A 72089-nucleotide genomic window follows, 5' to 3' on the forward strand; every position below is an offset into this window, starting at 1 on the left:
GGATTTGCGGCAGGCGGCCTTTTTTTGCAAGGAAGTGGACGTGTTCGATGCTAGATTTGATGTTAATAAGGACGTGGTGGACAACCGTTTGGTGAATGAATTGCACTCGAGCCCGGAAGAGGAGGCTGACAAGGTGGCCGCTACTGATGATGCGAATCCTGTTGATGACGGGGTCGTGGTGGTGGAAGTGGATGCTAATCTGGTTGTTTAGGATCATGTTTAGATTTTGATTCGTATTCAGCCTAAGTGTGTAATAATTTGCACAATTATTTTTCTTTTGAACAGTCGTTTTATGCCTTTACGATATGATAATTTGATGGATGCTTTGTCATGATTATCGCATTGTGTGATGTTGTTCGTTCTTGTTTTACTTTGATTATAGGTGTGCCGCTTACGACTTATGATTGTGTGTTGTGTTCATTGTGATTATGTAATATGTTCGACCCAGGACGCTTACTTTGGTAAGTGGTGGGAAACTTTAAGAAAATTATTCATTGATTAAGTATTTGACCCAGGCCGCTTACTTGGGTAAGTGGTGAGGAATTTTAAGAAAATTGTTTATTGATTAAGTATTCGAAGCAAGCCGCTTACTTAGGTAAGTGGTGGGGAATTTTAAGAAAATTATTCATTGTTAAGTATTCGACCCAGGCCGCTTACTTGGGTATGTGTAACATCCATGCCAGATATTACGGGTTTAAATAATCAAATAAAATAAGAAAATAAGATCTCATTAAGTATAAATCCATTTCGCAAAAACGTTGGAAAATTCAACTTTTATTTAGTAATAAATGTTCTCAAAATCTCTATTATAACTCAACATAAAATCCATAATAAAATCCAAGTTTAACAATGCAAATTATTACAACTGTTCCAAAACATAATAAAACTCTGTGTAAAAGTTTGGATCCCAGTCTAGCCCCGCTCCGGCTCTAAGCCTCACTAGATCCATCTACAACATCATTTGCTCTTGTGTACCGTGTACACGATCATAGCCAAACACAAGCAGATAGGGTGAGCTAACAAAATAAGCACACACACACACACACACACACACACATATATATATATATATATATATATATATATATATATATATATATATATATATATATATATATATATATATATATATATATATATATGGCACAATAATATATATCACACATTCACACCAAAGGAATTCCTTCATTTGATTCCATACCACATGGCCACAACCATGTGAATCGTGTTCTACGTCTCTTAGTGATTACCTCAAGATGTCTTGTTGCCCTACCTATCGGCCACAACCGATATAGCACATGCAGGAAACCATGCTACGGATCATACACCGTAACGCCAAGTGGAGTTCCCAAATACGAGCATAGGTTGTAGCGTCCCAAGACTACCAAACTTGTCAACTAATAACTGAGGATGGCAGTCTATTTAGACCCATTCGTACTGGCCACAACCAGCACACTCACACTGGCAACACTCGCTAACCCGAGCTCAACTCAAGAGTTCCTCGTGTTCATCCGCCATCTCGAGCTCAACTCAAGGGATGCCATTCCGAGCCACAACTCAAGGAACACCAACAAATAAACCTTTGAAGCATCACTAAAGCCTTGTAGATCACGCAAACAAATACTAGCAAAGACACATCATTCTGCTGCCACCAGATCGCTTGCCGCTGCTCACGAGGTGCCAGGCGTTGCCGCTTCCAGATCACCTGGCGAGGGACACGTACCGCCAGGCGCCACGCGTCCAGACTGACCACTGAATCACTGCTATCGCTTGACGGTTCGCATATTATCGTCAGGCGCCACAAGAATATTTGCGCAATACCCATTCTGGTTTGGATTCAGGCTCCATTCGCATATGCCAATCTCCATTGCCACTATTCTAGAGTACCTCTAACTGGTAAGTTGCTACCTACACTGTCTCCCGTCATCATAATACCACAAATGTGAATTCACTCTCTAAATATGGTCATATAGATAGTCCTAAGTATTCACACTTATCATTTCTTGACAAAATTCCCAACTATTCCATCCATGACAACACTACAACCATATTCCCTTAACTTATCATTCAATATACTCCAAATTCCTTAAATTCCCTATCGGTCAAATTAATTTAAACCAACCATTCAGGCTACTAATTAGACTCATGAATAACCTATTCCAACAATGTAATATTTTTATACCTCAGCAATAATACCATTAAAATTTTCAGATTTCTAATCCATTATTGAATTCTCATTTCCTTTCATTTATCAATCACTCTTCCTACTAATTTAGCCAACCGATAAAACTTCTACTTTTACCTATTATCATCTGACATGTAATAGGAACCTAATTTTCCCAGAATTCCAAAATCCTCGTAACTTTTCGCAGTCACGCACATATCCCTGTTTCTGTGATGGTGCCTGGCGGCAAGCCTTGTGCCGCCAGGCGATGCGTAAGATTGCTGGGCAACCCATAATTTGCTCCACCATGCGAGAACTCCAAAAAATTCACCAGTTTATCTTCTCTCTGGCCATCTACTCCAATCGTCACTTGGATTTCCCTACACTCAAGTTTGCATACAACTCACACTCAAACCTTACCAATTTCCACTAGAATTCCACTCTTAATTGATACTCGTAGCAATCACACCCCAAGGCTTTCCAACCCTAACCCTATTCGCACTGTTCCATCAAATTTAACCTTCAATTTGATATTAAATCATCACTTAACAATTGAAAATAACTCTTCCTCCGGTCAGAGTCACCCTAGAACGCACAAAACGTCAAAATCGAACCAAAGGCTCGCGTCGCCTAGTGGTTCAATCAACACCGTCAGGCCCTTCATCCAGAAAACCTAGAATTGGGTACAAAGTCATGCGTCGCCTGACGGCCAAGCCTGTACCGCCAGGTAGTTCCACCTCTGAACCCCAAAACTTCCCAAAAATGATGAGTCGCCTGGCGGGAATTTATCACTCGCTAGGCGGTTTTTGGAAAATTCCAGAAACTTGAAAATTTACAACAAGCCAAGTATATTCATGCAATTTACAATACATGCCATGCAAATAACAATATGAAAATACAACGGATGGTTACAACTCCCCTAACCTGGATTTCCTTGCTAAACTTGAAGGTTCTTGTCTCCTTCTTTGATAAAAAAATGGCTTCTCTTCTCTCACCCAATTCAGCTCCTGGATTGCACTCAACCTCACGTTTCTCTCTTAATTTCTCTCCCTAATGCGTAGTGCAATGGTAGCCCCAGAAAACCTTCTTCCTTACCTCTAATTGACCTTTTAATTAGGTCTTAATGATTTTTAATTATCCAAAAACGAAAATGAGGCTTAATGGGGATGTTAATTGCCATTCAATGTTTTACCGCCACTCTTGGCTGCTCTTTGGCCAGCTAGGGTTCTAATACCTTTTTACATTCATGCCAAAACTAATTTTTGGGTTACCCAAGGTTCGAACCAATTACCATGCCAATGCTAACTTAATGCATAACCATTCAACCAAGTTCATGTTTTGTGATGACTAATATAATTCTATGATTATATTATCACTCAATATGATCAAACATATTATAAAAATAAAAAAAAATCAATTAACACACAAATTACATACATAGAAGTTGAACCCAAGTCCTCTCACATAATTAAGTACTCTCAACCATTTGAGGTAGTAGTTTTCCATGTCATACAATTAAGAATTAAATGCCATAAAGGCTCCTACTACCCGCATTTATTAATTAATTATTTATTTCATTAATTAAATTTCACGGGTCTTACAGTAAGTGGTGGGAATTTTAAGAAAATTATTCATTAAGTATTCGTCCCAGGCTGCTTACTTTGGTAAGTGGTGGAGAATTTTAAGAAAATTACTTATTGAGAAAGTGTTCGACCCAGGTCACTTACTTTGGTAAGTGGTGGGGAACTTAAGGAAATTATTTGTTGAGAGAGTGTTCGACCCAAGCCACTTACTTTGGTAAGTGGTGGGGAACTTAAGGAAATTATTTATTGAGAGAGTGTTCGACCTAGGTCTCTTACTTTAGTAAGTGGTGGGGAACTTAAGAAAATTATTTATTGAGAGAGTGTTCGACCAAGGCCGCTTACTTTGGTAAGTGGTGGGGAACTTAAGAAAATTATTTATTGAGAGAGTGTTTGATCCAAGCCGCTTACTTTGGTAAGTGGTGGGGAACTTAATAAATTATTTATTAAGAGAGTGTTTAATCCAGGCTGCTTACTTTAGTAAGTGGCGGGGAACTTAAAGAAATTATTTATTGAGAGAATGTTCGACTCAGGCCGCTTAGTTTGGTAAGTGGTGGGAAACTTAAGGAAATTATTTATTTAGAGAGTGTTCGACCCATGCCACTTACTTTGGTAAGTGGTAGGAAACTTAAGAAAATTATTTATTGAGAGAGTGTTCGACCTAGGCTGCTTACTTTGGTAAGTGGTGGGAAACTTTAGAAGTTTGTATCGGACAAATGAATATGTAAAGAACCCTTGTTTTTATCATAACGTTGGGTTGCCTCGTTAAAAACTCTTTGGCTAAAACCCTCCTTAGGGAAAATGCTAGGTGAGGAAAAAGAGTATACCTAGGTTTACAAGTTGTCTGTGATGATTACATCGACGACTTTAACTAAAGTGGAACTTGAGGTGAGATATGTTCCACGTGTTTAGTATTTCTTCTCCTGATTATTGTTCTCATTTGTAGGCACTTACCCATGAATCCTCTCGTATTCGATACGGTCCTTCCAAATTAGCCGAGAACTTGCCATCTTTCTTTCTTGCGCTGTTGGTCATTCTCCATACCATGTCCCCTTTGACGAAAGATCGCGGACAAAACTTTGAGTTATATTTTCTCGCCACTCTTTATTTTGTTGCCATGTTTCTGATCTGCACTTTTTCTAGAAGTTCTGTTAGTAACTCTAGGCTGGCACATAGATTCTGTTGGTTTTTGTCGTAGTCGTATACTTGTCTTCGTAAGGATTGTTCCTCGATCTCGACTGGTATCATCGCTTCCGCCCCATATACTAAACTGAAGGGAGATTCATTGGTAGCGGACTAGGGGGTACATCTGTAGGCCCACAATACTTCAAACAACTCCTTCGGCCATCTACCTTTTGCTCCATCTAATCTTTTGCGCAATTCAACTAATATGACTTTGTTGGCGGCTTCCACGTGTCCGTTGGTCTGTGGATGTTCTACTGAGCTGGTGATATGTTTGATACCTAAGTCGATATAGAATTTGGCGAGTTCCTTATCTATGAACTGTCGTCCATTGTCAATTATGATAGTATGCGACACCCCTTACTGACATATTATATTCTTCCATACAAATTGTTAGACCTATAGTGTTGTGATTGTGGCTAGTGGTTTAGCATGTATCAGCTTTGCGAAGTAATCAATTCCTACAATGAGGAACTTGACTTGCCCTTTGCCAAGAGTAAACAGTCCCAAGATATAAATTCTCCACTTTGCGAATGGCCACGGGGAGAGTATGGAGTGCAACTGCAACTATTTCTGGTTAATGAGATTGCCATGTTTCTGACATGGTATACATTTCTTGACGAAGGTATGACAATCTACTTCCATGGTTGGCCAAAAGTAGTCGACTTTGAGTATTCTGGTCATCATGGTCTGTGATCCCGAGTGGTATCCGTATATCCCTTCATGGATTTTCTTGATTACATAATCTGTTTGTTCCTTCGTAATACACTTAAGCAGGGGCTGCCTGTATCCATGTTTGTATAAATCGTCGCCAACCATTGTGTATTGTGCTGGTTTTGATGGCCATTCCTTGTCAGCATTTGTTGGGGGCTTTCCGGTTTTCAGAAATCGGATGTAAGGAGTCATCTAGTTGTCGGCCTTGTCTAAGTTTAGGCATATGTTTGTTGTTGAGGTTGCCACTAGCGTCTGTTGTAGCAGGGACTTATGTCGTCCCTTATGCTTTGTACTGGCCAGTTTGGACAAGGCGTCTGCTCGCGTATTATCCCCTCTTAGTATATGTTGTATCTTTACTTCGTCGAAGCCGGATTTCATGATGTTGCGGACCAGGTGGTAGTATTGGAGCAGAGTCACATCTTTAATTTGAATTTCGTCATTGAGGTGGCCCATTGTTAACTTGGAGTCCATTTTACATGTCAAGGTGCGTACTCTGACTTCTCGTGCTAGTGATAGTCCGACCAGGATGGCTTCATATTCGGCCTGATTGTTGGAGGTCTTGAAGGCAAAGTGTAAGGATTTTTCTGAGTATATGGTTTGGGCCTTCTTTTGGGTTGGAGGAACCATCAACATACAATGTCCATTTTTCCTCTTTCAGGGTGTGTTGGAGGTCGTTGACGAAGTCGAGTAGGTATTGGACTTTGATCGAGCCGTGTGGTTCATAGCGAATGTTGAATTTAGATAGTTTTACGGCTCAAGACGACATTCGTCCCGCTAGATCGGGTTTCTAAAGGATCTTTTGATGGGGTAGTCTGTTTTGACGACAATCTGGTGGTTTTGGAAGTAGGGACAAAGTCATCTTGCCGCATTTACCAAAGACAAGGCTAGTTTTTCCACCATCTGGTATCTAGTTTTTGGGTCTTGTAAAGATCGACTGACAAAGTACACTAGATATTGAACACCGGCCGACTCCTGGACCAAGGCAACACTAATTGTATAGAAAGTGGTTGTGATGTATACTAGTAATGGGAGGTCTATGTCTGGTTTGCGGAGGATCGGAGGGGATGTCAGGGTGGCTTTAAGGTTCTGGAAAATGCGCTCACAATCTTCGCTCCAAGAGAACTTTGCGGATTTTTTTAGGAGTTGGATGATGGGTCGGGTTTGATCCGCTAACTTTGGTAAGAATCTGGATATGGTGATGAGGTGACCCACTAAGTGTTGTACTTCTTTGACATTGGTTGGGCTGCGCATTTCGATTATGGCCTTGCATATCTCAGGGTTTGTCTCGATTCCTCGTTGTGTTAGCATGAAGCCTAAAATTTTCTGCTATCTACACCGAAAACACATTTTTCTGGGTTAAGTCTGAGGTTATATTTTCGTAGTGCGGAAAATAATTCAGACAGGTCCTTTGAATGTTGTAGGTGGTTGGAGGATTTGACAACCATGCAGTCTACGTACACTTCGACACACTTGCCCATCAAGTGGCTAAGCATTTTATCCATTAACTTCTGATAGGTAGCACCTACATTTTTGAGTCTGAAGGGCATGACTCTATAGAAGTAGTTGGCATCTTCAGTTATGAAGGCATTTTTGATCATGTCAAATGGAGCCATAGGTATTTGATTTTATCTGGAGTAGGCGTCTAGGAAGCTTAACACTTTGTTTTCGACTGCGCTGTTTACTAACCTATCAATGTTGGGTAGAGGATATGCGTCTTTGGGGCATGCCTTATTTAGGTCCATATAGTCAACACACATCCGCCATTTTCTGCTAGCTTTCTTGACAAGGACAACATTGGCTAGTCAGGTCATGCAGAGGGCTTCAGCGATGAATCCGGCCTCTAGTAATTTTTCGATTTCCACCTTTGCTCCTAGCCTTCATTCTTCTCCCAAGTCCCTCTTCATTTGGGAGACGTACCTAGCTTCTTTATGTATGGACAATTTGTGAACGACAACTTGGGGATCAACGTCGGGCAAGTATGCAGCTAACCAGGCGAACAAGTCGGCGTTGTCTTTCAGTGTTGGTGTGATTATGTCGTGGTCATCCCATTGCAAGCCCACGCCTAGTTTAAGAATTCTTCCAGGTGATAGCTCCAACGCTTTTGTATCTTCTATAGGCTCGATGCGCGAGTCGCACCCTATTCTAGGGTCTAGGACTTCACCATATAGAGTTAGGCTCAAACCAGGTTGTCATTCAATATTGTTGGTCGTGAAAGTGGGATCCTAGGGTCTTAAACTCGTAGTGTAGTATTTACGTGCGAGTCTTTGGCCACTATGGATGGGGATGATGTCGCCAGAGGCGGACGAAAACTTCATCACTAAGTGGGGTGTGGAGACCACCGCTCCTAGGGTGTTAAGGAAAAGTCATCCTAGAAGAACATTGTAGGATGTAGGTGCCTCAACAACCAAGAAACGGACGAGGATGGTTTTTGTTTGGTGTCCCTCGCGGAATACGACATGAAGATCAATATACCCACACATGGATACTTTTTCCCCGAAAAATCCATATATGGGCTCGTTATAGGGTACCATAATTGTGATGGAGAGTTGGAGTTTTTGGTAGGTCGTCCAATACAGGATGTCTACGGAGCTCCCTTGGTCTATAAGGAATTTCTTGACCGCGAAGTTCTCGAGCTCTATTGTGATAACCATGGGGTCATCCTACTGTTGGTCGACGCCATAAAAATTAGCATCGGTGAAAGTTATAGGTGGAATTCTTCGTCTATGGTGTGAACAGGTGATGTGGTTGATGGACTGGATGTTGCGGAGGTGTTTTTTCCTGGCATATGAGGTGGAGCCTCCTACCGCGAATCTGCTAGATATGGTGTTTATGGTGTCACATAACTGGAGCAGATCTATGTGGTGGATGTCGGTGTGGGCTGAGGGGTGGTCTCTACGACCATTATCTTATTGGCAGGTGTTGTTATGGCGGGATTGTGGTTGTCGGATTGCCTGGAGATGTATTGTTCGTCCTTTTTGATGAATTGTCTTAGATGGCTAGCACGTATCAATTCTTCAATCTTATCTGCGACGCTTTATACTCATATGTAGTGTGGCCATTATTTGGATGGTACTTGTAGTATTTCGTCATGTTAGCGTCGGGTGGGTTGAGGGTTTTACGGGGGGGGGGGGGGGGGGGGGGATAAAGTCCGGTTGCAAGGCTTCATCTAGGAGGCGAGATCGAGGAACGCTTAGCGGGGCGTATCTCAAAAATCGGGATGGTCTAGGCTTTCTGCGCCCGGAGTCTGACTGTGATGGTGGTTTGTCAAGCTTAGGACCTAATGCATGTAGTCGGGTACAAAATCTAATGCGCATGGTTTTCATTTCCTCTATACGAATGTAATCCATAGCACGCAGCTTGAGCTCGTGCATAGATGTCGGTGGTCTAAGATAGTGTTGTCAGCGAATGGGCTAGGTTTTCGCGTGAGGACCATGCATTGCAAGATCATTTCTTGGGTTAAGTTTGGCATTCAAAGGACAGCTTTGCCGAAGCGGTTTATGAAGGCCCGTATCGTCTCATCTTTTTCTTGTCTGACGCTAAGGAAGGACAATGGTGTGGCTTGGTTGGGGTGACTTCTTGCGAAGTGGGTGATGAAGAGATGGGAAAGGGTGTCGAAAGAATCGATGGAGTATGTGGGCAAGGAGGTGAACAATTCCAGGGTTGGTCCTTTTAGGGTGGTAAGGAATGCCTTGCAGAAAACGACATCTTCATATGAGTATAAAGCAATGTGGGTAACATACAATTTGAGGTGTTCATCAGGGTCTATGTACCCAAAATATCATTCTAGCGTGAAGGGTTCCCACTGGCTGCAAAGAGGGGTGGTAGTGATGACATCAACAAAGGGATGGCGGCGTTTAGGTAGGTGCACTGGTATAGGGTGTTAGATGATGGTGGGGAAGGTTGTGGTGTAATGATGGGGAGGGATATAGGTGGTGGAATGGTAGTGGCATGATGAGTAGTTGTGGGGTGTGCCGGGAAGGTGGGCGCGTGTTGGGTGGTCGCCTGGTGGGCGGATATGGTGGGCGTTTACTGAGTGGTGGTGAAAGTGTGCGGGGTAGGATTATATTCACTTTCCTCCTCACTGAGTTAGTGTACTGGGCTTTTGGGGTCCTTGGTACCTTCTTACTCTTCCCCTTCTAGGTGAGATCAACTTCTATCTTCCTTCTCAGCCTGAAGTTCTCCTGCCTTAGTGCTTCCATTTTGTCAGCACTACGCTTCTTAAGATCAGCAAGCTCTTGTTGCATCTTGGCCTGCCCTTCCAAGATAGCGGCCAAATTCAAGTTATTGCCTGCAGGCATGCTTGGTCCTGCCTTAGGTTCCTTCAAAATTCTGACTCTGGTACGTTTGGAAACCATCCTTGCGAGTTCTTGGATTGCTGTGGTAAGATACTAACTTGAGCCCCACGGTGGGCGCCAATTGTTCCTGCAGAAACAATAACAGAATATCAGGTAACACAAATCATATCTTACCCCAATCACTGACTTCTCGAACTAGTTACTCCTCGGTTTGGATGCGTCTCCTTCTAATGTTGGCGGATTGGACCCTTAGGGGGTTACCTAGGGAAAGGACTCTGACGATCAAGTCAGCAAAGGCTCTTAAAGATCAAATCCCAGATTAATGAATTAATGAAAGCGTACCTTTAATTGTTGAAGTCCACATGCATTTATAGAGCCATTAATTATGTTTTTCCCATCTCATGGGTTGGGTCCCTCTTTATTGTGTTGGACTAATGTTCAGGCTCTGAATGGGCCTAGGCCAGGCCCAAGTCTCATACTTGCGATCTGACACTAGAAGCCCCACTGTAATTTCCTAAGTTTGAGGTTGGAAGTTTTTATTTATGCATTATTCTTTGGAGTAGGCGGCCTTAGCCATTATGTGTGTTGTCTTGTTCAGTTAACTAACCGTCTATTCTTTTTATGATAGGACTAGTCGTAGGCAGTTTGGACCGGGTAGTTAACCATATCGATCCTGACCGCCTAGGTATAGTACATATTATGTTTTTGAAAACATCAATTTTTAAGTTTTACTATGAGTCGTCGGATTATTATACAAAGTTAGTTAGTAGCTTTCAACAGTGTAACTAATTCAAATTCACTGTAATTTGGATTTTTTTTTGTAATTTTTATTTAATTATTTTGACACTTGTTTTGGAGTAAAAACATAATTTATTTAGGATATGTAAATTTCAAATTCAAGTCATACAATCATATGTAAAGCACCAAGATTTAAATTATTTAGTGTTTACATGACCATTAAAAATATGTGCATTTGTTTAACTTAATATTTTAAAGAAGATTTAGTTTATAATTATGTTTCATATCGGATGTAATGCCTGTAATTGTTGGAGTATAATTTCAGCATTATCATTCAACACATTAATTTATAATGTCTTAAAAAATTGTGATGTGAACGATACATATGATAAGCCCCAAACTAAACACTTCAAAAAGAGATAAACATTTGCAAATAGTAAGGCCCTAGTTGGTGCTCTCGGGTTGAACATTTGTTACAACTTGCTCAATAATCATCTTTTCCTTTCACTATTCTTAACCACCTTTGTCTCAATTAAGTGCATGACAAATAAACACTTGTATGTATTTGAATATAGAGAGCTTTTCCATGCATCTCCACATATTTCTTCTCCCTTCCAAAATATTTTTAAATTTCCACTTTACCTCTTAGTTAAAATAAATTTATTTTTTCTCTCTCTTATTTAATGCAAATGAACTGAACCCCATCCCTAAATTTCTTAATCTAATTGATGTGCCACTCTTTCCCTTTTCTTTACATTCGTAAGGTTTAATTTTCTCTACTCTTCACCTCCGTGCAACGTCTCCTTTTCTCTTTTCCCCACATCTACAACATTAAGCTCTCTCACCCATATCCTACTGTAAGCAACCCCTCCTTTCCATGTAAGTGTTCCTTTTTTTAATGTGTATTGTATTATGATAACTTAAGGATATCCTAGATGCTTGTACCCATTAATTTGCCCTGACTGCACTACACTGCCTCTACTGGTATACATGAACACTCAAATACTAAAATCATGGGAAAGACATAATGTTCACATCCATAATGATTTCTTTTTTGTTTCAGTTTCTATCAAATGTCGACATTCAATTCCCATTATGAGTTTTTTGTCCACTTATGGATGTCGACATCTAGTTCTTGTATTGTTCTACAGATGTCAACATCAGAGACTTTATTAATTCGTTGTTTTTTTTTCATTTACGAAGGTTAACACCCGATTCTTGCTTCTACGGATGTCGACATCTGGTATATAACTTAATGTGAACAAAATCAGACGCATGAGAGAGAGAAATAGAGAGAGAAAGTGAACCTTTCTTGGCCAACAATATCCCAAATCTATGCCTTGATAACTTTGCCATTGATTGTGATCGTTTAATCTGGAACTCAACCCCAATGGTGGACTTTGAGTCAAAGCAGAATTCGTTCTTTGCAAACCTTGAGAGCATTTGACTTTTTCCTACTAGTGAGTCCCCTATCACCACCACCTTAAACACGTAATCTAATTTGTCATGTATATTGTCTCTCTCGCTCTCAGTCTCAACACCATTCATTTCCTAATCGAATTTCATCCTAAGATCAGCAAGAGCTTCAAAACAAGTTTAAGCAAGCCATTTTCTTTTTATCCTTCTAAAACATTGGTTTAATCTTCTCTATTGATTGTGGGGGTAAGTAGGAGAAAGCAAAGAATATAGAAAAACAAGGAAAAAAAGATAAAATGAACAACATCAGAGTTCAATCAACGGTAGCAAAACAATTGGGATTTCTACATCCATTTTTAAATTTTTAGTTTTAAATCGGATGTCCACATCTAGTGTTAGCTTTTAATTTTTTTTACTTTAGTACCGAATTTCCACATTCGGTGTAAGTTTTTACCAATGAGGTTTTAAAATTTGCCAATGAGGGGTTGAGCATGCTTCTTAATAGGGGCAGAGTGATTCAATGATAATTTTAGTTTGCTTTTAGTTTGCTTTTCCCACTTTAACTGTAAGTGAATACATGATTTATTAAGCAGCCACTCAAGAAAATTCTAGTTGGAGTCCCTTCACTAATTGATGTTCAAGTTCATAAGACTATGATAGACGCTACAGCTAAATTTCTTGAAGCTTTTGTAGATTCATTCTTTGAATTTCTTGACCAGTCACTGCTTCCATCTCAGGTACCTATATACGATAAGTATGTGATTCTTTTATAATCATGTAAAAACATATGTAGGTTCTAGGAAACTAGAGGTTGTTATGGGGTGAGAGGTCGCGGAAAACCAAAGCTTGATTATGATCACTATGTTTGAAGATTTTAGATGAATGTGATGCTATGTTTGGTTTGGTATGATTGCATGGATTTTGGGGTTTATGTGTTCAAACCAAGGATTGATTGTGATCATAATGATTAAGTGTTACTTGAATGCGACGTTGAGTATCATTGGACATGTATTATTTATGAATTTCTTTTATAAATATCATTGTTTTTTGTTAGCTTACCCCTATTTGTTTGTTTGTGTGTTTGTTGCATGTGCGATGATCATATCACATGTGTGTTATACGAGAGCAGATGATAATGCAGATGTTTTTAGCATGAAGTACATCGACGAGAGGTTGGGGTGAACTCGAGAGTTTTCATAAATATTTAGTTGTTTTAATCAAATATTGAAGATTATGTAATTTCCTTTTGTTCGTAATTATTATTGGAAGTTTTTTTGACAAGCTAACATTTTGAACTACGTAATTTAAATTAAATTATAAATTTTTTTATTAGTACATTTTCAATGATAATCCTTTTCTGTCAAACGTGATAATTTTCTAACTTTTCATGACATCCCAAAATTGGGGTGTTACAGATGTCGACATCCGCAATACAATTTCAACGAATGTCAGGTTATGTTGCGGATGTTGACATCCACAACATACTTTTTTTCTCTCTCTGTTACTTTAACTTTTTAACTGCTAGGACAAAGCTGAAACTAAAAATGTTTTTAGGGGTATAGGAGAAAGGGTTGGGGTGTAGGGAGAAGCCCCCAAGAGGGACTTGGATTCTGAGCCCATGGAAATAATGCACACTGGAGCGCTTGTTCACTCTCGTTGCCTAAAACATGTGCTGGGGCTTCTCCCTGTACCCCCAACTCTTACTCTTGTACCCCCAAAACTTTCCTTATTCTCACTTTTGCCCATTGTAAAAAATAAAAGAAGAAAGAGAAAAAACAGTGAAAAAAAAGTGCTACCGCACTGTAGCCCTGCACCCTACACCCCAAAAACGAATCTCTTTGACCTAGCAACAGCGGGGGCATTTAAAATTTAGCCTTGTCTCTTCTTTGCATTCACCTCTTTTTGTGCCTCTTTCACTCAATCTTTGCATTCAGTCGTTACTGCCTTGTGGGTAGATCTGAGCAGCAGCCGCAGAGCACCAATAAGCAGCACCACTAATCCATACTTTGGAGTGACCCAGCCTTCCAATTCCCCTTCCTGTTCGCACTTAATCTAGAATCCACACATCCAGTTAATTTTTCTCTTGATTTTTCGTGAATGATGATGGTGATTGATGAAACTGAATGCTAAATGCTACTGTATCGATGTTGTAATCCATGTGTGCCATAACGGATGTCGAGATCCATTGTATTTTTTTGTTTTCATATGAAACAAATATCAAAATTCGTTTCATGATTTTGAGAAACGGATGTCGAGATCCATTTCCCTTTTTTTCATTATTTTTGTGAAATGGATGTCGACATCCGTTTCATAATTTTTTTTTTATGAAACGGATGTCGACATCTGTTTCAAGATTTTGTGAAACGAATTTCGACATTCAGATCTCGACATTTTTTTTATGAAACGGTTCCTTTCTTTTCTGCCATTGCAGATCTCGACATCGACTTTGCAATTTTCCTGAAACGGATGTCGACATCCGTTTCCTATTTTTCTTCAATGTTTTATTTCTTTTTTTTTTAGTTTTATTTTTTTTTCCAGTTTTTCACTTCTTTTCTTGGAGAGGAACAAACTGCTATATATCCGTGTCAGCCATTTTTGGATGCTAGTAGTTGCACTATTTTTTACAATTATTTCCATTTCAATAATTTTACTACTTGAATGTTCATGCATCTATTATTTAGATTTAAATATAAAAATATTTTAAAACAAAAGCATCCATCGAATTTAGAAAATTGAAGTTGGTTTGCATTGAAGTTAAAATTATATATATATATATATATATATATATATATATATATATATATATATATTTATATTTATTGTAAACCCATTGCTTGTGACTTTTTCTTCTAAAATGTATTATAGACAGGAGAAAAAATGTATCCGATTGGATTGTATTTAGAAGGACTAGCTCTAGAATATTATTTATGTTAGTAGTTTTGGAATTATATGTATGTCACTCCATTTTAGATATATCAAAACCTATAGTATACCATCTATGTTAACATAACCGAATGATAGACTATGTTTGATTGTAATGTTTGAAACTTTGAATTATAGATATGGTTAGGACACGAGGAAATTTATCTAGACGCGGTTCACATGATGCACTCGAGAATTCTACACAGGGTGCTGCACGTAAGAGACCGACCGCTTCAACTCGTAGAACGGGTCAGCACGAGGCTGATGTTGTTCAAGATGATGTTGTTGAGCATGAGGTCTTCGATGTTCCTCAGGACGAGGAGCATGGGATTGATAGCGATAGTGCAGGATTTCTAGGTGGTCCCTCTGATACATCTTTAGTGACTCGGTACCAGGATCATGTTGAACGGATCGTATGGGATGGTCATGTTAATAAGAAGTTTTTATAAATGTTTAATTTTATTGTTGTTATGTATTTTTATTGTTTTATGTTTATTTTTTGTTAGGATCGAGTTGTGAAAGTAGTCTCCTATATTAAAAGAGTGAAAAAATTAGGACCTCGTCACCATTCTGTTTTCCTCTTTATGGTAGCTTTTGGATTATCACCTCTGTGCGATATTTTATATGAATATCCCGATATTGGGTTAGTATTGGGTTTCATGGAGAGATGACATCCCGAGACTAATACTTTTCATCTACCTATTGGTGAAATGACCATCACTTTAGATGACGTCTGGTCGCTCCTTCATCTTCCCATCACTGGACAATTTTGCTCCACTGAAAATCTTGAATATGAAGATTCAGTTGAGATTTTTATGACACTTCTTGGTGTTGATCGGGGCATGGCTTGCGATGAATTGAATCAAAGTCGGGGTGCACAGGTCAGACTTAACTGTTTGAGAGAGCTGTATGATAGTTGTTGTGATAACGAGCTATGGGAGTTTGCTGCGCGTGCATATCTTGTGTACCTTGTAGGGTGCACGATATTTGCTAATAAAAACACCATCTATGTTCGTACACATTACCTCGAGCTATGTAGAGATCTCCCTACATGTCGTAGATATGCTTGGGGAGTTGCATCTCTTGCCTACTTATATGAGCAGCTAGGAGATGCCAACTTTGTAAATACAAAGCAATTAGATGAATATCTACCTCTTCTGCAGGTACCCTTTTATATTACATTTTTTTCAATATTTTACTTGTTTTTTTGTTTTATATCACAATAGTTAAATGAAATGTTATTTAATACAGGCTTGGATACACGAGCACTTTCCTGCATTGGGAAGGAAGCAATTACGGGATACATATGTGGAGACCAAAACCCCGTGCGAGATGTTATGTTAGTCGACGCGCTACTTCCGCTATAGCTGATGTTAAAGTCCAATTGGATGCCATGACATATGATAGGGTGATTTGGAACCCATATGTAGCACATAGAGCTGGTCGACCACTTGTTGTATCTACCATGTTTTCTGCCTTCCTAAGGCTTGGTATTCTCGCACATCGTCATCTGTCAGAGCGTGTGCTGTGACAATTTGGCTTCATGCAGCCTATTCCCAATCGCCGAGTTCTCTTCCAATGTTAGACTTTGCAACTATTGATGATCGGTGGAGAGACTACGATCAATTTTTTGTAGTTCAGGTGGTCCCCACGCCAGCTCCTTTTTCATGTTCGGATGGATATTTGTAGTGATTTAGGAGGGTCTCCAATCCTTACATTTTACGTGAAGTTGAGGCCGAGCAACCTTGCCTTGTCGTTATGCCCCGACTTCATCAGAATTTGCCAGATGACATATCGGTTCAGAGGACGTCAGGGTCATCATCTTCTGGTGATTTATTGGTATGTTACAAATTTATTTGTTCATATTATTAGTAACTTAAATATTTGAAATTAACTTGGTATTATCGCAGGGTGCCATGAAACGCATTGTCAGTAGTCTTCAGCGGATGATAGATTGTAGAGACATTAGTGAAGGCATAGTTGCTTGGGATCGCATGCATGAGTTATTACAGATATCTCGTGATGCAACATAAGAGAAAGAGACTAGAGGAGGACGTAAAGTTCGAGGTCGACGACCATCTATATTTGGATAGTTGATTTACTTTATGTTTGTATTTGATGTTAGAATTTACATTTTTATTGGATTTTATATTAAGTTATTTCATATATATATATATATATATATATATATATATATATATATATATATATATATATATATGATTACAAATTCAAACGTCTATTTTGTTAGTAATAAGGCCAAAATATCCTTTGGCCAGAGGAATTAATATTTTATATATTAGTAAAATAATTACAAACATATTTTTTAAAAGTACATTACAATATGAAATTTCCTAAAATAAACTACAACAATCAAATATTTAATACAATTAACAATAATCAGTCTTCCATAAGATCTACATAACTACGATCCACTACGTGCAAATCTACGATTGCCTGCATCCTATCTCTATAAAATGATGCCCACCCCTTTGTCTTTGGGTAACAATTGCTAGATGATATGATATCCTCCATCGGTAATGGACAACCTTCTTGCAGACGAACCTGTAAATATGTAATTAGTCAATAAAGAAATAAAGTTATTTGAAAAAAAAAATATACCTGCACAAAATGAGAATCGTAAACATGTCCAATACAAATTAGTCAATGTCGACTTTGCGAAATAGGTGGGGATGTATGGAGTGGGAATATCGTCAAATTTTAAACCAATAACAAACACACGAGGATTACATTATATCGATTAGCAATCGCATACCACATGTCCGGTATAGTCATCCACTTGTCTCAATTAGCCTGTATATAATTAATTAGATTATAATAAAAAAAATCATAAAAAATTTAAATAAATAAGTTTCAACATTAGTGTGTAGAAGTCATACCCCTGATGGTGAATTAACTAGCAAAGACTTTCTCAGTTCTTCCAGACGATCATAGCCTCCAACTAATGTTGCATATTCATCTCGCCATTGACTACGTTCTTTGTATAAATCTTGTCTGATTAGAGGCCATGACTCCTCACCCATATCCAACAATGCAGCAGTGCATCTATACCCACAATGACCATCTGCCACTACATCTACAACATCCACTATATAAGGCTGAAAAACATGATTGAACTGTTCTAGCATGGGTATTATCTTTTCTTGAATTACACCTTTGGTCTTCAGCTTCTTTTCTGTTTTTCCAACACATGTGTCTTGTCTTGATGACTCAATGAAGGCGTCAACATGCTCAAAATATAAGGGATCACGTTTGGTTGACTTCTTTGATCGATGACTTTTAGTTGCACCCTTCGTCTTAATTTTACTCACTGGCGGCAACATCGATGTCATCGAAGGGCAAACTATGTCAAGTAATTTATGTTTGATGGTGACTTTTCCTACAATGTCAACTTCTTTGAAAATATTAAGCAACAGATCAACCTCCCTCTGAATAGATAATTGCCCTTCGGGTTGTGAAGATGACACATTTGAGAAGCTCAACCTAGTCCACATGACATGAATTTCTTGGAGAGCAATCATCCCAGGGTCATATCGTGCTAATTCACACGCACATGAAAGATAATAAGTTTGTCTGAGAATGCAACCACAATGACTAGTATCAAATCCAATTTTCTTAACTCTTTCTAACTCTGGAGCAAGGAGTTCTAAGGCAAATCTAGAAACATATCCCACTAATCTTCTATAACTCAATGCCTTGTAAGAGTCACTCATCAGATTAAGACTTCTTTCAAAAGACGTCTTTATTTTGTTGTGTTGCAAGATAATAACGTTGTGAATTCCATCCCAACACGAACAAAGGTCTCTCATACTACTTCCAAGAACTTTCTTGAGGCTCCAATGAGCAGACTCAACCCTAGTACAATTTATACATGGAATCATACAAACCATTAATAAAAAATGAAATAATAAGAAGATGCAAACATACCTATTTGATGTTGTATTCCCTAAATGCATAACTTTGTTCGTCCACGCCTTGACAAAATATTTCTTGTAAAGAATGATCCACGAGTCATTAACATATTCAAAGAATACAGGCCATGATTGGCAAACAACCTCAAGACGATTAACACAATCGTTAAACTTTAACTCATCTTCACAGTCCATAAAATTCTCCCATGTTTGCAGTATAACATCCCATGCATCAACAGAATTCACTAACATTTTGCACTTTGCTTGCACATTTTTTTTGAATATGGAAACGACATAGAAGATGATAACACTCAAGGAACACAATGTCAACAACATTCATTAGAGCCAGATCCCTGTCAGTTACAATGACTTGTGGACCACCCTCAGACGTCATAAACAAACCTCTTAGCCTTTCAAGAGCCCAAGTGAAATTATTTTGCTTTTCACTGGATAAAAATGCAAACGCGGCTGAGAAAGTTAATCCTATTGAGGTCACACCAACAATCTCAAGCAATGACAACCGATATTTGTTAGTTTTGTAAGTATTATCCATTAAGAACACAACATTGAATGAATTTAACAACTTCACAGCATCAGTATGGGTCTAGAACAAATCGCTAACCACATCAGATTTCAACACATCTACTAAAATGGATATAGTGATCACGTTCCAACATCAACATTAACTGTTATACCTCAGTCCTTGAACCTCTTACTGAACGTTTGTACCTATATCTTGCATTATATACTTGCTTTAAAGTTGTCACATTATACTCATCTTTTTCTTTGAGAGTGAGAAGTATATTTGCAGATTTTACTTGACTTTTAGTCATATCAACAAGCAACGAGTGTTTAGTGGACTTCAACCTACCCGCATAGGGGTGACCAACTAGGGTAGATGAGACATCGTGATTATGGTAACCACATTTTACGTTCAACACCCATCCCTCCCCTTGAGAGATGGGTCTGCCTCTCAATCTAAAGGGACAATCACATTTTCTTGTCCCAGATAAACTCGGTTCTTCATCACATTTGTATTTTCTATATTTTCCACCTCTTTCACAACCTAATAATACATGGGTCTTTCTTCCTGATTGTCCATTATATTTATCTGATCTTAGAATAATAACAACAAATCCAAGATTAAAAGCAACCCCTCTAACACGCTTAATTAAACCATTTGTATCTTGATTTTGCCTCTGTACTTCTTTGCCAATCTAGTTGTGTGTGACATCTGTAAGAAGGAAAAAAAATACTAAACGGATCTTGAGATCCGTTTCAAAAAAATGTGAAACGGATCTCGACATCTGTTTCATTAATTTTTTTTTTGTTTTTTAATGTAATGGATGTCGACATCTGTTTCACATTTTTCTGAAACAGATCTCGATATCCGTTTCATAAAAAATTAATGAAACGCATGTCGACATCCGTTTCACATTTTTCTGCAACGGATCTCGACATCAGTAATACGAAAAAAAACAAAAAAAAAATACGAAATGGATGTCGACATCTGTTTCTTATTTTTCTGAAATGGATCTCGACATCCATTTCACATAAAAAAAAAAGAAAAAAAAATCAAAATGGATCTTAAAAACAACATTCAAATCAAATTCCAGACATTCAATATGATTATGATTAAAATGGAAGGAGACTAACCTGGAAGAGAAGAGAAAAGCACAACTTTAAAAAAAAAATAATGAAACAGCGGGGTGCACAAAGATTGGACCATCTTCAAGGACAACTGGCAGCTTGAACATGTGACAAGAGGATGAGCTTGAAGAGCAACGGAGGCATGAACCACTGCCACCTTGAAGCAGAGGAAGCACTAGCACTGTGAAAAAAACTGTGAAGAAAACGGAGAGAAGAAACGAATATCAAAATATTTGGGGGTGCAAAGTTGTGTGCACAGATAAAAACAGAGAAAAATATGAAAGCACTGTTGCCCGCAGTAAATACCATTTACTGCTTTCACCCATCTCTACCAAGTAAAAATTTATTATGGGTAAAATGGTAATTATTGGGGGTACTGGAGAAGAATTGGAGATACAAGGAGAAGCCCCCAACATGTGATGGCCTAGTCATGAAGTTGTTGAAGACATTGGGTTGCGCTAGCCCAACCACAAACAACCCCACAAATTTACAAGGAAAAAACAAACAACAATAAAACATGGCCTACAAATACAAACCCAATAATTTGCTAATTACACCACATAAAAACATCAAATCTATGCAATTCTACTTTTATTGAATTATTACAAACAAAAGAAATTAAAGATGAGCCTATCCCTTGGCCCATGATGCAGACCGTTGGATGATTGTCATCGATAACTCTCCATATCTTAGAAAATAAATTTAATATCTTCTTAATTGAATAATTATTTATTAAATTTTATCTCTCAGAAAATATTTTTAATAAAATAAATCTATTAAATAAATCATTTTACCTCTTATCAAAATATTTTAAATAAAATAATAAAACACCTTGGAGATATATTTCCCAATTATTATATTTTTCCAGTATCTTACAAAGTTCACCTAAGACATACGTCAATGGTCATCACAAATAAAATAAATATATTTTTAATAATATGTCCTTTTGTTTTGCATTTAATAATATGTTTTTACTTTTGATGCTTTTTGAGGATGTGTATACACTTGGTTTACTTGTCAATAAACAATTTATTTAAATATTGTTTGACAAATTTTACATATCCAGAATTCATTTTTTATAAAAGAAATTTAAATTGAATTTTTTAAAACTTGTGTCATTAAGGCCCGGATGACCCGGATGAGACCGACGACCCAGACGGGCCGGACAACTCGAACGGACCCGACAACACGAACAAGCTCGACGACGTGAACGGGCCGGACAACCCGAATGGGCCCGACGACACGAACGGGCCAGACGACCCGGACAGACCCGTCCAAACAGTCGGGCCCAATCGGGTAGTCATACACGTTCGAGTCGTGGGGCTCGTCTAGGTCGTCGGGTATGTCAACGTCGTCAGGCCCGTCTGAGTTGTCGGGCCCATCCAGGTCGTCGATCATGTACGGGTCGTCAAGTCTGTTTGGGTCGTCGGGCCCGTCCGGGTCGTAGGCCCCGTCCAGGACGTCGAGCCCGTCTAGGTCGTAGGACCCATCCGGGTCGACGCGTTGTTCGTGTCGTCGTGCCATCTGGGTCGTAAGGCCCGTGTAGGTCGTCAAGCTCGTCTGGGTCGTCGGGCCCATATGGGTCGTTTGAGTCGTCAGGTCCGTCCGGATCGCCCGGATCGTTCGGCCCATCCGGGTCGTCCGGCCCGTTCGTGTCGTCGTGCCTATCTGGGTCGTAAGGCCCATGTAGGTCGATAGACCCGTTTGGGTCATCGAGCCCATCCGGGTCGTCGGGCCCATCCGAGTCGCCGGGCCCGTCCAGGTCGTTCGCCCCATCCGGGTCTTCGGGCTCGTTCGGGTCGTCGGGCCCGTCCGGGTCATCGGGCTCATCCGGGTCTTTGGGCCTTCCTGACCCGTTCTAGTCTTTGGGCAGCCTGACCTGTTTTCGTCATTGGTCCTACCTGGTCCATTCGGGTCTTCGGGTCCGCGTGACCCTTTCGGGTCTTCGTGTCCGCCTGATCCGTTCGGGTCTTCGGACCCACCTTATCCGTTCAATTCTTCGAGCCTGCCTAACTCGTTCGGGTCATCGGGCCCTCCTGACCTGTTCGGGTCTGCGGGTCTTAGGGCCTATCTGACCCGTTCGTTTCTTCGAGCTTGCTTGAGCCATTCAAGTCATCGGGCACCCAAGCCAGTGCGGCGACCCAAGGTACGAGTTAGATTGCGTTAACAACGCCACACTCTTATTAACCTTGTTTTCGGCAAAATACCATGTACGAGACATCGACTACAAGAGATACAAAATCGTTGTGAGTGACCCGGGTCAGGAGGAAGAAGGTAATTGCTCCTTCATCCCTCGCAATTTCTTAACGGATAGTAATTTCAGGCCCACGGGCCTGGTTGGTCCAGATGATTTCGGATCGGAGCCGTTCACTTGGGAACACTGGTATACTCTGAGAATAGGGTACTTCAACTGCGCGAATCCTGTGAGTGACGATCCACGGTATGTTAAGGTGGAGAGAGGCGAATGTGGGAGAGGAGGGCACGTGTACGCGGTATTGGAACCATCGTTGTATGAGATTCGTGTGAAGGACATCAAGGTTGGGTGCGATCTGATGGTGGCAACGGTGGTTGATTGGTCACCAAACGGGAATGTTAGCTACGACGAGATCCGTGGCGTGATAAGTGAGGGAATTCAGTTGTCGTGGTTGCCGGTGATTTGCGAGAATCGGTGTGGGAGGGGAACGGAGTGTAAGGTTATCAACGGAGAAGTCCAGTGTGAGAAACATTACTGCCATTACGCCTACCACACCACCGATAAATGCGGTATCATCCACTTCCTCCATTCTTTCATTCCTCATTATTATTTTATTTTATTATATTTTAATACATATCTCGTGTGTTTAAACTATTCATTCAATATTCTACAAAAATGATTAATTTATCATGGAGATTTTTACACACTTGATGGACGTGTATTTCTTTTCATTTAATTTTTGTAATTTTTTAATTTTGAGTTATAAATTTAAAATTATAATAAATATGATTTTTAAGCAAATTAATAAAAAGGTTAATAAAATTTTAAAATTAATAATCAGATTTGTTTTCTAAGTTGGAATGGTTAAAATCCTGTTTTTTTTTTGTTAATTCAACAAATTCTTTTTTTAGTTCGATAGTGTTGGGTGATGTAGTGGGTTGACGGGTGACTATGAACTTATGGTACTGTAAATACTTTATCCACAAAACTAAGGCCATTTCTTTCTTCACCTTTATAAATTCAACTTGAACTTTCATATTCTTTTATTCGAGAATGTCGAATTTATTATGTAATTTGTATATTCTAAACTGCTCTGAAATATAAAATAAAAGATCATTCTAGATTATATAATTCAAAATATAAATCTATTTTAAATTATATAATCTAAATGTAATTTTTCTATTTTGAATTATGTATTTTAATATGCATTTTTTATATTTTAAATTATATTTTCTAGAATGTAAAATAAAATATATATTCTAAATTATATATTTCAAAATTAAAAAAAAAATTCTAAATTGTATAATTGAAAATAAAAAATTTATGAAAATGTAGAAATATATATATATATATATATATATATATATATATATATATATATATATATATATATATATATATATATATATATATATATATATATATGAAGTTTACAGGGGTCACTAGTGGTTAGAAGATCTTGGCCAATTATATTAGGACATGTTTAAATAGTTTTGTAAATGGTTTTTAATAGAAGGATAAGAAAAAATAAAATTATTTTTTCCATAAACTCATTATTTTAATTTAATTGGTAAAATCTCACTTATATTAATGTCTCTAAGGTGGTTTAGTTTAATTGATAAATTACTTTTAATTTGCTGAATTTTATTCTATATTTCTTTTCTTAATTCTTTAATGATGAAAAATTTACTTAAAACATACTCTGCGTCGTACTTTCAAACCTTATTTCATTATGGTTATGACGAGAAACATTATGTAAGTTGCAATTTGATAAACTTAGGCTTATGGTTCTTTTATTTGTCTTTCTCAGGTGACTTTCTCTTTCGTTTGCCACTTTTGGACTGACACGATCTTTCATTCTTTTATTTGTTTTTACATGCGCCATTTTTGGATTGACACGATTTTTTATTCTTTTATACTTTTGTTTTTTTGCAGCTTATCTTAGAGGCGTTATTTTTGGTAAGATCCTTTTCTGTGTTTCCTAGAAACTGAATTCACATCATACAACAATTTTCATTAGTTTATATTTGAGCCAAGTTATGAATCAGACTGAAGCATGTTCCTATATCTTTGTAGGAATAGGTAGCAGAATAACATTTAGCACGAAACAATTAGACAACCCAGTTGGACTGCAATACTTTTATGGAGGAATATTCATAGGACGACAAATTATACCAATATATTTGGCTGCCAGATATCTGTTTGGAGATGGACTTATTCTTGTGCTATTGATCTACAAATGGCGCCGAAGACATTCTTGTGCTATTGATCTACAAATGGCGCCGAAAATATAAATCCCATTAGGTACGAATACAAAGAAATTAAAAAAATGACCGGAGGTTTTAGAGTGAAATTAGGTTAAGGAGGCTTTGGTGTTGTATATAAAGGAAAACTCGGAAGTGGGTTGGACGTAACGGTAAAGATGTTGAGCAAATCTAGTGATAATGGACAAGATTTCATGAATGAAGTAGTTACCATTGGAAGAATACATCATGTAAATGTGGTGCGTCTTCTTGGATATTGTGTTTACAGAAAAAAGCGAGCTCTAGTTTATGAATTTATGTCAAATGGATCATTGGATAAATATATTTTCTCCAAAGAAGAAAACAATCATTTAAGTTATGAGAAAATATATGAAATATCTCTTGGAGTAGCTGGTGGAATTGCTTATTTGCATCAAGGTTGTGATATTCAAATTTTGCATTTTGATATCAAGCCTCATAATATTCTTTTAGATGACAACTTTGTTCCAAAGGTTTCAGATTTTGGACTTGCAAAGCTACATGTAACAAATGACGGTGTTATCAATATGACTGCAGCAAGAGGAACATTGGGTTATATGGCTCCAGAGTTGTTTTACAAAAATATGGGTGGAGTATCCTATAAAGCTGATGTGTATAGTTTTAGCATGCTTCTAAAGGAAATGGCAAGTAGGAGGAGGAACTCAAATCCTCATGCAGAACATTCAAGTCAGCATTACTTTCCCTTTTGGATTTATGATCAATTTCATGAAGAGAAAAATATTGATATAGAAGATGCTTCAGAAGAGGAAAATATTATAGCTAAAAGGATGTTTTTGGTAGCACTTTGGTGTATTCAGTTAAATCCAAGTGATCGACCTTCAATGAACAAGGTAATAGATATGCTTGAAGAGATGGTTGAAGGTCTTGAATTACCTCCAAGGCCTTCATTTTACAAAAATGAAACATACAGACATGAAAATATTAACTCTAGACTTGATGATATTAGCTCTGACTTTTCTAAATCCACTTACTCTGATAGTCAACCTAATAAAAGCATAACATTAGATTCATCTGAGAGTGTTGAAAAGGACATAAGTAATATAACTTAAATTAGTTGTAATGTTGATGGGATTAATAAATTAATGTGAATGGTTGGTCCTTGGATATTGGTTGTAATTGTTTGCTATTATAGATGATTATGGCTTTTAAAGACTTTCATGTAGTAAGGAAGTGTGACATTAGTGCAATTTTTCATAGGCCTAATTCTCTTTTGTCCTTTATTTTGTTGTCACATTTCTCCTCATTTGTAAATTGACATGTGATTCATTTTGATGGTACAAATATATTTCAATTTAATTTTTGAAAGATACCCTATTTTAAAAAGGAGTTAAATATGTTTTTGACTTCTCTATTATAACGAAAAATTGCAATTAGTCATTGCTCAAAACATTGATTTTGTTTGGTCTCCTTGCTCAAAACATTGATTTTGTTTGGTCTCTTTACTTTCTAAAGTAATAGTTTTAGTCCCTCATTTCCAACGATGTTAAATTTTGTCCCATGTTGCAAATGTCATTTCACTTAAGCATTTCCACTACTTACATGTATACTAACAAGTTCAACTTTAATTTTTTTAATGAAAATTAATTTTTTTTAAATGTTGTTGTTCAACATTTTGAAGTTCAGACAGTGGTTTCCCTTGATTCATATTAATTGCAAATTGAAGTCTAATGTCATTGTGAATGTGAGAGAAAATATTTTGAAGAATGTTGGTGGTACAAATGAAAAACCTTGTGGAAAGAAGCATGAGTGTAAATAAATTCCAAAATTATGGTTTTATAGTTTTGTAGCTTTGGAACTATGAGACTGAGTTATGGATCAAAGTGTATAGTGTTCTAATCCTCATATTCACAATTGGGGTCTTCTTCGTGTTAGAAATTTAAGTATTGCAAAATCTGCATTAAATGCCTTAAAGGTTCCTACTACTCGCATTTATTAAATAATTATCCATTTAATTATTTAAATTTCTCGGGTCTTACAATTTTGGTGGGCAAGGTTGTGCTACCACTAAGGTTTGGTCTTTCTCAAGCTTTTAGCTTATGCCTAGTGGTTTTCCAGGTCTACAAGAGGTGTTTTGTTGTGCTGGTTTGATTCTTATGTGATTCAAGAGTCATTATACGGTGTTCTTGTATATTTTGAAAGTGTAATGTTGTGAACTTTGTAAATCTTTTGAAATAGTGCAATGTTAGGCTCAAGTTGCCTTGATTAACTGGATGTAGCTCAAATTTGAGTGAACCAGTATACAAATCTTGTGCATTGCTCTTTTGTCTAACCTTTCTCTCTTGTATTACACTTTAAAGCTTAAAGAATTTTGATTTGAATAATCTTTTTGACATTCTTGTGTGATCTGGCATTATCTATAGCATTGTTCATGTTTGTCTAACTCATTTGAACCTATCTTAACTGATCTTTCATACTTTTTTTTGACTTAAATCACAAATTCACATTTCTACATTTTTCCTAGTTTTTCAGTCGATTGTTTTTGTGATTTAACTTGTTAATTTTATCAGAATTGCATCTATTTGCATCTGTTTAATGAAATCAATCGACTAACTCTATTTTTGATCGATTGAAAGTGTCCAGTCTAGGAGTGTTTGCATCCATACTTGGTGGTTGATTTGATTCAGTTGAAAACTATTTTAGGCTTTTAAAAATCACCTTATTTTTTAACTAGCTAATTCAACCCCCCTCCTTTTAACATTTCAACTATTTCAATACTTACATATAGTTCTACCCAAAACTGTAGCCTATATTCAAGTATAGACAGCGATTTCAAAACTATAGCCTATACTTGTTCTTTTTTCCTTGAGACTTTTAGGCTACGATTATCTAATTCAATTATAGCCTATCCCTTTTGAACTTTTTTATTTATTTTTTGAATTGCATTTTAGGCTATACAAGAGTCGTAACTTATTCCTCCCTTCTAAAATGGATATAGGCTACGATTATCTGATGGAAATGTATCCTATTATGTACTACATGTTACTATTTTCAATTATAGTCTATAACCCACCGTTTTTTACTATGTTTGAATATACTATGATTCATTCACAGTAGTTTAACATTGAAAATAACTGTAGTCACATCTCTTTGTTACACTAGTGAAATAAAAACAAAATTAAAGAAAGTAAAAACAAATACAAAAGAAAACTAGAGATTTAGAAATAAAATAACAAATTAAAAATAGAAACAAAAAAAATAAATAAAAAACAGTAAAATAGATTTTCTACATGGATGAGAAATAATGAAAGCACATCAAGTAAGTTATAGTCGAAAATAGTGGATGATTATTAATGGATACACTTAAATATTAAGTTTTTTTATATATATAAGATATTTTTCTTAGATATACAATAACACTGTTAGTATAACCAACAAGAAAGTCAAGTTCTAATACCACTCTTAAGTACCATAGTAATAAGAAAAGAAGTCAAATAAAATAATAAAAAGATGAAGAAAAGAAACAAAACTAACAATAAACAATGATGCAAATACCACTTTCTTTAAATGTAAGAAAACAACAATAACACCCTTTCCTGAAAATAGAAAAAACAATTAATTGAACATTAAAGAAGAAACTATTTTTCCCATCCTGTTTTTTTTATCAAGTACCAAAGTAGTATAAAAGTAAAGGAAATGATTTTGATATGTCTTACCAAGAAAATACTTTAATACTTTTATAATAAGAAAAGTAAGTACAAAGTAAAATTCTCATGACGTGATACTTCTCTTATTACACTTGAAAAATCATAATTGTCTACACTAATTAACTAATACAAATAAATTTATTCAAGACCAACCTATAACATTAATCCATTACCTCCATAACATTACACTTAATTTATCTTATGCCTATTTCAATATTCGTTGATGAATCCAATGTTATGCTTTCATCATGATGATTAGTAGGATAAGTAGATTCAGTGACATCAGAGCTAATATCATCATTGTATGCTTCAACTTTATAAAAGGAAGGTCTTGGAGGCAATCCAAGGCTTTCAATCATCCCTTCAAGCATATCTATTACCTTGTTCATTGAAGGACGATCACTTGGATTTAACTGAATACACCAAAGTGCAATTAAGAACATTCTTTTAACAAAAATATTATCTTCTTCCGAAGCATCTTGCAAGTCAATATTCTTTTCTTTTTTAAATTGATCATAAATCCAAAAGGGAAAATAATGTTGACTTGAATGCTCCGCATCAGGATTTGAGTTCCTTCTCTTACTTGCCATTTCCATTAAAAGCATTCCAAAACTGTATACATCAGCTTTATAAGTTACCCCACCCATATTGTTGTAAAATAACTCTGGAGCCATATAACCCAATGTTCCTCTTGCTGCAGTCATATTGACAACACCATCAATTGTAGCATGTAGTTTTGCAAGTCCAAAATCTGAAACTTTTGGAACAAAGTTTTCATCTAAAAGAATATTATGAGGCTTGATATCAAAATGTAAAATTTGTTTATCACAACCTTGATGCAAATATGCAATCCCATGTGCTATTCCAAGAGATATTTCATATATTTTCTGGTAGCTTAAATGGGTGCTTTCTTCTTTGGAGAAAATGTATTTATCCAAAGATCCATTTAACATAAATTCATAAACTAAAGCACGTTTTTTTCCATGAACACAATACCCAATAAGACGTACCACATTTACATGATGTATTGTTCCAATGGTAGCTACTTCATTTATGAAATCTTGTCCATTATCATTGGATTTGCTCAACATCTTTACAGCTACATCTAATCCACTTCGTAGTTTTCCTTTATATACAGCACCAAAGCCTCCTTGACCCAATTTCACTTTAAAACCTCTAGTCATTCTTCTTATTTCATTATATTCGTACCTGATGGGATTTAGATGGCTATCTAGCAAGAAATTTTCAATATTTTCATATATTGAAGAATGTCTTCGACGCCATTTGTAGATCAATAACACAAGAATAAGTACAGCTCCAAACACATATCTGGCAGCCAAAAATATTGATATAATATTTCGTCCTATGAATATTCCTCCATCAAAATATTGCAGTCCAACTGGGTCGTCCAACTGTTTCGTACTGAATGTTATTCTGCTACCTATTCCTACAAATATGTAGCCCTGGGAGTAAGAGCTAACGACATGTTTCGGTATGATTCATAACTTCGGTCAACAAGAGCATAAACTAATGAAACTTATTATATGACGTGAATTCAAATTTTAGGAATCACGGAGAAGGATCTTACCATAAATAATGCCTCTAACATAAGCTGCAAATAGAAAATATAAAAGAATAAATATCGTAGCAATCGAAAAAATAGCACACATGGAGAAACATAAATAAAAAAACTATAAGCCTAATTCTATCAAATGCAAGTTACAAAAATGTTTCTCGTCATAACCACAACAAAATAATCATTAAGTATCATAAATAAACAAATAGAAATTTATTACAGCTTGTTGTATCCACTCAAGCATAAAATTTTATTACGACAATATTTTAAAATTTTATGCCTTCAATATTATGGTATTTGTTTTGCTGCAACACAGGTGGTAAAAAGGTTTGAATGTATAATAATGTAGGTACATTTTTCATTATCTAAAATCATGGAATATAACCCTGCAAATTAAAACTAATATATCCATAACTAAAAAAATCATCTTTTAAGTTATAAAATTATTATCTAAACATATTTTAATACAATTTGCCAAAATCTTCTACCTAACACGTATAGATTTCCTACACAATATATATATATATATATATATATATATATATATATATATATATATATATATATATACACACACTAAACTTCAAAATATTTTTTATAGAACATAAAATTACTTTATCATACTTATTAAATTAGAGAAATGAAAAAATACAAATATAAAAATAGTTTAATTAAGTGGCATGTATTTCATAAATTTGAAGATTTTTATTAAGCTTTTTATTAAAAAATAAAAAGTTGTTTTATTCGGTGTTCAATTTCTTTTGTTTTTCTTTATATTGTCTGTCATTTGATTTATTTTATTAAGAAATGGGAATTACTTCCTGCATCCTGTCAATTTGTTTTCTCATCTCATAAAAACCCTTTCGGAAAGTATTTTTCGTAAAAGGTGAGGACATACGTTTTTCAGAAGAAAAAAGTTCAGAATGAATTTTTGAGTTTCACAAAATAAATTTCGAACTTGAATGAGGGTACATAAAGAAAATAATGGAGTGTAGGAAGTAATTATTGTAAGGTCTATTTATTTTCTGCTTTTTATTTTAAGGACTGTCCATATCGTTTGGGCCTAAGGGTTGACCCAAAAAGGGGATTCAAACCTAATATGTCCTAGTCTCACCCATTCACTTCACTCTACAGAAAGCGCAGCCGTCAAGCCCCTATCTTCTTCCACAGATCTTCTGCTAGGGTTTGATCCTATGTTCCTTTCGAGCTAGCCCAACCTCGTTCCCCCTTCACGTAAATTGTTCTTGAACCGTGCTCTTCGCGTTCTAAGTTGGTTCTCATGGTTCTGTTGGGCTTACTGTAGCAACCTTGCTACTTCTTGTGTCTTTATTCTCAACTCTTGGGTCCGTTTTCGAAGCTGTTGGGTTCGTTGAGTCAGGTGTCGAAGTCTTTTGCTAAACCCTTTCTAGGTAAGAGAAGCTTGAGTTTATGGTTATCTGTAATTTTTGAATGCTTCCTGAGTCTGAATCATATGCATGAAGTATGCTCGTGGTTTTATTGCATGATATTGGTGAAAGCATGATTTTTGGTGTTGTGTTCTGTGTTTTTGCGAGTGAACAGTGGTGGGCACTATTTTTCTCGTCCAAGCGAGCATGTCTCGCCTAGGCGAGACTAACAGAGGCTCGCCCAAGCTTTTATGCGGAAACTGTCGCCCAGGCGACTGGCTTTCATTTTGAGCAAGGCGTGATGTCGCCTAGGCGAGAAGGGACTCGCCTGAGCGAGAATCCGCAGGGGCCGCTGTCCTACTACTCAAGCTCTCGCCTAGGCGAGGAAGGGCTCGCCTGAGCGAGAGGATCTCTCGCCTGAGCGAGGTCTTCTAGCCTGAGCGAGACTGGGGAAGGTTTTATGCTTTGGTGTGAATGGCCCACGGATATGGTTGCTTGCTGTATGAATTGGGAAGCATGAGATGTATGATTTTTCGTTTATGCATGATGTTGGTATTATGGAAACTTTCTGATTGATTGGTGAAACATGTACAAAGTGTGAGTAGGACGTAATTCCATGACTCTTGTAGTGAGAGCTCATGGTGGTTCCCCACCTAATGGACATAATTCCATGGGCCCTCCTAGGGGGAGTCCATGGTGGTGTCCTCATCTATTGGACTTAATTCCATGAACCTCGAGGTGAGAGTTCATGGTGGTGCCTCAACGGCAGGACGTAATCCCACGAGAGTAACGTGGTGGTGCCTCAAGGCCAGGACGTAATTCCACAAAGGCCACGTGGTGGTGTCTCAAGTAAGAATGTAATTCCGCGAAGGCCTCGTGGTGATGCCTCACTGCTAGGACGTAATTCCACTGTCTTGTGGTGGTGCCTCATTATGCGTATTCGGATAGTCTAGTATTGGAGTCTTAAATGGTTTGGTACCTCATGTGTGGTTTTCCATTATTTATGCTTGACTATGTGATTGGACGTTTTGTGTTATGATGAAAAAACCTTGTGCTCTAGCTTACCCTTTCGCTTGTTTGTATGGTTGTATGTGGTTTTCCTCCCTTGCGATGATCATCAATTTTATTGATGTGAGCAGATGTGAGAACCCCTAACAGTGGTAATGATAATAGGAATGCTACAGCTTGATGGTTATGGACGGGTATTGGGTCCACTATGGAGCCCATCGCTGAAGGAGTTTTATTAGTTATGATGCTCTTGTATGTACAAGACTTTGAACTACTATTTTTCACCAGTGTACTTTGTTTTAGGTCATGTGGGACCTCTTTTTATGTTAAATGGGTATGTTTGGTGTACTATGTACCTTCATACTCCAAACTCTATAGTCTATGAATATTCATATATGTAACGTTTTATTAATATGAGGTTATCCAATTTTTAGGATGTTACAATTATCTTAACAATATTATAAGATTATGTGACTGTTGCTTTTATTTCTAATCCATTCATCAACCTGTTATTTTTTCCTTTAACTTTTTTTCAATTTGTTACTTAATTCGTTCAAGAAAAATTAACTAATTATCACATTCCTGATAAAATCAAATAAGAAAGTACTAAGTTATACCCCAAAAAAATTGAAAACTTAATTAAAAAAAAAAAGACAGAAATAATTACTTACCTCGAGTATAGCCCAAAATCTTTTGCCAAGGTTCTGAAACACAGGAGAACAATAGTGTTAATATGAAATTTAGAAAATTAATGAACAAATTCACTTAGAGAAACAATGAATCGCAAGTAAAAATCCCAATTCTAAGAAGATTCACATCATAATATTTAATAACGCAAATGATTTTGGTTTTTCCCTATAAGACAACCTTTAATTAACATAGCAGAACAAAAACAAGGGTATTACGGATTTGATCTTTTCGATATTATTTTGATATTTTAAAATATACTAATTATTTTTAATAGATCAAAATTAATATTATTTGGAGGTACTAAATACACAGTAAAGAAAACATAGTAAAGAATTTTAGTTGTGTTAGTATCACTATCATCATTTTAACTGTCATTATATTTGTCATCCCATATGGACCATCGTCTTTACATTTGTCTCTCAACCGTCGTATAAAATTCGTTTCAAATATTTACATAAAACATATTAATATTAAAAAAGTTTAACAAACTATATCAAAATTTTAAAATAAAAAAATTTTAATTTTATTCAAAATTTAAGAATTAAAAACATAATTAAATCTTATTTTTACACCGTAACTTAATTTTTCTTCGTCTTTTATCATGTTCAGTTGTCCGTACTGCATATGTTACTTGTCACATTCTGTTGATAAACTCTTTATATTACTCTAATTCATCACCTTTCTACCACCTGGCCTCAACCCACTGTAACAGCCAACACCAACTAAGATGGAATTGAAAAAAGAAGGGAATTTGTTGAAATGATAAAAAGGATGAATCAGTAGAATTAATAAAAAAAAGTAATATTAGTCATTCATATTTAGAAAAAATAATCTAATTGTTAATACAATAATGAGTTTTAATAAGCTTATTTTATTTTACGTTAGTTAGCTTAAATGTTATATATTCATAATAATCTAAACTTTTTTCTAAGTGTTTGTTCTTAAATAGCATAAAATTAAAAATTACTAAAAGGTGGCGCAATATATATTTGAAATCTAAAATATTGTTTTTTTTTTTTCCTTTTTATCCTTAATAACTTTTTTTAATTCTTGATTCTTAGTTTTTTCTTTCCTTTTTTACTTTGTTTCAGTTAATTGAAACGTGTCATCATTAAAGGGCATATGATAAAAAAATTCCACAAATCGAATAGAAAAAAAAAAAAAACTTCAATAACCATTTATTGGAGGCAAATATGAAAAGCCAAGATATAATATTTACAAATATTTCGAAGAACCAAACACAATTAAAACAACTAAATACAGTAAGTTTTAAATTATAGAATTAAAATTCGCATGATGAACTTCAGTTTTCAGGTCTATTTGTAAGAGAAAAATTGTAATTTCTTCTATATTTGTGTACATAAGAAAATTTTACTTTGCCTAAAAAAATAACATTTGATGAAAATACTGTTAGCAATAATAACCAAATTAACAAAAAAGTTGATGAAAATTAGTATATAATTGGGCACTAAACCAAAACGATGACCAAATTAAATAAAAATGGTCAGAATAAAAATCAAATAAATATATAAACCAATTTATAAATAATACAAATAAAAAAATAGCAATGACAAAGATGGCAATGAAAAAGTGTAACCGTGGAAGAAAGGATAATTTTGTCATTCTAGAAAAGAAATTGAAATGAATAGAAAAAGAAAAAGGAATACATCCAAATGGACAATGTGAAGCTGAATGATAAATTAGTTCATTTTCTATATAGTTATTGTAAAGATTGAATCAAACTATTTCGAATTAATAATAATAATATAAAATATGATGTATCTTTTAATCCTAGAGATAATAAAATAAAATGATAATAATAATAATAATAACGAAATAAAAGGATAGAGAAAGTGGATCATACTGCACTTTTGCGTGGTGTGGTAGGCGTAATGACAGTAATGGTTCCTGCACTCGACTTCTCCACTGGATTCATTGAAAACCTTACAGTCCGTTCCCCTTCCACATCGATTATCGCAAATAATAGGCATCCACGACAACCAAAACCCCTCACTGATTACGCGTTGGATATCATCGTATGTAGCATTCACCTCCGGTATCTTTTCAAGCACTGTAACCTCCGTCATTGTATCGCACCCAGCCTTGATATCACACTTGTGGTAGGTAACATTCTGCTTCGGTGTCCAAAGTGTAGCCACCATTAGATCGCACCCAACCTTGATGTCCTCCACACCATAAGACGCAAACCACGGCGCGTCGTCCAATACAGCGTACACGTGCCCTCCGCTGCCACATCCACTTCTCTCCACCTTAACATATCGTGGATCGTTACGCACAGGATTCACGCAGTTGAAGTACCCTATTCTTACCATTTCCCTGGACTCAACAGTGAACGGCTGTGATCCGAAATCATCTGGGCCACTCGCTGTCCTGAAACTACGATCCGTTAAGAAATTGCGAGGGATGAAAGAGCAATTAGCGTCTTCGTCCTGACCTGGGTCCCTAACAACGATTCTGTATCGCTTGTAGTCGATTTCTCTTACATCGTATTTTCCCGAGAACAAGGTTAGTAAGAGAGTGGCGTTGTTCACGCAATCTAACTCGTACCTTCGGTCGCCGCAGTGACCTGGGTCGCTTTTGAGTCGAAATGGGTAGGATATGTTGCGAATTTGGCCGCATGATGAAGTAGGACATGGTCGGTGTCGCTTAGCGATGCAGTAATCTGGTTGGAAGACGAGAATAATTGTAGCCAATACTGATACCAGAGTACGCGCAGAGCAAGAACACCTACTCCAGCCTTCATTTTCCATCTTTCAAATTGTGATAATGAAAAAACTGTTCTCCCTTCTTCTAATTATTTCCTCACACCGTCCATCCTTCGTTTTCCGTCGACTTTTCTCCTTTTTCACACTATATTTAAGAAGGGGATTTTGAATGATTTATTCAAATGACAAAAAGTATACACAGGTCTTAGAAAAAAAAGTAAAAATATTAAAATTTTGAAATAAAAGTTAATTATTATAAAAACATATGAAAAAAATATACAGGTATTGTCCGTTTGAATAGTAAAACTTCGTCACGATTTTATTTTTAACGATTTTATTCTTAAAAAATATTTAAATTATATTTAATCCCGACTCAAAATAAATTACTATTCATTACTTTATAAATAAAATGTCGTAGTTTTAGATAAATTTTTCCTATAATGAAAAGGTGGAAATGAAACATAAGAACTCAAATAAATAAGTAGATAAAATATCTGAATAAGTTTTCAGAAATTTAATCAAGCTTTCCCTACCTTTATTTATAATCAGCATTTTCATCCTATAAAGTTCGGAGTAGATATCAATTTCTATTTTATAAAATAACCAGAATTTGGAATATGATTTGTTCAAATAGCATTTAATTCTACCACATCCAAAGTCCACAAGTCTAAGGTCCACGCATGTGGAAGTCTAAAGCATTATCTCCATAGTCAACAAAGTCACTGTCAGTCACGCTAAAAGACACAAAAGACATTGTCAAATTTCTTCGCAATTAAAACTTTTATTAAGCTTCACGGTATAGGGATATTTGACCTTTTCTACACCACAAGCCCTAATATGTTTGGATGAAGTAATATAGGAAATTAATTTATTTATTTTCTGCATTTGTCATCTTTTAAAAACAGATGTTTGATAGGGAAACTAAAAAATTAAATTTTAAAAAGTATTTTAAACAGTAGAATTTAAAATTTGTTAAGAAAAAAAGATAAAGTTTAAATTTTATAAAGAATTTTTTTCTTTATATATATATATATATATTAAAATACTAAATTATTGAATATTACGTATTATATATATCAAATAAAAAAATTTAAATAAAATTTTAGTATTCCTTTCTTCTTACTACTAGCGAGAAAAAAATCCAAAATATCCATAGGATGAAATATTTAATTGTATAATATGAAAATTTATTTTGGATTATTAGACAATCCAATATATATATATATATATATATATATATATATATATATATAATGTATTGGACAATAACAAAATGTATTATAAGTAGTATATTTTGAATCACATTTGGTCCGAAAATAGATTATGAATTACATAACTTAAAATGTTTTCAAGATTATGAATTTTCAGGTTAGGGAGTTGTTAATATTGTTTTAATATAATTATTGTTTTTGTTTTATGTGATTGTGCAATTATGCCTCTATTTTGCTTCGTTTTTTCACTATTTTCGCATATTATGGGTGTTTTCCTAGAAATCTTCTGGTAGTGGTCATAACTCGCTAGGCAACTCATACATATTTGGCTTAATTTCTGGATTTTTTCAGAAATCACTTGGCGGCCTTGAAGACCTACCAAGCGACGTGTGACTGATTTAGGGTTTTGGGCATTTTTGTTGGTTCTGCGAACAATTGGAATTTTTGGGAAATGCTTTGTTCTGCATAATGAGTGATTAAATGTTGGAATTTGATGAATTGATACATAAGTAACTATGAGTGTGAATTAGGGTTGGAAAGGAATTGGGGGATTTGAGTACAGGGAGGAAATGTTGTATAATTAACAGTGAGAATCCGGGTGTTAGAGTTTTAATTGAATTTGACCGTAACCAAATGCGTGATGGAAAGTGGGTCCTTGAAAATGGAAAAAGGAAAATGGATTTAGGAAAAACTGGGTATTTCGGAGGTGTAAGAGAACTTGGTATTTTTCTTGGAATTGATGTACCGCATGGCGACACATGGCAAGCTACTAAGTGACACTCGGTCACCACCGTCCTTAGTGGTTGGTTATGTGTTGTTGCAAAATGGGGTTTCTGCACTTAGAGTTTAAACTATTCTAATGAGAGATTACTGTGGAATTGGTCCTAAAGGAGATACGAGTAGGTTAAGGCATGGAACTATGTAAAGTAAGGGAGATGGTATGAGTGATTAGATTAAAATGAATAAATTTTAGGTTCTATGGTAAGATGAATAGCCTGTTGTGGCATTAGTTAGATTGCTAGTTAGAATGGTCATAGATCATGATTGTGGTTTGGTTAGAAAAAGGAGTTTTGGCTTGATATTGTTTGTGGATGCATGTGAGTATAAAGTTGTTATATCTGGACTATGATTGAGTTAAGTCTTCATATTGTTTGATGCATTTTAATGTTTTGGATTGCTTGTGGGTGATTGGGTTCTTTGGAACCAAACCCAAAGTGCCAAAACCAGTAGCAGTGACGCTACTGGTATGGCGTCTGGCGATGTGTGGTGGTTGCCACACGTTCTGGAGCGTGATTTTGCCTAGCGACGTGAGTGTTGTGTCAGATGGTTACATGTGCAGAGTTGGACTATGAGGAAGGATTCTACACAGCTTTGGATTGGAATCTTGAGGCGATGACTTGTTGGGGGCCCATTTACTTGTTGTAGCTTGTAATGGGGAGTTAACACATGATCATTCTAGGTTGGAGTCTGATAGTGTGGAATTCTAGTGTGAGTGTGCTAGTTGTAGCTAGTACAGATAATTCACTTGATTTCCCTTCACGATTGTGGCCGATGAGGCTGGTAGTTTGGTGATGAATACGGATTGTGGTCCGTATTGGGGAGCTTCACTCAGTGGCCTGTAGATGGAAGGGCGAGTAGACATTCATGGCAGGAAGTATCAACTAATGTAATCATCAAAGGGTGTAGAATCGGGAGGCGTACATTGGAAGATGTGAATGTTGGGGCCTTAGGATTGTAGTTCTTAGGAGGGTCATGCGTTTAAAGTTATAATTATTGTAGATTGTATTTTATGTTTATTTTTTAGCTCACCCTATCTGCTTGTGTGTAGCGATGATCGTGTAACGTGTTACACGGGAGAAGATATTGTTGTAGGTGAGGATATGGACACTTAGAGTTGGAAAGGGGCTAGCACCGGTGAGTTTTCTTTTTTATGGAATTTTCTTTATAATTTTGTAACAAACACTTTTCACTAGTTTTGTTATTTGCAATCATTGAATGAACTTAATGGTTTGATATTTTGGCGCTTATAATGAAGTTAAATTTTCCCATGTTTTGGGAAAATGTTTTGAATAAATGTAGTCTTTATGATTTCTATTATTAAATTTTATTTAAATAAGTAATATACGACGAGGATGTTACAAACCCCAACAATGAGTGCTCTCCAAAACATAAAATAAGAATAGAGGAGAAGAAGAGAGTTCTCCAAAACCCTCATAGAATCCTAAAAAGGTGGCCACCTCAATTCTGCAACTCATATTTACAAAAATGTCACTTAGGATTGCAGAATTACAAAAAGGCCTCTATAGGCCCAAAATGTTAGCCAATGACATGGACAAACGAATTGGCATGGCGTAGACGTGGCAATGATGTGGGATTGGTGCATCATCATTCTCTTGATGTTCATTAAATGCTTTTTTTAACCTTCAATAAGGAGGATTGGATTACAAAAATCTCTGATGGCGCATATATACTGTCTTCCTTCCGTATTTCAATTGATGAGTTATAGTGTTTTCTTCACATATAGAACATCCTTTATGACCCTTAACATTGTACCCTGGCAAATTACCGTAAGCTAGAAAGTCATTAATGGTGCAAAATAATATTGCATGTATCATGAAAGTCTTAGAAGAAAAAGCATCAAATGTTTCAACCTCATCTACCCACAACATCTTCAAGTCTTCAACCAATGGATTGAGATGAACATCGATGTCATTTCGAAACTGTCTTGGACCAAATATCATCATAGACAAAATCATGTACTTTCTCTTCATTCAAAGTCCAGGAGATAAGTTGTAAATAAATAATATAACGGGCCAGCAACTGTGATTGCTACTTAAATTACCAAATGGATTCATTACATCGGTAGCTAAACCAAAATGAATATTTCTACATTTTTCACCAAACTAGGGAAACTCATGATCAATATTTTTCCATTGCATTGAATCAGCTGGATTACGAAGCAGTTCCTCACATCTTCTCTCATCTGCATGCGATCGAAGGTTTTTAACGTCTTTTGGATTCACAAAAAAAAACGCTTAAGTTTAAGCATGATTGGAAGGTACCATACTACTTTCAAAGCAGGCCCATCCTTCTCTAACCCATCTTTATCTTCATTGTTGTTTTTCCCATTGTACCGTGATAAGCCATACTTCAGACACTTTTTCAATCCTTTAAATTCTTTCCTATAGAGTATGCAATCATTAGAACATGCATGTATCCTTTTATACTCCATACCCATAGAACAAAGAATTTTCTTGGCATCATAGTTGTGAGTGGGTAGTATATTTCCATCTAGAAACATTTCATTCAACAACACCAACTATTCTGTGAAATATTGGTCTACCCATTGACCGCCTTCAAATTCATCAGTCTAAACATCGTTGACCACCTTGTGAAATTAGTTGAACCAACATACAACAAAGTCTATGAATTAGTGGACATTGTCTCATACACATGCGCTTGGGCAAAAGCTCCAACGCTAACATCACATATCATGTCCTCTAATTTGTCTTCTTCAAGTTGATCTTCCATGGTAGAATCCACAACATTTTAAGTTTAGGTGATAGTTAGAAAGTCTATTAATTTGTCGTGCCATGTCCATATTGTATAACTTGGAAGGAAACTATCATATATAAGATGTTCCCTAATTTTGATTGCATTCAACTTTCTCGCGTTCAATTAGTTCACACAAGGACATCTAAACTTCACTTCATCATCACTTCTACCCTCATAACGTTGCACAAATTGTATAAATTCTTCTACTCCTTTCTCATACTCAACATTAATGCATGGTGAATCAATCCAACTTTGATCCATACATGTGTGTGTATGTGTGTGTGTGTGTATATATATATATATATATATATATATATATATATATATATATATATATATATATATATATATATATATACTAAAATTGTATGAACAATTTCAGTAATCTTTAACAGAATGATCATCTCGTTTTCGTATTTAAGGTGTGAACCTATCCCATTCAAGAAGATTCACTTTCTTTATTTTATTGATACATATTATTTCGAATAAACATATCCAAAATTTCATAAAATTTTGCTAGCATTTGGCATTGGTCTTCAGGTTACACGAAATGAAAATGATTATCAACCACAATCAAATATGCGTCTGAAGATCAATACAAAACACAAAGGACAAATATTCATGAATATTAAGATATGTATATTTAAATATATATGCTCCAATAAACTACTAAAAAGTGATTAATCTTCTTAAACTGTCCAACTGGACAATTCAAGATTGAATACATTTAAATTATTAATATTGTCTCCTTAAAAAAATACATATTCTTTCAAAAGAAAAAACTTGGAGACAGTAAATAATTTTCGTATTCCATCTAAAACAGGAAAGTAAGGCTAACTCCATGCAACAACGATCTCAGATCAAACAAAATAAATTTATTTATTTAAAAATATAAATAGATAAACATACAACAACATAGATTTATTTTAGCATATAATTAAATTAATTTATGTAATATACAAAAAATAAACAATATAATAAACAATTATAGGCTCATAGTAAAATTAAGAACCTGGGAGCGTGAAACGTGAGCTGCAATGGAGGAGAATCAATCGTACTCACACTCCGACAACGAGGAGCAATAGTACGTGAACAATGAAAAAAGTTTAAAGTAAACTCCGATGAAATTGATGCGTACTAACTCCTAAGATCCAAACTAACTTATTTAAAAAGCAAGCAAAGTTGATAATTTTGCATATACCATAATTTTTCATAATTTCAAAAAGCAAGCAAAGTATGCTGCATAGTTCATCATCATCAATCCCATTTTTAAAAACAAACTATTTTCCATCATAAACAATTTCACCTCTACAAGCCAAAAATAATTTACAAACTCAATCTCTATCAAAATACAAACCAATTTTTAGCACATATCATCATAATCTCAAATTCGAGATTGAAAACCCAAGAACGTACGAAAAAACACAAAAAAATGGAGGCAGAACCAAAAATGACCCAAAACGTAAAAATAAATTATACAAAGAAGTGGGATTGAAAGGAGGCAATGGAGGCAGCGGTGGAAGGCTAAAACAAGTGCCTAGTGCGCACTGCAGAAGTGGCTGGACATTGCCCCGGTTCTGCAAATGAAGTGGAAGAAGACACTCAACAATGATCTGATTTGAGGTTTTTAACCCTACAAAGCGTTATTGCCTCAGTTGATTCGAAACTGAGGCATAAAGTAATCATTTGCCTCAGTTAAAACAGAATCGAGGCATATTCTCTTTTAAAATTCTTATTTTTTTAACCCTAGGAAGCTCATATGCCTCGGTTGATAGCAAGCCCGAGGCATAAGACCTCTACTACCTCAGTTATTAAAGGATCGAGGCATATTCCCTCTTGAAATAATAAAAAATTTGAAAATACTGCTACTTAACTGCTTGAGGTGAAATGCAACTGAAGCAAAGAGACTATTATGCCTTGGTTTGGCAGGACCCTAAGCATAAAAGTATGTCATAAATTTCAAAATTCCAAAATAGCGGGAGATGTAATAATTTTGGCAGCTATATGCCTCGGTTAAGATCACAACCGAGACATAAAAATTCACTTTAATTACAAAAATGTCAACATGTCTTTATATGTCTCGATGTAAAAAGTCTAAAATGCACTGGTGTCTATTATAGAATGCATTGGCCTAGTTTCATACAAGTTGTAACTACCCTCAACTGCTAAAATTTACCTTGTTTTTCATGTCTCACAATTAAAGCCATGTTAAGGGGTTCATCAACAACCATATATTCCACTTCCTCTGGTCACTAGTGATGTTAGTCCTATATTACAACCACAACAAATCTTGTAGTCTAGAATTATTATGAAAGAAGACCAACATACTCCAGAAGTTTTGGTACATTTAGAAGGTATTCATATAGAAAATCACTACTAGAAATTCCCATATTACATGGGACTTTTCTTGCAAATTTGTTAAAAAAATTTGTAAGAAAAGACTTTTTTCTGCCATTTTTTCTAAGAATTTTAATTGGCAGATAATTCCTTCGTGGATAATCATTTCCTACAAAATTATAAAATTTGCAAGTATTTTCTACAAAATTTGTTGCGAAAAGTGTTTTATACAAAATATTTTGTGATGCATTCGTTAGTTGGTTATATAGAATCTTAGTAGAAGAGAGAGGATTGGTTGTTGTATTTCTTGTTTTCTTCATTCTCGTCTCTGGTCTCTATAGTTGCTCTCATTGAATAGCAATATTCTTCTTCCATTGTAATAAAATCGTAATGCCATAATACATACAAAGCGTAACCCATGTTTTATTTTTATTTATTGTGTTTTGTTTTGGAGGTGCCCCCATTACAAATTCAGCCAGCCCTGTTAGACTATTTTCTATAGGGACAAATTCCCAAAACTAAAATTGTATTAGTATAATAGCAGAAGCATAAGAAGCAATAAACAAGCAGATTAGAAACCTTAAAAAGGGAACTGCCTTATTGTGTTACAACTTCTTTAAAGTACAAATTTCATTTGATGAAAACCTAAAAGTGACACTTTATTTACTCTTCCATTTCATGAATAATTTCCAACTCGAAATTCTGGTGTCTTGCTTGAACAACTGCATTTGTTCTTGAGGAACCGCTCTTATCAAAAGGAGTAGGTGGTGCAATTAACTTGTCTCCATCTCCTTCAAGCATTTGTACAACAGTTTTCATGGATGGACGGTCCACTGGGTTCCACTGAATGCACCAAAGTCCTATAATGGCAAGTTTCCTTGCAATTTTAACATCTCCCTCCTCCTCAATTGTAACTTCCACGTCTCGTGATTCCACCAAATTATGGATCCACTCAGGGTACAGAACTTGGAAACTTTCCTCCACTGACATATTTGTATTCTTTCTTCCTCCAACCATTTCCAGGAGCAACATTCCATAACTGTAAATGTCAGACTTATAAGACACATTACCAAAGTTTCTTGAGAAAACTTCAGGGGCAATGTAGCCTAAGGTTCCCCTGGCTGCAGTCACAGACACAGTACTTTGATTTTTAGGACACAATTTAGCAAGTCCAAAATCAGTGATCTTTGGATTGAAGTGATCATCTATCAAAACATTGTGAGGATTGATGTCAAAGTGAAGTATTCTATGATCACAACCCAGATGGAGATACTCAATCCCTTTGGCAACACCAAGAGCAATTTGTTGCAACTTCTCCCAACCAAGGAAAACATCCTTGTTGTCTGGTGGAGCCAAGAATCTCTGCAGTGACCCATTTGGGAAGAAATCATAAACAAGAGCACGGTGGAATCCATCAGCACAGAATCCAAGCAAGCGAACAACATTGACATGATGAATTTTACCCATTGTTCCCACTTCGTTAATGAAATCCATTCCATCTCCAACTGCGTCATTGAGTATCTTCACAGCAACGAGAATATCACGGGAGAGCATTCCCTTGAACACTGCTCCATGAGCTCCTTCTCCCAAACTCTCACTAAACCCATTTGTGATTCTCTTAATGTCAGCGTAAGTGAATCTGGTAGGCTTCATTGCCTTGTAATCCTCCAAGAATTTCTCTATCCGAGCTTGGTCTTCTCCTTTCATCTTATAATGGTCATGCACATGAAACAAAGCCTTGGCCAAAAGCAGCACAAGAATGAAACCAGCAATTCCCCCTGTGGGTGTATCTTCTGTTAGACACATTACAAAGAACCACAAACAGAGAAAGAAAACAGGGAAACAAGGATACCGCACATACCTGCTACAATAAGTACAATAGTTGACGTTCGAAGGCCGTTTGTGGGGCAAACGAAACATTCAATTTCACTTTGGGTACCATTCTTGTATCTACATTTACTTCCTTGTGCTTCACAGGAACTGCAATTGGGGTTGGTCCATTCCGCAACCACGATGTTCTTCAAGTAATCCCGTACATACCACTGGACGGAGTAAACCTCACTCAACTTAGTGCACGATACTATCTCAGGATTAAGAAAGTCATCTCCAGAATCAAGTTGCAAAATTGGGCATGACACTGAGTTGCAGCGGAAGAAGGAAACATTCCGGTCCCCATATGATTCGAATTTAAATGGTGAAATAGAGGAATTGCCGAGCTTCATGAGTTCCCTAGGAAGGCAATTTTGAGGGTCGTAGAGTTGGATTTGCTGTGACTTGTAATCTATGTCTTTTACAAGCAAATTTATTGGAACAGAAGGCAGATCCAGCACAGTCTCACCTGCATCGGTACACAGCAGATCGAACCCACGAGGATAGCCCGTGGTGTGATTGAACTTGCTATTTCTGAGGTGAAATGGGAATTGAATGTGGATGCCGCCACACTTTTCCGTGCACCCATTTTTGCATATGGCAGGCTTCCATAGCAGAAACAACAGCGTCAGCAGAAGAGCGAGATTTTGAAAATTTAGCATTGAGTGGTTGCAGAAAATTTAGAAATGCTTTGCATCATTAAGCTTATCTTTAAAGCGTGAGCAAGTTGGAGAAGGAGATAATAGCCGCCGGGTGTAAGTGCAACTGCGATTCCGCGTTGGAAGTAGACAAGTGGACTTGACTTGTTTATCAAAAAATAAATAGTGGATTGACTCGCTTACCAAAACAAAAAAGTGGACTTCACTTTCTTTAATAAAAAAAATATAGTAAAATAATGACTAATTTTGTTTATGATATTTTCAATAACTATCGTCTTCTGTTTTAGACTCGCGCAATAAAAAGTGACAATAAATTTATATCTCATCATCGAATTTATTTTCCTAAACTTGACATTTTTCTGTTAAGTTGATCAAGAAGTGAATATGGGACAAGAGTTCTTTCAATATACATATAACCAAGAAAATATAAGTACACCTGCAAATAGCCACTTAAGTTAATAAAAAGTAATAAAAACATAAAGATATATATAAAAAACCAAATATAGGTCTAGATCCAACTCTTTCAAGTGCAAGCCTTGTTATATTTTTACGTTCTTCTCGAACTATTATGTTAAAAGAGTCTGTGTATTATCATTCAAATATTTTACGTTTATATATAAGCCGTATTCTCTACAACATTAACTAGTTATAGTGACATATTTTATTAACATTTATTAAAACTGTTAATATATATATATATATATATATATATATATAATTACATTTATTTTAAAGATGTTATTATAAAAAATATTAACAATAATATAATCTAATATACAATTGTGAACTAACAAATGATAACTTATTCAATATTTTAATATTTTTGAATCATTTACGTTCAAAATTTTCTTTCTACATGAGGAAAATATGACTACGTATCATCCTTTCAAAATTTTGAAGATTAAAAAATAAATAAAAAAGAAATCACTCTCACATTTTGTTCTCACTCTCTGTGTCCTACACACAGTATCATCTCTTTCAAACTTCTCTCTCTTTTTCAAACATTTTTATCGTCTTTTTTCTCTTTCTCAAACCTCTTCAGCTTTTTCTCTGTCTTTCTCAAACCTCTTCATCTTTTTCTCTCTCTTTCTCAAACCTCTTCAGCTTCTTCATCTGTCTTTGGATCACTCACACACAATACCATGGCGAACACCAAATCTTCAGCTTCATTTCTCTCTTTCTCACTCACACAGAACACCATCTTTCTCATTTTACATACGTCCTTACCATTTTTACTAAACTTCATCTCTGTGTTTCTAACTCAAACATTCATGTCTATGAACTCTTTTTTCTTTTTTACGATTCTTCATCGGTCACGACTAAGAATGAGAACGGTATGTAAACTATTTACTTTTACTCAATTATCGGTTATTTTCAACCTTCTTAATGAAAAAAAAATCATCTTTTTGGTTCTTGCTTTTATGTAACTGATTTTTTCGTTGAACCAAACTTTTTTCTGGTGTAAATGGTTGAAATAAAAAGGTCGAAGACAGGCAAGACTCTCAAACAGCGGAAGCTTTGAACAAGATTTCATTTTTTTGGTTGCAGAATGACCACGATATGTAAAGTATTTATTTTTACTCAACTTTAGGTTATTTTCATCCTTTTCGTCCTCACCTTTTTTACTAAACTTTATCTCTGTGTTTCTGACTCAAACATTCAGATTTGTGAACTCTCTTTCTCTTTTACAATTCTTCACCAGGCACAGCAAAAAATGAGAACGGTGTGTAAAGTATTTACTTTTACTCAACTATCGGTTATTTTCAACCTTCTCAATGAAAAAAAATCATCTTTTTGGTTCTTGCTTTTATCTAACTGATTTTTTCGTTGAACCAAACTTTTTTCTGGTCTAAATGGTTGAAATGAAAAGGTCGAAGACAAAAAAAACTCTCAAACAACGGAAGCTTTGAACAAGATTTGATTTTTTTGGTTGTAGAATGATCACGGTATGTAAAGTATTTATTTTTACTCAACTTTCGGTTATCTTCATCCTTTTCGTCCTCACCTTTTTTACTAAACTTCATCTTTGTGTTTCTGACTCAAACATTTAGATCTGTGAACTCTTTTTTACTTTCTTCTGATCTAAATGGTTGAAATGAAAAGGTCTAAGATAGGCAAGTCTCTCAAAAAGCAGAAAGTTTGAACAAGAATTGAATTTTTTTGGTTGCACAATGACAATGGTATGTGAAGTATTTTTTTACTAAGCTTTCGGTATTTTCATCTTTCTCAATCAAAAAATTTAACTTTTTATTCTTGCTTTTATGCAATAGATTGTTATGTTTTCATCTCCAACACGTATGCAGCTAAATGGTTGAAATGAAAAGGTGTAAGACATGCAAGTCTCTCAAAAAGCAGAAAGTTTGAACAAGAATTGATTTTTTTTGGTTGCACAATGACAGTGGTATGTGAAGTTTTTTTTACTAAGCTTTCAGTTATTTTCATCCTTCTCGATAAAAAAAAATCTACTTTTTATTCATACTTTTATGCAATTGATTTTTGTGTTTTCATCTTCTTAAAGTTTTCTTTAATCTTAAATTTGATTTTGTTTACATCAATGAAAGGTTAGAAAAGATCGACCAGAGACAATAGTACGTAAAGTTTCATTTTTTAATAAAAGTTTGATTTTTTATTCACATCCTTCTTTAACATCTGATAGTTTTTAGTTAATTTTATTAATTTTTCAAAAATAAAGTTAATGAAGCATTTAATCCTTAATTTAGCATTTGACGAGTTTTCATTTTATAATTAATAATTTGGTATTTGTTCTTATGTTATTATTTTTATTTAATAAAGTTTTTTTTATAATTTTTTATTTTACAAGTTTGTTTTTTATAATTTATACTTATTTTTTATAATGTTTATTTCCAAGGAATTGCAATAATTTCGAAGCACGATGACAATTAAGCACTCACTGTTGGAACATGTATGATTTCTCCTATTCTCTTTATATATTTCCAATGTTTGCAATTCTTCATTAACAACTAACAAGCAAGAATCTTCTTTTTTATATTACCAATTTCTTCTCTTACCAGTCTTCTACATCACCACTCTATTATCCTACAATGGAAGCCATGGCCGCTCCACAATCTATTCTTTCTGCAGAACTTATTGGCGGATTCATTACTATGTTTCTGAAAGACCGAGTTTATTTTTCTATTCCTTCACAGTTATAATTTTTATCTTTATATTTATTTCTTTGGAAGACCACATTCATTACTATCTTTAATTTTTATCTCAACTTGCTCATTTGTGAAGGATTTTGGACACATGGACTGACTATTCATAATACGATATGGGAAGGACATTGGTTCACAGTGGACCATTGTTGATTACGAATGTAATGTTCACAATGTTACCTACAACATGGATATTCACACTCCAATGATTACCCAAGGCTGGAATGCCTTAAGATCTTTCTATGCAGATAAGTCAGACAAATTGTTTATGTTAAAATATATTGGAAATTGTTCTTTCCAAATCCAATTCTCTGAACGTTCTTCAGTCTAAAAAATCCAAGACAACTTCCTAAAGAATATTGCCATTCGTCATCCTCTAACTATGTCAAAGTTAATTCATTTTTAAGTTGAACTATCGAGATACTACTGTCAAGCCAGAGACTTGGTTAGATTTTTTTTTTGTGATATTTATTTAAATGCCTTATTAATAAGTAATATCTGTTGACATTATTTTTGCAGGATTTGAAAAAAAGACTTTGTGAGTTATTTTGAAAATAGTGGACTTTCAACTATTGCTCTCCATGGACCAAGGTCTGTTAAGATGGGAGCGGGTTGGAAAAAATTTTGTGCTCTTCATGAACTATCTGCAGATGATCACCGTGAAGTTGTTTTTGAAGGTGAAAGTGAAAAAACAAGCATAAATATCAAAGTTCTCTATCCATTAAATTACTTTTAAAGTTTAGCACATATTTATGTAATTATAATTTAAACTTCTTATATAGATGAAGTTATTCATGTTTTAATTTAAACTTTATATACATGATGTTATGTAGTTATAATTTAAACTTCTTATATAGATGAAATTATGCGTGTTTTAATTTAAACTTTCTATATATGAAGTTATGTGTTTTTTTATTTTCATGTTATATACTTTTTTCAAAGTCATTAATGAAATTGTTAACTTCTTGAATCTAATCATTGAAAATCAGAAGTTATAAATAGTTATAAATAAATGTTAAACATATTTTCAATTAATAATAATTAATTATGTTTCCGTTTAAATTCAAAATGTAAACGTCACTAAAATACATTAAATATTAAGTATTAAATTATTTTTATTAAAATCATTTAACCTAAACATTATAAATCATTTCACGTCAAGTTTAAATATTAAAAATTTAATAAATATGAAATAAATATGAAATATTGCAACGCATTGGAAATGAAATTTATCATTGCTCACGACACTGTGCAACCTCTTTGTTTTACAAAATCCTTTCATATTCCAACGCATTAAAACAAAACTTGCAATTAATGACGAATAAACGTGTCAATCAATATTTTTCATTATTAGTTGCACTGCTCCAGATAATGATCATTAAAGCACTATTATAGATACTTGAACTGCTCCATCATCTCCCACACATTTTCATCATTTATTTGATTCAGATTTAAACATTAAAATAATCCATTAATCAAAACGAAATCGAAATATATGTTACGGTGCAAGTGTGTATAATTTTCTTTCATTATCATTTGCACTGCCTAAGATAATAATCATTACACTGGTTCAATATTTCAACTGCTTCTTTTATTTTTTTCAATACGAAATACGTCTCTTCACATCTTAGACTCCATTTTCGTCCTTCATCTCAAAATTTCTCTTCCCTGTCTCTTCACATCTCAGACTTCATTTTCATCCTTCATCTCTAAATTTCTCTTATCTCTCTCTTCACATCTAACACTTTATTTTCGTCCTTCATCTCAAAATTTCTCTTCTTTGTCTATTCACATTTCACACTTCAGTTACGTCCTTCATCTAAAAATTTCTCTTCTTTGTTTGATCATCATCTGTTTCAACATTCACAGTTCTTCTACATTGCATGACCAACAACCGATTAGTTCTTCGCCATTACATTCGTAAATCATTTTCGCAGATATCATTTGTATAAAGGTATGCATGTTCAAATCCTTTAAACACCATTTCTGTAACTCCATTATGATCTACTTCAATCTTTGTCTGAAAGCTTTTATCTTTTTTTATTTATTTCTCAATGAATCACGATTTCTGTGTAAAGTTTTATCTTTTTTATTATTTATTAAAACTTCTATTTTATTTGATATTATCTAATTTTATGTTTTTTTGCAGGATTTGAATTCAGACTTATCTAAATATTTTCGCAATAGTCGGTTATCAGATATTGTGCTTTACGGTCCAAAAGCACAAGTTCCATGCAAGTTGTTGATAAAAGCTAAGTTTGTTAAGATAGGCAGTGGATGGAAAAGGTTTTGTGACCTTCATGGACTAGAGGCAAGATATATAGTTATCTTTGAGGTTGACGGTGAACACACAAACAAGGATGTCAATGTTCTGTTTAATATAAATGAAAATTATCATCACGACCGAAAGCATCCATGAACTATGGTATTTGAATATTTTGAGGACTTTATTGTTGCTATGAATTATTATGTTACTTTATTATGTTATATATATGTTTAAGTCTTTTGATTTTCAACTATATTATTGCCATTTCAAAAAACTATCATTTAATTAAAGACTGCTCCATATTTTTTTCCACATTTCAATATCTTTGCCATTTAATTAATTTCAAACACAAAAATGTCTTATCATTGAGTTTTTATTTTTTTAAAAAGTTTATATAATTTAAAATGTTATTTAACTGTTGAATAAAATCACTTTGAAAAAGTTTTTGATTTTTTGCGCTATTCAAGACATTTTACTTTGCTTCCAACACGTTTGCAGTTACTTAATGTCATACTCAACCGTCAAAAATCTCATTCTCATTTTTTCAATGTTAATAATTTTTAAACTCTGATTTTGAAACTGCGCAATGATATTGTTGTTTGCACTGCTCGATATATATTTTAAATCTTGCACCACAATTTTCACTGGTCAAAATTAATGCATAACAACACGTCATATCATTTTAATAAATTAAATTAATAAATTAAGTCGAGCAGATATTTACTTGGTTCTCCAGGAAGTTTGTATCAGTATTCAAATCTTATCTGTTTCGTTGACGTCAATTTTTCTATGCATAAAACTTTCTTTACTTTTTGTACAGTTATCAAAAGTTTTCAACCAAATTACTTTTCATCAGCAACATCAGATTCTTATAAATGATCCTTAACCAAAGGTATGCACTTCATCTATTTTTGTTTACAAAAAATACCAGAAGTTATGCAGTTCATATGTTTTTGTCGACATGATTAGAGTTTGTCCTTCTATTCTCCAATTCTGAAATAACATCTTTTTTCTTCAATCCTTTTTTGTTGAATGCTTTATACACCAATATGAATTTACATATCTACATTGTTTCCACATTAGTGTTACAATTAATGGTTGATTGTAGAATACACCACGCCAACACATTTTACTTTTAAATAATATGTTACATGCTTTTTGTTCAGCATAATTTGTTTGTATTACTTTTCACCTTTTATGTAACCTATGAATACATGCATATGAATATTTAATGGTTTATGACATGAATAACTGATATTTGCAGTTTTCACAAAAACATGTTAGTATGAAATCTGCATTTGTAGGTCAAAAGTATATATTTTTATTAACATCATATGCCTATCACTTTTTCAATAGCTTACAACTCAATGTTTGCAGAGACCTAATTTGTATTTTTGTGCTTTCTTGATTCTTCTACCATTCAAAAGTAAACACTTGACTAACATATCAGCCTTAAGTTTTTCGAGAATTGTCAAATCCATGTTATTATTAAAGCTTACGTTCGTCAACTTACAATTTTTTATGCATTATTTGACCAAAGAGAAAGTTGAAACTCTACATCTGCTTTTAAACTTTTTATTTATTAGTTCTATTAATTTCATCTGAATATAATCTTTTTATCTATAAATATGTATGAGGTCACAAATGTATTTCTCATTTCTTGAGTTTTGATCTTTGTATATCGTTGCTGTGAGTTCAATATGTCTTTCTGTGAAGTTCAAAAGCAAAACCATAAGCTAACTGAAGTTACTCTAGAGAAGGAAAACTGGAATATCATTGTTAGGGTGATACGTTCATGGTTTATTTTCAGATTTCAGTAAACAGAGGTGTCCGTTCTAATGGAGTTGGTTATTCAAGACAAAGAGGTAATATTGCATTTCATTTTTTCCATCAATGTTATGAAGAAAAACTATTTGTAGGTTAAACATATTATTTATATTCATTTTTTGTAGGGAGGTAAAATACACATGTATATTAGACGTACTCTAATTTACAAATTTCAAAATGAAATATTTGAAGGCCATGTTTATGGCATCCAAAATTTCAATGTGGCTCTGAATAATGGAATATACCAAACTACACACCACCCTTATAAGATTAATTTCCAGTTTGGTACAAAAGTTTCTTTGCTTGATACTAAATATTAAACCACAATACACACCTTTGTTGTTATTGACCACCTTTGCTTTATAGTTTTTATATTATGTATTTTTTATTGGTATTAATATATCTTTAATAATTTTTTTAATCATTTGTTGTATTATTATGTAGATATCTTGGGAGTACTGGTAGGAGTTGGCACTAAAACATAATTGCAAGTGGATTGAAAGACAACAAAATTAAATGTCATTGCCATAGAAGCTAATGGGTAATTTAGTTCTAAAATTTACTACATACATTTTTTTTGGGCTGTATGAAAATAATGATGTCACATAACATTTATTGACTTTTTAGGTTTCAAATATAATATACTTTGTTTGGTATTTATGTGGATGAAATGAATGTCTTTCTTTCAAGTGGAGAAGTACAAAATCCTGCAATAATTATAGAGTTTGCTAAAACTAAAACTTTTCAAGGTAAAACGTTTTTATTAGTTTTATACATTTTTTATTACACTATTATCAATGTTAGTCTCACATACACTTTTTTCATTTTAGATAAGGTTCAAGTTCAGAATTGTAAGTTCTGCACTAGGATTAAATACAATGTTGGTTTCAAGGAGGCATCTGAACTCAAATCAAGGTAATACTGTATTTCTTCTTCATTTTATTATAAATAACAAATCTTGGATTATATGTATTATGTAACCTTTTTTTTACTTGATAGAATGTGTGAGAACACTGAATCACCATCTCAAGGATTAACTCAGTTTTCACAAAGTTCCAAACATACTGTTGACGATGACTTCTTAATCTTTATATCTAGGACAAACATACAAGGTCTCAAAGATTGCAAAGAGGTTAGGATATATCAACATTTTAAATTTTGTTGTTTAGATGAATGTTTTGACTATTTTTTTTTTATATTGAAAGGTAACCACTTACATATTGTTTGGAACCATTAAGCATATTTTGGCTGAGGATGATTGGTGGTATACTGCTTGTGTTTGCAACAAAATAGTTTATCCAGATTCTAAGATGTTTTTTTGCGAGTAGTGTAATAAGCATATTATGAAAGTCTTTCCAAGGTAAACTTATTGTGGATTACATTTAATGTCAATTGAAATATGTGATTGTACTTTCCAATTTTTATGATTCATAACTTTTATTCTTTTTACAGATATAGAATCAAAATTCGAGTCATGGACTCATCAGATTCAACCACATTTGTGCTGTTTGATAGGGATGCAACCATCTTTTTAAAGAAATCTTGTGCCGATATGTTTGTAGATTAAAAATGGTAATTATGTTTTAGTATTTACTCATATGTTTGTCAATAAGTTATTGAGGATGTATATGTTGGGAATGGAGAGTTTAGTAGGGAAAAACAACATGTGGTCAATGAGTCCATTATTGATATTGTAGAGGTATACAAAACATCTTAATCTTTTTTATTCATTTTGTATTCTTTTATTCATCTTATTTGGTTTTAACATTTCTTATTCACATTTTTTAAAATAGTTTCATCGATTTGTTGTTTTACAAAAATATTTTTTCTCTTTTTATTTCTATCACCGTTTTCAAATGAATAACAACATTTTTCTTTCAACTAATCTATTTTTTTGTTTTAAAATGTGAATATTTTGAGGTTGTTGGGTTCATTGATCGTGCATTCGCCATTCTTTATGATCATGATCTTGAGCGCTAGTGGACTTTAATGGATGTTGAAGGCAATAGCAATGTTGTGACTTATAACAATAATTTAGAGAAACCGTTGTTAATTGGAGGATGCCCTGATTTAAGGGACCTTTATGAACTACAAGATGACCACAATATTTATTTGAATATGTCGGTCATTCTTGCTTCCAGATCACTGTTTTTCCCAGTAAATGCAAACCTTTGTCTATTGAACGCTTTTTGAAAAGACTTGCGTCAGATAAACCCCTTTTCAAGATCGAAGTTGCATTTTTGCATATTTCTCAATCCATACCAATGCCAGGCTAGCCATCTGGTGAAATTCATTTATATTTGTTATTTATATTTATCTTTTTCTTTATTTATATTTATATTTCATATCTTTTATTATTTTGTAGTTTATATTTAATGTTATTATTTGATTCAATTTGTTAGGATTTGCCAACTGATTTTGGCAATTAGCTTTGTCAAGGAAGATTTAAAAACATTGTTCTTCATGGACCGCGTAAGATAGTCAAATGCAAGCTACTGTTGAGAAATCATCCAAAGAAGTTTAACAAAATTTGAAGTGGCTGGAAGGAATTTTGTACTGCTCATGGATTTGATGCAACTATAGACCTGATGTTTGAAGTTGACCAGATGAAAAACAATCAGAATGTCAAAGTGCTGACATATTGTAATTTTTAATTCATAGTTGATTTTCTTTTCTTTTTTTAACTGCCGAGTAGCAATAGTTTTCTTTTTATGTGTGCTAATTATGTAGTTCATGAAGGCAAACTTTTTTATATTTTCAGCAATGCCTATGTATAGTTTTGTTTTCTATTAATGAAAGTAGTTTGAACTTTTTGTCAGATTCTATGAATGCAAATAAATAGATTAAGATGAAAGTTTAATTAAACATTGAATTAAAGTGAGACATATTATAGTAAAACAATAATAATTTATTTTAGAGCTTATTTTGTTAATGTAAATAAAAAATGTATTAATAACACATTTGTTGTATTCAGAGAATGTTTTTTGGTGTGTTTTATAGAATTATTGTATGATTTTTTTTTATCAAATTTGTTTCATTGATATAATATCAAGAAAGCCATTTGAATTGAACTTTTTGTAATCCAACTATTGAAATTCCTTTGCCATTTATGTTGTGGTAGTCTGCAATCATATTTATTATACTTATGTCTCATATGTATAGAGGTATTTTGTTTTAAGATGTGGAGATTTTGATAATATGTACTCAGATTGACAATTAATCAAATTAAAATTGCTTAATGTTTGACCACAGAATTTTTAACCAAGTTTCTATTATGTTATCCTCTTCGGTGTACTATATATAATACTTGCATAAAAAATACATGTGTTATTGTACCTACATAAAAAAGAAATGTGTTCTTAGCTGCAAAAACAAAAAAAAAACTATGAAAGAATTCATATTTCTATCATTGTTTCTGATATATTAACAATCCACACTGCATGTTGTTTCTATTTTTAATGATTCTCTACTGATAAAAACCTTTTGTAGTCTTACAACTACTTTCTATTACAATTACAAATATTTGTCTTTCCACAATAGTGATTAGAGGTACAATGCCAAAAAAAGTTTAACAAATACATTCATCAATATAGGAATAAAACAATATACACTTTTGCAGCCCTATAGTCAACTTATTTTTGTTTTTGCTTCTTCTTCCATTGTAACCTTTCAAAGTCTTCAAAGTTTTTTTTTTTCTGAAATGAAGCAAAAAAGATTGTAAAAATGTCAGGCTTAGAAGGAAGATGATGCTACAAAAAAGGTTGCTTGCAAAAAGTAATCAATATTCATGTAAGTTTCTAACATCACATTTCATTCATGTACTTTGAAAACTACTTGAAAAAAGATGTATAATTTGTATTCTAAAATCTTTACAAAGTCTTCATGTCTATGTCTATTTTTTTTGGGTGTTGTAGATTACAAAGAAGAGAACGCAAGAAAAAAAAAAACTAAATATACCAACAATGGTTCTCAAAGTAGCAAAATATCTGGTTTCCTTTTTATAACTAACTTTAAATTTCTTTTCTTCGATTGGAACTTCACAAGACAGATGCATAATGAAATATGTTTCATTTTGTAATGACAGATAAAACAAGTCAATCTGAAAAATTACTAGAAAATGCTATACAGAGGAAGTCAATAGTTGGATCTTAGTAAGTCTTTTGTTTATAACTTAATTTTTTACAAATTCTTCTTATATCAATGAATGAAGTTTTTTTGTTTATTCTGTTACATTCACGTCTTTTACAATAATCATTTTACAGATGTACAAAACAACATGAAAAACATACAAAATATGAATGCAATATTTCAGATAACAATTGGTGAATGATCTTTGTTTGTTCCTCAATAATATGCCTCAAGTCTCATTTAATAAATAATAACATAAGATTCATTTGAATGCAGTGGCTGAAAATAATATATCAAGTTCTTCTAGTACTGTATTTCACAATCAAATCAAAGACAACTTAATCACTTCACAATCTCCAGCTTCTACTATAACATACAACAATACTTTCAGTATATTTCTACATTCATCCTAAGTTCTTATATACCCTTTTTATTCCATGAAGAGTAAGATTTTAAAATTTATATGAATTTGTTTTTTTAGTGAGTACAGTTGTTAACAATAACAAACAGAGAAATAATGGACGAAATAATTACAATGGCAGTGCAGGTAAGTAGGTTTTTATTGATATATATCAATCTTCATAATGATAATGGCAGTGCATGTAAGTAAATTGTTTTAATAATTCTTTTCCATAGGTGCCACATCTGAAGTTGTAAATGATTCCTATTTTGTCTCTAAGAATAAGGTTGTCAAATATCCTTTTCAAGTCATACAATCACTTCAAAACAGATTTTGTCTTGATGATGAAACAACAACAGAACAAAATAATTCAGACACAATAAATGATCTTTCAGCAATAATAACAGATGAAGGTCATTCAAAAATTTAATGCCAAACTTAGTCATGTGAATAACTATATAATTTGAAGCACTAATTTAATGTATGTCATTTGACTACAATTGAACCAGATACTACAAGTACAAACGAATTGTATTGCAAAGCGAAGTTGCAAGGTAAATGAACACCAATTGTACATAATTTGACATGAAATATATGCATTTCATGCTAATGCTTTTTAATGATGTTTAGAACTTCTCAGTATTGGAGAACCTTGCTTGGATTACCAATACTGTAAAGCTCAACTTTGGTATGAAGAAAGAGCAGAAAAATGTAACACCTCAAAGGAAGTTCAATTTTCATTGTGTTGCCAAAAGGGAAAAATGGAACTTCCACTATTAAAAAAACCACCTAATTTGCTTCAAGCTTTGTTAAATGGTGAAGATCATAGAAGCAAACTATTTTTACAGAATATAAGAATATACAATAGCATATTCTCATTTACTTCAATTGGTGGTAAGATAGATGCTTCAATGAACAATGGTTCTGCTCCACCACAATTTTTCTTAATGGACAGAACTATCACCGTATTGGCAGTTTATTGCCACAAGATGGATCAAAGCTAAAGTTTGCACAAATGTACATATATGATACCGAAAATGAAATGAGTAACAAAATGAAGCATTTCAGGTTAGTTAACATGTGCTTTATCTTGCTTAAATTAAATATTAAATATTTAAATACATTTGTTGACATCTATTCTGTTAATTATGTTTTAGGTCAAACTGTAAGGAATCTGTTCTAGATGAATCATTGGTTGCTGATTTGATTAAAATGATTGACAATCATAATGTTCTGGCTAAATCTTTTAGAAGAGTTAGAGATTTGTCACTGCAAAATATGAAATCAGATTTCACCCTAAGACTATTTAGAGCCAGAAACAAAGACCCTAGAGTGTACAACACATCTTCATGTGATGAAAGAGCTGCACTAATAGTTGGTGATTTTGCCAATATAGATGTAGGCAGAGATATAATTGTCAAAAAATGTTCTGGTGAATTGACAAGACTACATGAAACTCACATTGTTTTCATTCCACTGCAATATCCTCTCATGTTTCCATATGGAGAATATGGTTATCAAGAAGATATTTCAATAAGAGAATCTCATTCAAAAAGTAAATCAAGGGTGAGAGTTCGAATTTCTTTGCGAGAATTTATTGCATTCAGAATACAACAAAGATCTACAGAATCTGGTAATATTGTCAATGCATGTCGATTGTTCCAACAGTTTTTGGTTGATTGTTATACAATGGTTGAAGCACAACGGTTGTCTTTCATTAAAGCAATCAAAAGTTAATTCATTGTGACATTCTTAATGGATTACAAGAGGCTGTTAATAGAGGAGAGACAAATCCTTCTTTAATAGAAAGACGTTACCAGATACATGTTCAACAATTGTCAAGATGTTATGGCCATTTATAAAAAATTTGGATATCCTAATTTGTTCATTACTATAACATGCAATATGAATTGGAATGAAATAAGAGAGTTTGTTTTGGCCAAAGGGTTATCCGCTTTAGACAAACATGATATTGTATGTAGGGTCTTCAAAATGAAGCTTGATGAAATGATGATAGATTTTAAAAAGAAGGATTTCTTTGGAAAAACCACTACAGATATGTTTTGTATCAAATAATATACATTATATACATATTGATGAAATGAAATTCTTACAACTAATTTCATTCTTTTTTTCATATATCCAGGAATGTACATAGTAGAAGTCCAAAGAAGAGGATTACCTCATGCCCATATACTTTTGGGGTTGGATGGAGAAAGCAAATTGAAAAATCCAACTGATATTGATAAAGTAATATCAGCTGAATTGCCCAATGCAGATTTTTACCCCAAATTCAAAAAAGTTGTTTCAAGTTACATGATCCATGGGCCATGCAGACCTGCAAGATATAATTCACCATACATGAAGGAAGGTAGATGTTCTAAATTTTATCCAAAAAAATTCACATCTTCAACTTTAATTGATGAAGAAGGATATCCATGTTATAGAAGACTTGATAATGGTAGATTTGTTGAGAAGAATGGAATTAAGCTTGACAATAGAAGTGTTGTTCCTTACAATCCACCTCTTCTAATGAGGTATCAAACTCACGTCAATACAGAGTATTGCAACAAGACCAATTCAATAATGTATTTGTTCAAATATGTGAACAAAGGTCCTGACAAAGCTACTCTTAAAATAAGCAACAACTCTACAAAATCTAACAAATCAAGCATTATTGATGAGATCAAGAGGTATTACGATTGTAGGTATCTGTCACCATGTGAAGCAGTTTGGCAAATATTTGCTTTTGACATCCATCACAGATGGCCTCTTGTTCAGAGATTGACATTCCATCTTCCTGGCCAATAATCAACTTTGTTTAAAGATAATGATGATATTAATTTGGTCTTCAACACATATGAAAATACTAATACAATGTTTCTAGCTTGTTTTGAGGCTAACAAAATTTGTACAGAAGGAAAATAATTGACTTATTCAAAATTTCCAAGCAAATTTGTGTGGTTTGCTAAAGAAAAAGAATGGAAACCAAGGAAGAAAAGCTACAACATTGGCAGACTTACTTATATTTCTCTTGGTGATATCGCTGTCGTTAGGCGATCAAATTACCACTACTTTAGCAACTTAAGTATTGCCAGTTAGTAGTGAACAAAATAGTTAGGGTTAAGATAACCCTGAGTCGTCTCACAACGAATACGGAATTGATCTCAAATATTTGATTCTTAAAAGTGCAATTAAAACTAGCAACTATAAAAATAGGGGGATTTTGATGTGCAAAGAAAATGACACGGAAGATTGTAAACACAGTAATAGTAAATAGGTCAATTCCACTACTTTTTCTAAATAAGATTCTTCATTGGTTATCTAGAGGTTATTGTTAAATTAATTATTGTTGTTGATTTACAAATCAATCAATGTAAAGACTCAATTCATTTGTTGGCATCCTCACTTTTAATCAAAGTACAATCTCAATTAAAAGTGAGAATTGTTAGATTTTCCATAGTAAATTCAATCAAAGTACAATCTCAATTAATTTGACTATGCCTAATCATGTCTATTCCTTTGTTTCTTCACCAAATAGAAAACTTAATTAATGAAAGTAAAGTCTTGACTAATTTTAGTTAAAGTAATTACCACTAATCAAAGTAAAGTCTCAATTATTGGCAAAAACTTATTTAATCAAATGAAAGTTTCTAAATAAAATCAAAGTAAAGTCTCAATTTAATTTAAAAACCTTTTAACTCATATGATTAGCATGCATGTAGATTTAAAATCATTATTTTCTATTCGATTAAGAAGCAAAGGACATAGATAAACAAAAACCACAACAATAATCAAAATAACAAACACATAAATTCATCTAACCTCAGAATCCAGTTAAGAAATTATAGTGGAATCAACCCTAAAAGCTTAGCCCTCCATGGCTTTGATGGAATACATGATATGAAGGAAAGAAAATAAAAGAAAGAATGAGAGATGTGGTGGAGACGGTATCTGCCAAAACCAGAGAGTTCTAAGTTGTCTAAGTTGTCAATCGTTTCTACTCCCTTAAGTCTCTTTATATAGGATTCAACTGGACTTTGGGCTTTATCTATCAGTTGCTAAAATCTTTTATTTTTATTTAATTAATTAGCAACTTAATTCCTGTCCAATTTCAAATTCTACCCCTCTCATTTAACCATTTTTGCAGTTTTGACCAGAGTTGACTGCTGACTTTGACAGTTGACCAGTGTTGACCAGTTGACCAGTTTGACTGTCCTATCAGATGCTGACACGTGGCAGTTCAGACTCTCTCTCCAGAATTAGGGTTTCTCTCACACTTTGGCTGCGAAGGTGCTGTGACGGCTGCTGCTGCCGTTTTTCGGCGAGCTCTTCTTCTCCGATCTGGCTGCGCGAAAATGGTGTGGTGGTTCATGGGGGCTTGAAGTTGCAGTGATGGAGTCCGCGCTGCTGTTGCTGCAGAACTGCCATGGTGCTGGTGCCACTGCTACTCGTGGTGGTACTCGGATGCGTGAATCTGAAAGTGTTCGCTGCCATGGATGTTGCTTCTCCGCTGCTGCAGGCGCTGCTGTGATGGTGCTGAAGTGTAGGTTCGAACTGCTGCGGCTGGTGAACGAACTCGCAGTGGTAGCCGCGCCGCTTCTGCATTTTATTCATGGTGACTGCTGTTGTTGCGTGTGGACGGAGATGGCGTCGCGATGATGGTGGTCGGATTTCTGGTTGCTCTCGCTCGCGGAGAAGATTACGTGAAGGTGGGAGAAGCGTGGTGATGCGCTGTTGTAGAGTTGCTGGATCTGTTGTAGGTTGGCTGCTGTGTGGTCTCCGGCGCGGTGGTTGATGGTGGCTCGCGCAGAATGGTTTGAAGTTCGTGGTGGTGTTCGCAGCGAGATGAATGGTGGCGGTGGCAGTGGGAAGATGGACGTAGTGGCTGCCGGCGAGAACGAAGAGGTGTGGTGGTGTTCGTGACGGCGCTGCTCCGAACTCTAGCGGGATTGGCGGCTAGGGTGGCGGCTGCCATGGTGATGGAAGGAGAGGAGGAAAATTAGGGTTAGGGTTTCATGACGTGGCAAGATCTGACTGGTCAATTTGGTGAGTGGAGGATTATGACACGTGGCTTGTTCTGGTTGGCTAATTTTAAAAGGTGGGGATTGCCACATAACATTGAGTGGAGTTTAAGTGGTAGGAGGGGTGCAACTTAGTGAAAACTGGGGGTGCAGAACAGGTTTTTGGTGGTCCACTTTAGAAGGAGTGTGCAAATAAAATATGGGGGTGCATTTAGCTCCTGATTTATTCTTTTCTAGAATTTCCTGATTTTGAACTTATTTTGTAACTTTGAATATTTTAAATCCACACTATTAATGACCAAAAAATAAATTCCAACTGCATTAACAAACGTTAGAATATCCAATAATATTTTATGCAACTAAAATCAATTTTTAAGCCACTTTTACCAAACTTACTCAATAAATCCAATAATCACAAATCCTAATTAAATCAATCTTTAAGCACAGAAAATTCAATTAAATCCCCAAATTTAAATATTAAATGTTTGAACTCATCACTTGGCTCTAGAGACCTTTATTATTTGAGGATATTACTCACCATTCAAAAAGGTTGTATTGATTATGACAGCATAAAGACCATTGATGGTCAATTTTATGAAACCTACCAAGAAGCATGCTATGCTTTGGGATGCTTGGCTGACGACAAAGAATATATTGATGCAATCAAAGAAGCAAGTGAATTTGCTTCTGGCTATGAACTTAGAAGATTATTTGTTACTTTATTATCGATGAATACAATTTCTAACCCTAATGTAGCTTGGAATTCTACTTAGAGTGTCTTATGTGATGGAATTTTGTATTAAAAAAGAAAGGACATGAACTTACCAGATATTGTATATTGTCATTTCTTTAAATGAATAAAAATATAATTTCTGATTGCATTAACTTTTTTATGCAGGTCTTCAAATTGAAGATGCTGAATTATAGAAAATTTGTATGCTTCAAATACAAGAAATGCTAATGTCAAATGGTAGATGTTTGAAAGATTATCCTTCATTACCTCAACTTGATATTTCAGATCTACATACGTTCCAGAATAGATTTATTGTTGATGACCTGCAATATAATAAAGAAAACATGGCCAAAGAACATGACATTTTGTTCAAAGCACTCAATGATGAACAAGTTCATGTATATGAGGATTTCATGACAACAATTCTTTCAAAAAAGAGAGGACTCTTCTTTTTATATGGCTATGGTGGTACAAGGAAAACTTTTATGTGGAAGACATTGTCAGCTGCTCTAAGAAGCAAGAGCATGATTATTTTGAACATAGCATCAAGTGGAATTACTTTTTTACTACTTCCTGGTGAAAAAACACCACACTCTATCTTCTGCATCCCACTGTTAATTAATGATGAATCAACATGCAACATAGGTCAAGGTAGTCTCTATGCTAAACTTTTGATGACAACCAATCTGATTATCTGGGATGAAGCACCAATGATGAATAGAATGTGCTTTGAGGCATTTGATAGAACACTAAGAGATATTATGAAAAATGTTGATGATGCCAATAATGCAAAACCATTTGGTGGTAAAGTCTTTGTGTTGGGAGGTGACTTCAGGAAAATTTTACTTGTTATCAAGAAAGGATCTAGGTTTGATATCATCAAATCAACAATCAACTATTCTGAGTTATGGAAGTGTTGTCAAGTGCTCAAACTCTCCAAGAACATGAGATTAAGTATTACAACAGATACTCAAACAGCCAATGATATCAAAGAATTTGCTGATTAGATATTGAAGATTGGAGATAGAGACATGCATTTAAATGAGAATGGCGAGTGCATGGTTGAGATTTCAAAATAGCTGTTGATTGCAAATACAGAGTTACCTTTACTGTCATTGGTTGAATTTGTTTATCCTCAAGTTGTGGTTAACATGATGAAGCCTGATTATTTTGATGATGGAGCAATCTTGTGCCCAACAAATGATTTTGTAGAGGAAGTAAATGAATTCATGTTGTCTTTATTAGGTGGTGAAGAGGTAACTTATTTATGTTCAGATACACCTTGCCAATCTGATGAACAAGATGAAGTTCAATCTGAATGGTTTACATATGAATTCTTAAATGATATCAAACGTTCAGGGATACCAAATCATAAACTGAAGTTGAAAACATGTGTGCCAATTATGCTCTTGAGAAATATTGATCAAGCGAAAGGTCTTTGCAATGGCACAAGATTGCAAGTTAACCATTTAGGCAAGAATGTAATCTCTACAACTATAATTACTGGAAAAAACATTGGTGACATAACTTTTATACCAAGAATGAATTTAGTTCCATCTGATTCAGGGTTGCCTTTCAAATTTCAAAGAAGACAGTTTCCAATATCCTTATGTTTTGCAATGACGATTAACAAAAGTCAAGGACAAACGCTTTCAAGAGTCGGTCTTTATCTTCCACGTCCTGTATTCACACATGGCCAGCTATATGTTGCAATTTTTAGAGTAAAAACCAAAAGAGGATTGAAAATACTTATACTGGATGAAGATGGAAATGTCACGAACAAAACTAAAAATGTTGTGTACAAATAAATTTTTGAAACTCTTTGACAAAGAAGAGATTATAGGTATGTAATTTATTATTTTTTATTTAGATTTTATCTGATTCGTTTGTATAAACATAGATCAACTTATTTATCTTTTTGCTTCTACTTCAATTGTTATCTTTCAAAGCATTGCATGTTCTGTTCTGGACTGGAGCAAAATCATTGTCCAAAATGCAAGGCTTACAAGGAAGATGGCGCTACAACAAAGGTTGAATTCAAGAAGTAATAAATATTGATGTAAGTTTGTAACATCTCATTCTACAAATGTATTTTGAAAACAACTTGAGCAAAGAGGTGTAATTTGGTAACACTTCTTTATAAACTGTTCTTCTGTATCAGTGAATTTTTTATTGTTGCAGATAAAAAATAAGACAACAGAACAAACAAATTAAACACAACAACAATGCTTTTGAAAGTACCAACATATCAGGTTTGATTGGACTTAACTAAGTTGAAATTGATATTTTTTAATATGTCTATATTTTTGACTCGAACTTGACAATGATAAATTATTCAAATTGTTATACAGAGGCAACCATTAACCGAGTTGGAGTTTAGCGAGTCTTCTATTTATTACCTAATTCTTCTTATATCAAAGATTTATTTTTATTCTGTTGATATCCTGCACTTTTGAAGTCATACAACCATTTGAAAACAAGTTCCAAAAAAAACTAAAAACATTGTGTACAAAGCAGTTTTTGAAGCTGTTTAACAAATAAGACATTATAGGCATGTAATTGATTATTTTTTATTCTTATTTTAGCTGATTCATTTGTATAAACATAATTAACTTATTTATATCTTTGCTTCTTCTTGAATTGTTATCATTGAAAACAACTTGAACAAAGAGGTGTAATTTGGTAACACTTCGTTATAAAGTGCTCATTTGTATTAGTCATTTTTTTGTTGTTGGTTGTTGCAGATAAAAAATAGACAACAAAAGAAAAAAGTAAATAAAGCAACAATGCTTCTCAAAGCAACAACAATATGTTTCTTATTAGGTTCTTAATTGATTTATTTTATGTATCATACAATTGCTATTTTTTTAAAGACATCATATTTTCATCATATAGATTATTGGATAGCACTCATTGTTCATTGCAATTACCAAAAATATTACATCTACAAAAAAAACCCTGTTCATTGCACGGGTAGAAAAACTAGTATTGTAACATTTTTAAAAAACTCATAGATCATTACACTTTCTTTATTATAATTATTAAAAATGTTATAGATAAATTTTATAAATTTTAGTAATATTTTCTGAATAGATGTTATTATAAATTATATTAAATTATATTTTAAATAGATGTACTATAAACTATTAAATTATATTAATAATTATATCATAAAATTTTCAAATAAATATTATTATTAATAAAATTAATTTTTTATATTATCTTTAAAAAAATGTTATTAAACATTAAAGATTAATAATTTATAAAATTGTATTATTAATATTATTTATAAACAAAGAAAATTCTAAGATGGTTAAGGCACCTTCTTATCAAATTGATAGTGAATCTAGTTATGAGGCTCCACCAAGTTTGAATCATTTGGCCAAAGAACTAAAATCACTAAAAATTTCAAAAATGCAAGAATCTCTTTTAAAAAAGAAGGATAGAATGGAGAAAGATCAACATCTTGCCACTTTGAAAGAAGAGCTTAGGCGAAGACATAAGGAGTAGGAGCTATTCCAAAAGAAGTTTTAAGACTCCAATACTTTTCATACACAATGAGGAGGAAAGTAGACTATTTGGAAATTACTATCAACCTTCTCCTCCACTACAAAGAAGAACTAGAAAGGATTAAAACCATAGGGAACCCTAAGAGATATTAATATAAACATCTCTCATTTCCATGGAAAAGAGAATGTAGAGGCATATTTAGATTAGGAGATGAAGGTGAAACAACTTTTTGCTTGCCACCAAATTATTGAAGAAAGAAAATTGTTCTTAGCTACCTTAAGCTTTCAAGACAATGCAATGTATTGGTAGAAATCCCTAGAAAGGGAGAAGAGAATCAACAATGTTCCTCAAGTCCAATACTGGAATGACCTTAAGAGTGCGTTTAGTAGGAGACATATTCCCTCCTGCTACTATAAGAAGCTTATGGATAGGAGTGGACCTCTAAACATTTCTTCTCTACCCCGAAAACTTTTTTAAATTCCCACTTTGCCCTCGTTTAAAAGTAAATACATTTTTCTCTCTTCTATTTAATGCACACTAACTAACTTCACACCAATGTTTTTTGCTCTTATGGATGTCAACATTTGGTTCCTTGTTTTGTTCTACAGATGTTGACATCCGGTTGTCTTGTATTTTTTTTCATCTATGAATGTCGACATCTGATTCTTCATTCTACGAATGTCGACACTCGGTATTTTCTTTTCTCAACCAGATCTCCACATCTGGTGTTAAAAGCCAGATTATAAACATGAAATAAAGGCATGCAATTGAATTCCCTTTGTCAGAAACCCTTAAACAAACATTTTCTTTCTATGCCACTAAGAAAGTTGTTAATCCACAAACCCATAATGGAATGCTCCGTTATTACTTTTCTTGGTGCTAGCTATATATCCTCGTTATCTCCCGATTTCTTCATTCACTTCTTCATTCACCAACTCAACTTTTGCTTTTCTTGATTCCTGGTTTTCTTTTTTTTTTCATCAAGAATAGTGTAAAGAATAACAATTAGGTGAAAGATAATGCGTTATGATACATTCCCTTCCATCCTATCCAACAATAGTCTTAAGGCAAAGTTAGATTCAAAGCATGGACAACTACATTTCTATCTTGTCACCCAAAAAAAGGTACACTTCCATCCAAATGTTTGAAATGGAATCACTTCAGTCTGAAATTTAAGACTTGAAACCTTTCTCAGACATTAATGTGAAGAAGTTGGAAATTCTTGACAACACTAAAAGCCATAATTTCCCATTGAGCCTATATGTACAAAGTTGAGAATTTTTTTCATTTCCAAAAATTGTGACAAGCTTATGTTGTCAGAACAATCTTGGTTAGATATCTCTATCGGATGTTAGTTTGCCTCACTTTTTTAGTTATGGACCTTCCCATGCAAACCTGTCTCTTTGTAAGGGCTTTTAGTAAGACTGTTAAAGCATGCTCTATTGCTTCTACATGTTTATCCAATTTCACATTTATTAATCTGGCTTCTAACATCGCATGTGGAGATTCAGTTGTAAATAAAAAAAAAATAGAAGCATAACATTGGATGTGGAGATCTAGTTGAGAAAAAAGTATCGAATGTCAACATCCGTAGATAAAGAAAGTAAGACAACCAGATGTGGACATCCCTAATAGGTAAAAAATAAAAATAAAAAGGTACCAGATGTCAACATCCGTAGAATAAATACGAAATCGAATGTCCACATCCATAGGAGCAAAAAACTTGGGGGTGGGGTTAGTTAGTGTGTCGTAAATAGGAGAGAAAATGTATTTACTTTTTTAATTGAGGAACAAAGTGAAAATTTAAAAAAGTTTTGGAGGTGGTGAAGAAATGTTTGGAGGTGCAGGGAGAAAAGTCCATGGGTTTGGCATGAGCCCATATAAACCCTTGGGTGATTTCCACAACAACCTAATATTTTTCTCTCTGCTCATTTTACAGTACTAATTCTGAAATGATATCATCTGAATATAACGTACCCGAAAGCTTCATCACTAATAAAAACCTAATGACTACTATAGGTCGTATTTCACACTTACTATTCTTCTCCAAACCTTAAAGAAATAGGCCAAAATTCATTGATCTCACAACTAAGTTATTAGAAATTTAGTAATACATATTTATACTCTTATAATATATTATATATATTGTCCTTAGAATATTATTTGAACTATACATATTATTAAAATATTCCATTATCTTTTATAAAATTTTTTTAATATTTTTTTAATTGAAATATTATTCACTATATTTTATTTCTAAGAAAATCTTTTAAAATAAAATTAAACTAACAAATCGTTTTATTTATAATATTTAATCATATTTGTATATTTTCCTAATTATAACTTTTAGGATCTCACATGATAATTGTGTATTCTCTAAATTTTGGTATGGTTCCACAATAAAATTAGTGTTGAAATACAAGACCAATTTTCAAGTACTTCAACCTATTATCTGAACTTTGACTTAGATGAGAAAACAAGAAGAATAACTCACTAGTGTAAAATGGGCTTTTAACATCACCATTTTAACGTAAACCCACAAAACAGCCAACGTAAAAAATGATCGGTGTAAATTTTGCAATTAAAATGTCAAAATTAACGTCGACCCCCATTGCACCTGACGTCAAGGGACGTCGGCTCTCAACTCCCTCTGACGTCAATTTTCAAAATAACGTCGGCCCCCATTATGTCATAAGTCAAATGTGTTTTATAACATTAAGCCAAACCCTTTTTCTTCCATTGTTCATTCGTTTTCCTTCTCCAACAACAACGACAACGTGTGCGATGACGAAATAAGGTGAGTTTTGCTTCATTTAACTCAAATGGAGGTTGTTTGGGTGCTTTGGATGTAATTTTTTTTTCACGGTTTGTTCGTGCATGTGCGTTTGGAGCGGCGACAACAACATCCTTTGTTGTACAGGGCGATAGCAACATCCTTTACTCAGTGGCAACGACAACAACTTCGTTCATGGAACCCTAATGTGAAAGTCAACGTGAAAAGTAAACATTGAACACAAATTGATAAATTATGCACTCATCGCTACACACCACCTATTCCATCTTCGCATACCATTTATTCGTTATTTTGCCCCTAAGTTGTTGCGCCCCTTTAGATTTTCCTTTTTCTATATGTTATGTTTTCCTTTTGTATAAAAGAGACAAGTTGTTCCCTTTGTCAATATAAAAATTTTTTTTCTCATTTTATCGTTTCTTCATTTCCTTTTTTTTTTCTTTCTGGTTTATGCTTCTCTTCCTCTTTCCTTCATGGATTTCTCTAGTATAAATGGTTTCACTGAAACTGCAGAAGCACCTTGCTAAAATGGTTTTCAAGTGCGCATGAGAAAAAGGACGTTGGACGTTGTGGTAACCGAAGTTCTTGAATGTCAGGTTTCGACACCGACGTCAAATTGACGTCTCCCGATATGACATCAAAGTTTATTCAAATGTCAAAAACCATTTTTGTGATAGTGGTTGAATATACATATAATTAATAGAACATGAATTAAAGAAAATCAAAATTATTAAACTTACTGGACAAATTAACTACAATCATATTATAGAGCATATTAGGATTATTGCACAATATTATTTTAGTATTAGTAACAGTGAAATACAACCAGCAAGAAGTCAAGTTCTAATACCACTCTTAAATACCAATATTAATAAGAAAATAAGTCGCACTAAAATAAAAAGATGAAAAGAGAAACAAAACTACAAGAAAATTTTCATTAGTAACCAATTTTAGTGACCAAAAGTTGTTAGTTACTATAATTACCAATTTAGATACAAGTTTACAAAGTAAAAAAATCATTGGTTACTAAAATAGTTACTATTATGAATAAAAAATTATAATTGGTCACTAAATTGGTTTTTAAAATTAGCTACCATAGTTTTGGCTACCAAAGAAAACTGGTCACTAAAAGTTAGCTACCTAAGTTTTGACTACCAAAATAACTTAGTTAGTAAATTGCTCTCTAATTAATTAGTGACAAATTTAGTAATCAATTATAATTTTTTATTTATATTAGTGACTATTTTAGTAACCAATAAATTTTAATTTTGTAAATTGGTATCTAAATTGGTCACTATAGTGACTAACAACTTTTAGTCACTAAAATTGGTTACTAATAAGACATTTTCTTGTAGTATTGATAAGAATGATGAATTTTGTTAAACGGAATAAAATTACAATACCAATTTCTTTGAATCTAAGAAATCAACAACACCCTCACTACAAAAAAAGAGTTAAAGTGCGAAGGTTTTAATTTCGTTTAGCGGAGGTTTTTACACTCCACAAAATATTTTGCAGGGGTTTTTCAAACCTCCACAGATAGGGTCCCCACAAGTTATTTGTGGAGGTTTTCTACAACCTCTGGTACCAGGTTTATATTGTGGAAGTTTTTTAATGGAGGGTTATAACCTCTCCTATTCATGACTATTATTTTGTGGAGGTTTAAAACCTCCCTTATTTCCATAAACCTATTTGATTCCAAAACTCTTGTTTTTCATTTTTTTGTGGGGGTTAATACCCTCCTCAATTTGAGGATTATAAAACATGTTTCGTTTGTATTATTTAATTTGTGAATTTATTATTGTATTTTTCTTGCATTATTCAAATCTCATAAAAAATAATATTTTGTTTGTAATTAGAATTTTCTACTATACTTGACAATGTATGTCATAATTTGAGGTACTTATATTTTTATATCAACAATATTTTTTTGTAAACTTCAATCAAATACTTCAACTAAAGTGCTCAAATATATATCATTAGAATTTTGATTCTCAAAATCAACATATTAACATAAAAACAATTTAAATTGAAACAATTACAACTTAATCCATACTTACTCAAACTTCATAATACACTAAAATAGTTTCATCTTAAAAACATCATCAACATCCTAAATGTTGCTACCACCAGATGATCCTCTTGTACCCATAGAAGACTCAGGCTCATTTGCATCACTGGTTTGCTAAAATTATAAAAGATAAATATTAGCTGCAAGAAAGACGTCAACCTCAAATCATGAAATCAACATGCATATACTAAAATAGTTTATTACTAGATCATTGACCTGTACAAAAATCATGATTATTTGATATCGATGATAACTCACACCGATACAATATAATTCTTGTATCAAAAATCACATCACAAATAAGTACCAAGATAATTAGTTTCCAAAGGAAAAAATTCTAGGATTTCAAGCAATTGGATTTATAAAAATGAAAAAAATTCAAATTTCACATTAAACAATCCCATATAACTAAA

General features: G+C 34.0%; 4 protein-coding genes and 1 pseudogene across 4 annotated transcripts; 2 read left to right on the plus strand and 3 right to left on the minus strand.

Annotated features, from left to right (window-relative positions):
• Nucleotides 1-17411: 17411 nt before the first annotated feature.
• Nucleotides 17412-22117, minus strand: LOC114194944 (uncharacterized). The gene is made up of 6 exons (XM_028085346.2): nucleotides 21774-22117; nucleotides 19639-19921; nucleotides 19346-19547; nucleotides 18960-19206; nucleotides 17912-18887; nucleotides 17412-17576 (listed from the first exon to the last, which is right to left on the minus strand). Exons 1-6 carry the CDS (start codon nucleotides 22115-22117, stop codon nucleotides 17412-17414), a joined length of 2217 nt encoding a protein of 738 aa, XP_027941147.2.
• Nucleotides 22118-22171: 54 nt separating this feature from the next.
• LOC114195622 (uncharacterized) lies at nucleotides 22172-25201 on the plus strand. Its single transcript, XM_085665904.1, has 5 exons — nucleotides 22172-22192; nucleotides 22467-22650; nucleotides 22706-23356; nucleotides 24723-24746; nucleotides 24864-25201. Exons 1-5 carry the CDS (start codon nucleotides 22172-22174, stop codon nucleotides 25079-25081), a joined length of 1098 nt encoding a protein of 365 aa, XP_085522030.1. The 3' UTR covers nucleotides 25082-25201.
• Nucleotides 25202-25209: 8 nt separating this feature from the next.
• Nucleotides 25210-26139, plus strand: LOC146884220 (rust resistance kinase Lr10 pseudogene; annotated as a pseudogene).
• Nucleotides 26140-28767: 2628 nt separating this feature from the next.
• LOC114194261 (LEAF RUST 10 DISEASE-RESISTANCE LOCUS RECEPTOR-LIKE PROTEIN KINASE-like 2.1) lies at nucleotides 28768-36289 on the minus strand. The gene is made up of 4 exons (XM_028084384.2): nucleotides 35258-36289; nucleotides 33375-33407; nucleotides 30323-30346; nucleotides 28768-30181 (listed from the first exon to the last, which is right to left on the minus strand). The coding sequence occupies exons 1-4, from the start codon at nucleotides 36162-36164 to the stop codon at nucleotides 28929-28931; spliced, it is 2217 nt and encodes a 738-aa protein (XP_027940185.1). The 5' UTR covers nucleotides 36165-36289; the 3' UTR covers nucleotides 28768-28928.
• Nucleotides 36290-43731: 7442 nt separating this feature from the next.
• On the minus strand, nucleotides 43732-45886 carry LOC114194262 (rust resistance kinase Lr10-like). The gene is made up of 2 exons (XM_028084385.2): nucleotides 45084-45886; nucleotides 43732-45000 (listed from the first exon to the last, which is right to left on the minus strand). The coding sequence occupies exons 1-2, from the start codon at nucleotides 45751-45753 to the stop codon at nucleotides 43886-43888; spliced, it is 1785 nt and encodes a 594-aa protein (XP_027940186.1). The 5' UTR covers nucleotides 45754-45886; the 3' UTR covers nucleotides 43732-43885.
• Between the last annotated feature and the right edge of the window lie 26203 nt (nucleotides 45887-72089).

This window comes from Vigna unguiculata, chromosome 8, assembly GCF_037176805.1.
Source record: "Vigna unguiculata cultivar grain cowpea cultivar isolate G323 ecotype 2 chromosome 8, ASM3717680v1, whole genome shotgun sequence".
NCBI classification, from domain to species: Eukaryota; Viridiplantae; Streptophyta; class Magnoliopsida; order Fabales; family Fabaceae; genus Vigna; species Vigna unguiculata.

Coding starts and splice junctions, on each gene's coding strand:
- LOC114194944 (XM_028085346.2), bottom strand. CDS start 22,117: ATGGCACGACGACACGAACAACGCGTCGACCCGGATGGGTCCTACGAC. Junction 19,207..19,345: donor GGCTCTTGAAAGGCTAAGAG/GTTTGTTTATGA, acceptor AAAATGTGCAAG/CAAAGTGCAAAATGTTAGTG. Junction 17,577..17,911: donor TAGTTAATTCACCATCAGGG/GTATGACTTCTA, acceptor ACATATTTACAG/GTTCGTCTGCAAGAAGGTTG.
- LOC114195622 (XM_085665904.1), top strand. CDS start 22,172: ATGGGTCGTTTGAGTCGTCAG. Junction 22,193..22,466: donor TGGGTCGTTTGAGTCGTCAG/GTCCGTCCGGAT, acceptor GTCTTTGGGCAG/CCTGACCTGTTTTCGTCATT. Junction 22,651..22,705: donor TGACCTGTTCGGGTCTGCGG/GTCTTAGGGCCT, acceptor GAGCCATTCAAG/TCATCGGGCACCCAAGCCAG.
- LOC114194261 (XM_028084384.2), bottom strand. CDS start 36,164: ATGGAAAATGAAGGCTGGAGTAGGTGTTCTTGCTCTGCGCGTACTCTG. Junction 33,408..35,257: donor CCACACCACGCAAAAGTGCA/GTATGATCCACT, acceptor CCTGTGTTTCAG/AACCTTGGCAAAAGATTTTG. Junction 30,182..30,322: donor TGTTAGAGGCATTATTTATG/GTAAGATCCTTC, acceptor ACATATTTGTAG/GAATAGGTAGCAGAATAACA.
- LOC114194262 (XM_028084385.2), bottom strand. CDS start 45,753: ATGCTAAATTTTCAAAATCTCGCTCTTCTGCTGACGCTGTTGTTTCTG. Junction 45,001..45,083: donor TATTGTACTTATTGTAGCAG/GTATGTGCGGTA, acceptor ATACACCCACAG/GGGGAATTGCTGGTTTCATT.